This window comes from Nuphar pumila, chromosome 4, assembly GCF_984573655.1.
Source record: "Nuphar pumila chromosome 4, dmNupPumi1.hap1.1, whole genome shotgun sequence".
Lineage (NCBI taxonomy): Eukaryota > Viridiplantae > Streptophyta > Magnoliopsida > Nymphaeales > Nymphaeaceae > Nuphar > Nuphar pumila.
The window spans coordinates 122263783-122335871 of NC_143252.1; the positions used below are offsets into that span (position 1 = coordinate 122263783).

The 72089-nt window shown below is 38.1% G+C and overlaps 2 protein-coding genes across 2 annotated transcripts; one reads left to right on the forward strand and one right to left on the reverse strand.

The window, feature by feature from the left end:
• The first annotated feature begins 25413 nt into the window (after positions 1 to 25413).
• LOC149840866 (protein STRUBBELIG-RECEPTOR FAMILY 8-like) lies at positions 25414 to 30165 on the forward strand. The gene is made up of 6 exons (XM_090003403.1): positions 25414 to 25667; positions 26571 to 26842; positions 26937 to 27072; positions 27673 to 27812; positions 27926 to 28082; positions 29821 to 30165. The coding sequence occupies exons 1-6, from the start codon at positions 25434 to 25436 to the stop codon at positions 29968 to 29970; spliced, it is 1089 nt and encodes a 362-aa protein (XP_089859529.1). The 5' UTR covers positions 25414 to 25433; the 3' UTR covers positions 29971 to 30165.
• A 9981-nt stretch (positions 30166 to 40146) lies between these two features.
• LOC149840867 (squamosa promoter-binding-like protein 9) lies at positions 40147 to 51338 on the reverse strand. The gene is made up of 3 exons (XM_090004572.1): positions 51168 to 51338; positions 41013 to 41161; positions 40147 to 40910 (listed from the first exon to the last, which is right to left on the reverse strand). Exons 1-3 carry the CDS (start codon positions 51233 to 51235, stop codon positions 40381 to 40383), a joined length of 747 nt encoding a protein of 248 aa, XP_089860698.1. The 5' UTR covers positions 51236 to 51338; the 3' UTR covers positions 40147 to 40380.
• Between the last annotated feature and the right edge of the window lie 20751 nt (positions 51339 to 72089).

The following is a 72089-nucleotide window of genomic DNA, read 5'->3' on the forward strand; positions in this document are numbered from 1 at the left end:
AATTTGGTTTTCAAAATCGTGTTTAGCAATTTAGGTTATTCTTTTGTTCAGCCTTAGGTAAGTCTATTAAGTGCTGTCTTTAGTCTTAGGAAGCTGTCATATTTTGAAAGGTAGGCTAGATTTTAATTCGAAATTTTTTTCCTTGCTTTCTATGTTTTAATCTAATTGCCTTGATTTTTTTTTTAGTAACTAGGTATAGTGATTAGGTCTTAGCCAAAATCGTGTGGTGCAGGGATTTAGGTAAGTTAAATTCTTTTCTTGTCAATAGTATTTAGCCATAGTGGGGTCCACTAGGGGCGTGCACTATCTTGAATTAAATCAAAACCCACCCCTTAGTGCCCTAATTAAGTAATTAACTTTAGTTAGTTTAAATTAGTTTTAAATTATAAGTTAAATTAGTTTTAAAATTAATCTTCTCTTTCGAGTTAAGTAGTTAGTTTATGTTGAATTAAGTACATTAGGTTAGTACTTTCATTAATGTTGATATTCAAATTCGTATGTGGGTTTTAGTTAAGATAGTATAGTTAATGGTGTGCATTCTAGTTGTGATTTAGCATTGATTTATCATTAACGTTTTTCTAAGTACTTAGATTGATTATTAGGTTTTATTAGTTAACGTAATTTAATTTGTATTTACTGTCTTTAGAAGTACTTAGGTCTGTTAGGTCTGTTTGTGCATGAGTTTCAAGTTAATAGTGCGTGAATTACATTGATTTCATGTGAATAGTGCATTGAACTTTTGAAACGGATTTTCCAATTTGTGGTAGTCATCATTTTATGTGAAAATTTTCAGAGTTTTTTTTTTCTGAAAAAACACTTTTCTTTTCATTGGTGTGTTGACTGTCTGCAGACCAAAAATCAGCCCAATCGGAGCTGATTTGGTCGCAGTTTTAAACGTTTTTCAAAAACTGGTTTTTCGGGATTTCAAATTTCGTGACATGCAAGTTCCAGAATTTTCTCGATTTTGAAACGCTTATATCCGGAGCTTTCGGATGAATTTTTTAGTTATGTAAAATCAGGAAAATTCTTGAATGTGTCAGAAATAGAACCGAGCAAATTTCATCAATTTTGGACTTCGTTTGCCCCTCCAAACTATCTGTTTTTGAAAACTTGTCAGAAAGTAGTTCATGCATCATAACGAGGGCAAAATAAGCATTTCCTTAATTAGTTAGTTTTCTGTCAGTTTTCGTATTTTTATGCATAATAATTAGTGTAATTACAGTAGTTCGTTTAATTAGTTTTAACATATATTAATTAGTTTAATTAGAATTTATATTTTGGCTTAATTTTAGTTTAATTACAAATTAATTTTCAGTAGTTGTTTTTAGAATTAGAATTAGAATTAGTTGTAATTTAGAATTAATTGTATTTGTTTTAATACTGATTTTTTATTTTATTTTGTTTAGTTTGATAAGTTCACTACTGGCCAAAAGGTATATTCATATTGAGAGTGCGAATGCAGATGTGGTGAAAAGATGAAAATACCCCTGCGATCTGGAGAGGGCTTTAGCAACCTAATTTAGGATTTGTTTTAGTTAATTTTTATTTTTAGTCCGTAACTTAATTATAGTTGTAGTGTTTGATTTCATTGTAAACTTTTGTTATTTTAATAAATTGATTTTTTTTAGAGATAATTAGAATATTATCCCGTTCCCTGAGGATTCGACCCGTACTCGCCACGAAAGTGAAAAGTCGTTTTTATATTTTTGGTTGATAATTTTCCAAAGTTTTTATTGAAAAATATTTTTTAAAAATACCATTGCAAAATGTACAATTAAGGAATTTAAAGTTTCAACACTTTTAATTTGCAAAGATGTTCCATCGGCAGTTGACACATAGAAGGTTTTTGAATTAGTGCATAAGTCAGATAAACCATTCTCAAGATGTGTCAAATCAAAGGAGACCCTCGAATCAAGGATCCAAGAAAACATACCTTGAGGGGAAAATGAGGCTTTTGTGGCACCTGATGTGGATGGAGATTTGAGTAGCATTTGAAGTACCTCCGATAATTGAGCAAGAGAAAATGAATCGTTTCCTTTAATTGGTTCTTCCTTCCTTGGTGTGGTTTCTTCAACAGAAGCAACTTTGTTCTTTGGATTTTCATATAACTTGGGACAATTAGGTCGTATATGACCCAGTTCATGGCAATGATGGCAAATAGCCTTCTTGTAGCCTCCATTATAGCTATTTTGCCTCCCAAAGTGTGGAGGTTTGTAAGTTTTCACATGATTACTGGGCTTGGACATGACTAACACTTCATCTCCTCCTTTTATCATACCAAGGCGAGTCTCCTCTTGGCATATTTCGGTAACGACATCCTCTAAACGTAGAGGCTTAGATCTATGAAGGAGGGAAGATCTAACTTGTTCATATTCGGGCCTAAGCCTATGTAAAAATTGGAAAAAGTGCTCTTTTTTCATTTGCTTTCTTAGTTCAATATCTTCGCTAGCAACCTACTTGGGTTCAAGAAGAGATAGTTCATCCCACAAGGGACTAAGAGTGCTAAAGTAATCACGAACACTCAGGTCCCCTTGTTTAATGATACCTATTTTTTCTTGGAGAAAGAATTGTCTTGCAAGATCTTTTTGTCTATACATACCTTTCATGAAAAACCATGGCTCGTTTGCCTTGCGAAATTTAGCTATGTTGTTACATATCTTGAGCTCAATATTGTTCATAAACCATGCAAGGATCTTGGCATGTTTACTTTCCCAATCTTCTATCATGGATTGGTGATCATCAATAGCTTTTGTGTGAGCATTTTCTTATCATCCTTCCATTTTGGTGAGTTTGAGTTGTGGTTCCGGAATAGAGCCCATCACGTATCCTCAAAGCTTTTTGTCTTTGAGGTTATTCTCCATGGCGGATGCCTACTTCATGTAGTTGGTACCATTCAACTTGAAGGAGAGATCAATCTTTTGCTCATTCTCCATTGGGACTTATAGAGAATAAGGACAAAGAGTATGTAAGATATCCTCCACTTAAATTGCAGCAAGAGCTTTGATTCCTGAATCACGATCTTTCACTGGTCTCCTTTCAAGAGACAAAGAGCATAACCTTGTGTGATACCATGTAATGAAATATGCAGAATTACAAGCCAAATATGCAAAAGCATCAACCAAGTCCAATAGTGGACAATTACAAAGCACGATGAGCATACAAGAAGTCCACAATGGGACAATACAAAAAGCCTTAAAAGGCAATGCCAACACGTAAATAATAAAAATCTTATTAAAGAGGGCTTAGAAAACATCCACTATTTATACACAAATAAGAGAGAGGAGGTTGTTAGAAAGTGAGTTGCAATACATTGGGTTCAATAATGAACCCATACTTGTGCACGTGAAGTGCAAATATACCCATTAAAGGGAAACAACACAAGCACATAATGTGCTAACCCATAAAAAGGGAAAAAATATGACATAAAGTCATAAGTTGCATATCATTGAAGAAACAATGGACAAGGGGTAAAAACCCCATTACAATGGAGCATAAGCTCCCTCAAGAAGTAAGAAATACAAAGGGGAGAGCCCCTATTTATAACAACAAAAAGGAGCCTTGGAGGGGCTCCACTCATAGACGTTGGAGCCCCTCCAACGGTCACAAATGTGACCGTTGGAAGGGGCCCAACGTCTATTTGAGTGGGCCCCCCAAGGTACCTTTTGGTACTTGAGAAAAAAGAAATAAAAAATAAAAGAAAAATAAAAATAAAATAAATTACAATCACATTCATAAAGTGAATGTGCGTAAAACAGAGGAAAAGACTAAAATACCCCTACGGCTAAACAAAAGGAAAATATATATTTTATATATATAAATAGGAGGATACATATACATATATACCATATATGTATATGTATCATCTTTTATATATATAAAATATATCTAATTACAACAATTGATGGGTACATTTTAACACCCTCCCTCAAGCTTTGCAGGGAAACGAAAAGATTGAAAAAAAAGGGCAAAACTCCACGAGGCTTTGGCGACTCCAAGAGGCTTCGACAAGGATGCAATGAAACTTGAAATAGCCTTCCTCCAATTGTCTTCAAATGATGAACCCATTTCCCGAACCATCCAGGGTACTTCCCTTTGTCCTATCTCCAAGATCCTGAGAAAAGAAAACAACAAAGAACAAGTAAACAATATCTTTGCACTTTACTCAAAAAGGAACATTCCTAACAAGGTGCAAAATTTATGCATAATATGATAGTTACTTTAGTCTGAAACGAAAAATTTAGAAAACCAAAGTTTCTAAATCATACATTATGTTAAAACAAAATGAGTGGAAGCAAATTATGCAAAAATTGCAAGAATGCATAATGCATTCATAAGGTCCACCATTGGACAAATATAACCCCATAATGGGGAATAACAAAATGATCCACTAAGGGATCCCACAAGAAGCCTACGAAGATGCATAACATACATATGCTTTATTGAATGAGAGCCCAAAAAAGGCCGTAAAGAGCATATGCATATACGAATCATTATATGAATTAATACTCAAAGAACTAAAACATGCTTCAAACATGTAGTCCAAGCATACTTTAGGCAAAATAAACCCAAGAGTTCACAAGTTTTTTTTTTAAAAACATTTATGAAAGTCACACTTAATGGAAAAAGAAAAAAAACATTTTACATATAAGGGTGGCAAAAACCATAAGCACTTAATATATAGATTAAATGCTAAGAAATCAACTTGATATGCATAGCAAAAAGATGATTTACTTGAAAAATACAAGTCATGAATGGAATTTTGCAAATTTCAATAATAGTTTATTCATTACAAACAACTTCCTCATTAGTCCTCCAAAACCCATAAAACAAGTGTATAAGCTACTAGATCAAGAATATAAAGCCATTAAAGGCCAAAGACACACACAAAGGTGTGTAAACGAACCTCTTGTCTACATATAATAATACTTGAAATAAGTGCATCTACGACAAGAGCAAGAGAATACATGCCAACATGGATTAAAAAGTATCTCTTGTCTACGTAAAAAATACACTTAAAACCAAGTATGTTCAGCTACTAGAACAAGAGTAATAAGCCAACCATGGGCTAAAACATAATACACCTCTTGTTTACATAAGATGACACTTGACATGAGTGAAATAAGCCAACCATGGGCATACATCTAAGCGACTAGAACAAGAACACAAACGCCAACATGGACTAAGATCACACACGATGGTGTGAATCAACGTGTCTTGTCTACATATAAGATCACTCAAGACAAGTGTGTTCAGCTACTAGACCAAGAGAGCAAAAGCCAACAAAGGGCTAAAAACACACGAAGGTGTAATAAAATTCTTGTCTACATATGATGACACTTAGATAATGGGCATAAAAGGAAAAGACTTTTGAGGCAATAAACTTGTAATGAAAATAAACCTCGAATGAAACAATATTCCTTTTTAAAAAAGAATACTCATAATAACATTTTGGAATAAATGCAAGTAAAACGTATCTTCAACAAGATACTACAACCGATAAAATAATATTCTTTAGAACAAATGTGTGAACATACACACCAAGAACACTTGTGAAAAAACACAAGAACACATGTGCACAACGAGCACAACATACAGAATCACAAATGTGCAAATGCACTCATAAGATTCATAAACAAATAAAAGGTTGGGCTATAATCCCAAAACATCTTGATTTTAAATGTACCTTAAAACATTTAAGGTTTCAAATACCATATGTCCATCACATTTACATAGAAGCATCCATAATATCAATGGCACAAGAGAAAAAATGAGTGCCACACTCATAATTAGAGATCAAATAACAAATCATTTTAGAGTCCCAAGGTGCCCATAACTCACCTCAACCACCATCTATAATATGGAAGGTGGACAATCTAAAAATGATACAACACGAGGTGCCCATAACTCACATCGACAAACATCTCTAATATAACAATACTAAGGCCAAAAAAATGATGCATTAAATAACATGTGATGGACAAACATAAATGCCACAAAAGGGCAATAAACACATAAGGAATCATTTTCCAAATAAAAGTTTTTACAAAGAGGACCGATTAACAAATTGAATCAAAGGTCCAATATAATCCATCAAAACAATTTTGCATAATCACGAATTATGCTTAATCTTCAAAAGAAGTCTTGTACACCAAAAAAGGCTTACTATGCAACATAATATGAAATATTAAGCAACATCATGTGTATGAACCGATTTGGAACAAACAAGCCTTAACTATGAAAGACATAAGGTGCAATTAAACGGTGAAGTTGGTGAAGTTCAAAAATAACAAACTTAGGCCAATATAGGCATTCATAAAGATGGTGAAGTTCGAAAAACTTATGAAATCTACTATTGCAACTTAAAAATGATAAACAATCATGAAATCTTCATAAAAGAGTATATACTCACAAGAAGATTATAAGGACCGAAAGGCTCCTTAAGGAGAGTTTGAACAAAAAAACATATACAACTCCCAAGAAGGAGAAAACTCCATTAAAGTGGAAGAAATCCCAACAAAATAGATTCATTAACAAAACCTTATGATAAATAAGATTGTACAATGGCTTAAATAAAAAGTAAACATTTATTGAGGAAAAATTTAACACTCTTAAGTTTTATCAAAAAACATGACTTAATAGATTATTACCTACTTCCTAATGAAATAAGTACACAATAAACATTAGTGAAGACCATAACTTTTGTAATGAAATATGCGGAAAAGCAAAAGAGTGCATTAAGCACTTACAACATTCACTAATGAACAAACAAAAGGGCAAACACCAAAACCCACAAGAGACAATCACAACATAAAAATATAAATGTCTCTTATTGAAAAGAGTGAGAACTCTCTAAATGTTGAAAACATCCTTAAGAGTGTAAAGATGGAAAGAAAATCACCATATTCTATAAGACCATTTTAAAACTTAATTCAACCGGTATTATATAAAAAAAACTTTCTTAATTAAATGTTGCTCATATAAAACGGACACATAATATGGAATTTTTCATATATGCCAAACATTTTTCAAAAAACTACATTTCACAAGCATTTTAATCTTAACATACCTTTCTTTAAAGACTAAACATTCATATAAAGGTATTTTCATAAACAAGGTTTGGTTTAAAATGTAAATTCAAAGTTCCAATGGTCATAAATTTTTACCGACCCATTAAAGCAAGTTTTGAGCAATCATATATCTAATTTTTCGCCAAACAAGTTATCATTTAAAGTTTTTCAAAGAAAAACATACGAAAACGATTCAATGGAGTAGCAAGTAACTCAAAAAAGACATAATGACAAAAAAAACACACATAAAGAAAAGAACATATTACATTCTTCATACAATACTCAAAGAAATAGAATGCATACCGAATAACTATAAGAAAGACAATAGAGAGAAACAAATACTTCACCATTTTTCTTTAACAAATTCTTGAATACCACGCTTCCCGATGCACCAAAGAGCAACTCGATCTCAACCTTGCTCTGATACCATGTTAGAAAGTGAGTTGGAATACATTGGGTTCAATAATGAACCCATACTTGTGCACGTGAAGTGCAAATATACCCATTAAAGGGAAACAACACAAGCACATAATGTGCTAACCCATAAAAAGGGAAAAAATATGACATAAAGTCATAAGTTGCATATCATTGAAGAAACAATGGACAAGGGGTAAAAACCCCATTACAATGGAGCATAAGCTCCCTCAAGAAGTAAGAAATACAAAGGGGAGAGCCCCTATTTATAACAACAAAAAGGAGCCTTGGAGGGGCTCCACTCATAGACGTTGGAGCCCCTCCAACGGTCACAAATGTGACCGTTGGAAGGGGCCCAACGTCTATTTGAGTGGGCCCCCCAAGGTACCTTTTGGTACTTGAGAAAAAAGAAATAAAAAATAAAAGAAAAATAAAAATAAAATAAATTACAATCACATTCATAAAGTGAATGTGCGTAAAACAGAGGAAAAGACTAAAATACCCCTACGGCTAAACAAAAGGAAAATATATATTTTATATATATATAAATAGGAGGATACATATACATATATACCATATATGTATATGTATCATCTTTTATATATATAAAATATATCTAATTACAACAATTGATGGGTACATTTTAACAGAGGCCATTGGGAGCTCCCTCATAAAGTCGTTGGGGAGCTCCCAATGATCATATTTAGAAGTTTATACAATCACTTTTATCCCATATTTTTGTAATGAAACCAAATGTGCACAAATACAATGCACTAAAGGGCTACAAAGGGTGCACAAACATAAGGGCATCTAATGGACTAAGTACAATAAGCCACAAAGGCTAACACAATCAATTCACATAGAGTAAGAGAGCAAAAGAACACCAAAATATAAAGAATAAATAATATTGCTAATGCTTGAGACAATCACACAATTACAAAGAGTGGGAACCTCTTTATATAGAGGTTAGAGGGCTCATAGAGCCATTGGGAGCATGCCAACGACTAGAAATAGAGCGTTGGGGAGCTCCCAAGTCCCAACAACTCTATGACAAAGGTCAAGAATTCCCTTGACCAAAAACCAAAAATACAAAAAAGAAAGAAATAAAATAAAAATAAATTAAAAAGACAGATGTGCCCTAGTGGGCACAACCTATTACACTGGAAAAAAACTAAAATACCCCTAATGTGTATTACCTATCACAAACATAAAATGTATGTATATATATCTACATATGCATATAAATAAGTATATATAAATAACTAAATAAATATATATATATATATATATATATATATATATATATATATATATATATATATATATATATACTTTTATTCTTAACAATTTTGGCATTCACAAGTGAGTGTAATTGTATCGGTCGAAAAACCTCAGTAATTCATTTTATTGGTGTTTCTTCTATCAATTTGTTCTATCCATAGAATCTAGTATATCAGCCATTCTAAGTTCTTCATATATCGGCTTCTATGAAGTTTGTGTTTTTGCTACAGTATCAAAATCATTCTCCTTTTGATAATGGATATGTAGAAAGCCTATTTTGTTTTTTCTCCTTAGATTTCCTAGTACTAGTAATAGGAGATTTAATACCAGCTGATTTTAGCTTTCTTTCTTTCTTTTTATTTCTATATTAGAGAGCTGAACGTAATGGCAGATCAGTCGAGAAACATAGACTTCCTAGTACTAGTAATAGTAGATTTAATACTAGCAGATTTTATCTTTCTTTCCTTCGTTCTATTTCTATAGTAGAGATAACTGCACATAATGGCATATCAGTGGAGAAACAACATCATCATTTTTGTTCAGCATGATTCCAAAATGGATGAGTGACTCTCCTTTCTAGGAAGAATCACGGGAAATTCTTTGATAACACCAATTTCTATTTCTCAATGATATCCCGTGATCAGACAATTGGCTAAATCCTGTGAAACCGTTTCATAGTGGTTCATTGATATCTTCTTTTTATAAATCCAATCTACTTTGATTGTTGAATAAGCTACATCACTTCTCCATCTAACAAAAGATTTTCCTTTTGATGCGGAAAAGAACTGTATCGAAAGTTATGATCTTACATGTGGACAGTTCCTCCAGCATACATCACACTGACAGACATGTTTGCACATACATTGTTATATTCTTATGTGCTAGTTTTACAAAAACCCCATCATGTGTCTTTTTTTTTCCTGAAAGAACCAAAACCTGTTAAAATGTAAAACTGTACATATATGTATATATAATAATATTATATTATATATATATATATATACATTTTTCATTTCTTTCTTTTCTGTAATTTTTTTCCTTTATTTTTTATTTTTTGTCTTTATGTCATCTAGTTCAGTTTGAACTAGAATGACTGTTGCTAGTCAAGTCCTGTCCAGACTTGACTAGCAATAGAGCTGTTGGACTGACACAGTCCAACAGCTCTTAATAGAGCTGTTGGACTGTGCCCAACAGCTCTATTGAGTCCTCTTTCAGCTGTGTATATAAAGGGGTGCAGCCCCTCTTGTATTTTACTCCAATGCTTCTTAAGCAATTGGTTTTTCATATCAATAAAGAATACATTTTTATTTTTATTTTGTTTCCAGTTATACCCTTTTTAAGGGTTATGCTTTAGTGTCATTCTTGACACTTGCTCTTGTTAATCTAAGCTCGTGTTTCGAAGATCCCCATTTCATTTCATGGTATCAGAGCCGCGGAAGTACTAAATCTTGAGGAAAAGCTGCCTCGGTTTCCGTGCCCGTTTGCAAAAGTGTTCGCCACTTGAAGAGAAGTGTTTTATCACTTCATTGGAGAAGATTTCACATCTTGTTGTATTGTTTTTTTTTCTTTCTTTTTCATTTTCCTTGTTTCTCTTCTATCCCTATTCTTTCTCTCCTTGTAATCGATGGATGACAATGATAAAGTCACCATCATGCCTATGAAACTAATGTTAGAAAGTGAGTTGGAATACATTGGGTTCAATAATGAACCCATACTTATGCACGTGAAGTGCAAATATACCCATTAAAGGGAAACAACACAAGCACATAATGTGCTAACCCATAAAACCCATAAAAAGGGAAAAATATGACATAAAGTCATAAGTTGCATATCATTGAAGAAACAATGGACAAGGGGTAAAAACCCCATTACAATGGAGCATAAGCTTCCTCAAGAATGCAAAATACAAAGGGGAAATCCCCTATTTATAAGCATGAAAAGGGACCACCTTGGGGGCTCCCAAAGGGGACGTTGGAGAGCCCCCAACGGTCACATTTGTGACCGTTGGGGGCTCCCAACGTCACTTTTGGGAGGCCCCCAATGTGGTACGAAACCCAAAAATATAAAAAACAAAAAATAAAAACAAAACAAAAATTACAATGCATATTCCAATTGGAATATGCGTAAAATGCTTATTTACAAGAATACCCTTGAGGGTATTTTAGGAAGATAATATATATATATTTATATATATATAAATAGAGATATGTATATATATATATATATGTATACGTATCTTTATATATATATATATAAATATATATATGTACATTTAAGGATCAACATATTTTAACACCCCCCCTCAATCTTTGCGGGGAAACAAAAAGATTGAACAAAGGGCAAGACTCCAAGAGGCTCCGGCAAGGATGCAATGGAACTTAAAAAGGCCTTCCTCCTATTGTCTTCAAATTTCCCGAACTATCCAGGGTACTTCTCTGTCCTATCTCCAAGATCCTGTGAAATAACAACAAAGAAACAAGTAAAACAAATCTTTGTACTTTTATTCAAATGGAACATTTTTAACTACCACATGTTAAAAGAGATGCAAATTATGCAAAAATGACCCTAAAGTTTCAAAATCATATATCATGTTTAAAACAAAATGAGCGGAAGCAAATTATGCAGAAATAAATTACAAGAATGCATAATGCATTCATAAGGTCCAACGTTGGACAAATATAACCCCATAATGGGGAATAACAAAATGGTCCACTAAGGGACACCACAATAAGCCTACGAAGAGGCATGATATACATAAACATTATTGAATGAGGGCCCAAAAAGGCCATAAAGAGCATATGCATATACTTATCATGAAATGAATTAATACTCAAAGAACTCATTAATGAACATGCTTCAAACATGTAAAGAGAAACAAAGTCTCCAAGCATACTTTAAGCAAAATAAACCCAAGAGTTCACAAGGTTTTAAAATCATTTATGAAAGACATACTTAATACACATTTTGCATATAAGGGTGGCAAAAACCATAAGCACTTAATATATAGATTAAATGCTAAGAAATCAACTTGATATGCATATCAAAATTATGATTTGCTTGAAAAACACAAGTCATGAATGAAATTTTGCAAATTTCAACAATAGTTTATCCATTACAAACATCTTCCTCATTAGTCCTCCAAAACCCATAAATCAAGTGTATAAGCTACTAGATCAAGAATATAAAGCCATTAAAGGCCAAAGACACACACAAAGGTGTGTAAAAGAACCTCTTGTCTACATATAATAATACTTGAAATAAGTGCATCTACGACAAGAACAAGAGAATACATGCCAACATGGCTAAAAAGTATCTCTTGTCTACGTAAAAAAATACACTTAAAACGAAGTATGTTCAGCTACTAGAACAAGAGTAATAAGCCAACCATGGGCTAAAACATAATACATCTCTTGTCTACATATGATAGCACTTGAAATGAGTGAAATAAGCCAACCATGGGCATACATCTTAAGCGACTAGAACAAGGCCACAAACGCCAACATAGGCTAAAAATCACACACCATAGTGTGAATCAACGTGCCTTGTCTACATATAAGATCACTCAAGACAAGTGTGTTCAGCTACTAGACCAAGAGAGCAAAAGCCAACAAAGGGCTAAAAACACACGAAGGTGTAATAAAATTCTTGTCTACATATGATGACACTCAGATAATGGGCATAAAAGGAAAAGACTTTTGAGGCAATAAACTTGTAATGAAAATAAACCTCGAATGAAACAATATTCCTTTTAAAAAAGAATACTCATAATAACATTTTGGAATAAATGCAAGTAAAACGTATCTTCAACAAGATACTACAACCGATAAAATAATATTCTTTAGAACAAATGTGTGAACATACACACCAAGAACACTTGTGAAAAAACACAAGAACACATGTGCACAACAAGCACAACATACGGAATCACAAATGTGCAAATGCACTCATAAAATTTATAAACAAATAAAAGGTTGGGCTATAATCCCAAAACATCTTGATTTTAAAAGTACCTTAAAACATTTAAGGTTTCAAATACCATATGTCCATCACATTTACATAGAAGCATCCATAATATCAATGGCACAAGAGAAAAAATGAGTGTCACACTCATAATTAGAGATCAAATAACAAATCATTTTAGAGTCCCAAGGTGCCCATAACTCACCTCAACAACCATCTATAATATGGAAGGTGGACAATCTAAAAATGATACAACACGAGGTGCCCATAACTCACCTCGACAAACATCTCTAATATAACAATACTAAGGCCAAATAAATGATGCATTAAATAACATGTGATGGACAAACATAAATGCCACAAAAGGGCAATAAGCACATAAGGAATCATTTTCCAAATAAAAGTTTTTACAAAGAGGACCGATTAACAAATTGAATCAAAGGTCCAATATAATCCATCAAAACAATTTTGCATAAACACGAATTATGCTTAATCTTCAAAAGAAGTCTTGTACACCAAAAAAAGGCTTACTATGCAACATAACATGAAATATTAAGCAACATCATGTGTATGAACCGATTTGGAACAAACAAGCCTTAACTATGAAAGACATAAGGTGCAATTAAACGGTGAAGTTGGTGAAAAAATAACAAACTTAGGCCAATATAGGCATTCTTAAAGATGGTGAAGTTCGAAAAACTTATGAAATCTACTATTGCAACTTAAAAATGATAAACAATCATGAAATCTTCATAAAAGAGTATATACTCACAAGAAGATTATAAGGACTGAAAGGCTCCTTAAGGAGAGTTGGAACAAAAAAACATATACAACTCCCAAAGAAGGAGAAAACTCCATTAAAGTGGAAGAAATCCCAACAAAATAGATTCATTAACAAAACCTTATGATAAATAAGATTGTACTATGGCTTAAATAAAAAGTAAACATTTATTGAGGAAAAATTTAACACTCTTAAGTTTTATCAAAAAACATGACTTAATAGATTATTACCTACTCCTAATGAAATAAGTACACAATAAACATTAGTGAAGACCATAACTTTTGTAATGAAATATGCGGAAAAACAAAAGACTGCATTAAGCACTTACAACATTCACTAATGAACAAACAAAAGGGAAAACACCAAAACCCACAAGAGACAATCACAACATAAAAATAAAAATGTCTCTTATTGAAAAGAGAGAGAACTCTCTAAATGTTGAAAACATCCTTAAGAGTGTAAAGATGGAAAGAAAATCACCATATTCCATAAGACCATTTTAAAACTTAATTCAACTGGTATTATAAAAAAAAACTTTCTTAATTAAATGTTGCTCATATAAAACGGACACATAATATGGAATTTTTCATATATGCCAAACATTTTTCAAAAAACTACATTTCACAAGCATTTTAATCTTAACATACCTTTCTTTAAAGACTAAACATTCATATAAAGGTATTTTCATAAACAAGGTTAGGTTTAAAATGTAAATTCAAAGTTTTTACCGACCCATTAAAGCAAGTTTTGAGCAATCATATATCTAATTTTTCGCCAAACAAGTTATCATTTAAAGTTTTTCAAAGAAAAACATACGAAAACGATTCAATAAGTAACTCAAGAAAGACATAATGACAAAAAGCACACATAAAGAAAAGAACATATTACATTCTTCATACAATACTCAAAGAAATAAAATGCATACCAAATAACTATAAGAAAGACAATAGAGAGAAACTAATACTTCACCATTTTTCTTTAACAAATTCTTGAATACCACGCTTCCCGATGCACCAAAGAGCAACTCGATCTCAACCTTGCTCTGATACCATGTTAGAAAGTGAGTTGGAATACATTGGGTTCAATAATGAACCCATACTTATGCACGTGAAGTGCAAATATACCCATTAAAGGGAAACAACACAAGCACATAATGTGCTAACCCATAAAACCCATAAAAAGGGAAAAATATGACATAAAGTCATAAGTTGCATATCATTGAAGAAACAATGGACAAGGGGTAAAAACCCCATTACAATGAAGCATAAGCTCCCTCAAGAATGCAAAATACAAAGGGGAAATCCCCTATTTATAAGCATGAAAAGGGACCACCTTGGGGGCTCCCAAAGGGGACGTTGGAGAGCCCCCAACGGTCACATTTGTGACCGTTGGGGGCTCCCAACGTCACTTTTGGGAGGCCCCCAATGTGGTACGAAACCCAAAAATATAAAAAACAAAAAATAAAAATAAAACAAAAATTACAATGCATATTCCAATTGGAATATGCGTAAAATGCTTATTTACAAGAATACCCTTGAGGGTATTTTAGGAAGATAATATATATATATTTATATATGTATAAATATATATATGTATATATATATATATGTATACGTATCTTTATATATATATATATATAAATATATATATGTACATTTAAGGATCAACATATTTTAACAACTAAGCGATATGAACTATGTAACATGGGCTTCAATCATGAAGCACCATATATGGGGAAAAGGCTTATGGGGGATTGTGGATGGTTCCGATTCGGAACCTAAGCTATCTCTTACTAAAAAGGAGGGAGATAAAGAGGTCCCTCTATCGGAAGAAGAGAAAACCAAGGTTATTGCCTCATACGAGAAGAAATGGAAAGAATGGAGAATATCTCATGCGAAGATAATGTCATGGCTTATCAATAGCGTTGACATTAAAAAATGCTCAAGTCTTGCCAAATTTGATCATGCCGATAAGGCATGGGAATACCTTAAGAATATGTATTCCCTTAAAGATATTGCACACGTGTGCAACCTCCAAGAAAAAGTTTGAATGATGACACAAGGAGACAAAACTATTCGTGAATATTACAATGGGTTGTCCGAACTTTGGGAAGAACTTTCCCTTTTAGAACCAAAGTGGCATTGTGTCGAAGACATCGAGCTTCGTCAGAAACAACTCGATGCCGAACATTTTTACCAGTTTATCACTGGATTAAGGCCGGAATTTGAAACCACTAAATCGGCCCTACTTCACCGGGGAAAAATTTCTTCTATTGTTGAAACTATTAAAGAGTTAACAATGGAAGAAAATCGTCTCCGGAAAGGTTCTTTAAAAATTGAAGATTATTCCGTTTTAGCCGTGTCTAGACCAGAGAATCATGTTCGATCATATAGGCCTCCTCACTTTAACCGACAAAATGGTGACTATGATAAGAAGAAAGTTATTTGTCATCACTGACATGAACCGGGACACTACAGGCCACAATGTCCCAAACTTAAGGAGCTGAGAGAAAAAAGAGCTGCAATTGCTGGATCGGAGCCTAAAGATCAGGATGCACCAGTTTCCCTGGCCCAACTAATGGAGATTCTTCAGCCTCTCATCAAAGGTGCTTCTTCCTCATCTGAAGCTTCAACCGGCGCAGCAGCCTCATCTTTTTCTGATCTAGGTAAAATTTCTTGGCTTCTTGACTCTGGTGCATCTTTTCATATGACCCCAAATAATCAAAGTCTATCCAAATGTGTTAAAAATAAAACAAGTGTGTCAAAGGTCTTTACTGCTGATGGGACTTCTCTTGAAATAGAAGGAATAGGAAATTTTGAAAAAATTTATAAAACAAAAAAATTTTTTATTCCAGAAATTAGACATGTTCCCAAATTAAATTTAAATCTTTTATCTGTATCTCAAATTTCTGATTATGGGTGTAATATTTCTTTTTCTTCTCATGGTTGTTGGGTACAAGATCGCCAGTCAGGCAAGCTGATTGGGGAAGGCCATAGAGAAGGAGGACTCTATTACATGGATTTTTTGGAAATGCCAAAGAAAGCTTTTTGTTATAATATTCAAAAAATAGAGTTGGAACTGTGGCATAAGAGACTTGGTCACCCACATATAGCCAAAATCCAACATTTTCCAAATCTAGGGAAATTTTGTAATTCTGAATCATTTGATTGTAAAGATTGTATTCTCGGCAAAATGAAAAGATTACCATTTTAGAACAGAACCTTTTTCTCTTCAAGACCACTTGAATTAATACACTCGGATGTTTGGGGTCCTGCACCAGTAATTTCTAAAGGAGGATTTGTTTACTATGTTATTTTTGTCGATGATTTCTCCCGACATACATGGATGTACTTTCTCAAACATAAGTCTGAAGTATTTTCATACTTTCAAACTTTTCATAATATGGTTAAAAACAAGTTTCAAAATGATATTACTATTTTTCGCACAGATTCAGGGGGAGAGTTCTTATCCACAGATTTTCAAAATTATCTTAAATTGCATGGCATCACACATCAAAGATCTTGTCCTTATACACCTCAACAAAATGGACTGGCAGAACGAAAACATCGCCATATTATAGAAACCACTAGGACTTTATTAATAGCAAATCAAGTCCCTAAAGACTTTTGGGCAGAAGCTGCCTTAACTGCCACATATCTCATTAATAGGATGCCATCTTCTTCGTTACAAAATATCACTCCCATTGAAAAACTTATGAACATTTCTCCAGACTACTCTAGACTAAGAATATTTGGGTGCAAATGTTTCATATTTACTGACAAAAATGATAAACTTTCCCCTCGTGCGATTCCCTGTGCCTTTTTAGGATATGTTGAAAACCAGAAAGGTTATAGATGTTTTGACTTCAAAAATAATAAACTATATGTGTCTAGAAATGTTTCCTTTCTTGAAAAGGAGAGCTTCTTTGATTTTAGAAAATTAAAAGACGTCACTGAGTACTCCTTTTTGCTAGATCTAACATCAACATCTAATGAATATGACCTTGACTGTAACTTTGATGATGATCAAAGAATTATTGATCTTAATGTTGAAAATGAAGAAGTTCATAGAGATACTAGTATTCAATATTCCAGGCGACAAGAGTCTAATCCTCCATGTGCACTTGAGAAATATTCTAACATTCCAACTAGACAATAAACCCGAATCTCGAGGCCTCCAGGAAAGTTTGTATCATACGAGTCTTTCTCACCCACATATAGGGCAATTATTGCATTAATTCACTCATATGAAGAACCATCCACATATTTTCAAGCAAAAAATGATATCAAATGGATAGAAGCCATGAAAGCTGAATTAGATGCACTTGAAAAGGCTTCTACATGGAATATTCAAGATCTTCCTCCAGGGAAGAAAACTATAGGATGTCGATGGGTTTATAAAATTAAAACCAAGAGTGATGGTACTCTTGAAAGATATAAAGCCCGTTTAGTAGCCAAAGGTTATGCCCAAGAATATGAGATTGATTATGAAGAAACCTTTGCTCCGGTGGCTCGTATGACTACTGTCCGAACCTTAATTGCCTTAGCTTCTATCAAAAAATGGTCTATTTTTCAAATGGATGTCAAAAATGCTTTTTTAAATGGAAAGCTAGTTGAAGAAGTATATATGGAACCCCCTCCTGGTCTAAGTATTCCTAAGGGTAAAGTCCTCCGCTTAGAAAAAGCTCTTTATGGACTTAAACAAGCACCAAAAGCTTGGTATGATAGGTTTAGTCGTGTTATGATTGATATTGGTTTTCAATTCTGTTTAACTGACACTGCTTTGTTTATTAAGAATTCTGATGCAGGGATCATTGTACTTCTTCTCTATGTGGATGATATGATCATCACCGGAAGCGATAAACAGGGAGTTGAAACAATCAAAACACTTCTTAAATCTCATTTTGAAATGACTGATTTGGGCTTGTTGAGATATTTTTTAGGCATTGAAGTTGCTTATTCTCCTAGAGGATATTTATTATCTCAGACTAAATTTGCTTTTGATATTGTTTTCAGGTCTGGTATTACTGATGATAAGAAAGTCGACACTCCAGAAGTTGTTAATGTTAAAATGAAGATTGATGATGGAGAACTTCTTGCAGACCCTACTCCTTACAGACAGCTTGTCGGGGCACTTTCCTATCTATCCATTACCAGACCAGATATAGCACATGCTGTTCATACAGCAAGTCAATTTCAACATGCTCCTACTTCTGTTCATATGGGAGCAGTTATGCGTATTATCAGATACATCAAGTTCTCTCTTTCACGAGGACTTTTCTTATCTTCCTCCTCTTCTCTTGATTTAATTGCATATACTGATGCTGATTGGGGAGGTGATCCCAATAACAGACACTCAACCACTGGCTTTTGTGTCTTTTTAGGGGAATCATTAATCTCGTGGAGGTGTAAAAAGCAGCAGAAGGTATCTCTCTCATCCACCGAAGCTGAATACAAAGCCATGGCAACCACGACCATGGAAGTAGTTTGGCTCCGACGACTGCTTGCTGACATGGGAGTTGAAGCAACAAAGGCTTCACAAATGTGTTGTGACAACAAAAGTGCGATCTACATTGCCAGTAACAGAACATTCCACGAACGCACCAAACACATCGAAATGGATTGTCACTACGTCAGAGAGGAATACCTACACGGGATAATTGATCTGCCATATGTCACTTCAGAATATCAGTTAGCAGACTTCTTTACAAAGCCTCTCGCTGCTCCCCGATTTCACTTTCTCTTAGACAAACTTTCGCTCATTGTACCGTAAGTTTGAGGGGGAGTGTTAAAATGTAAAACTGTACATATATGTATATATAATAATATTATATTATATATATATATACATTTTTCATTTCTTTCTTTTCTGTAATTTTTTTCCTTTATTTTTTATTTTTTGTCTTTATGTCATCTAGTTCAATTTGAACTAGAATGACTGTTGCTAGTCAAGTCCTGTCCAGACTTGACTAGTAATAGAGCTGTTGGACTGACACAGTCCAACAGCTCTTAATAGAGCTGTTGGACTGACACATTCCAACAGCTCTAAATAGAGCTGTTGGACTGTGCCCAACAGCTCTATTGAGTCCTCTTTCAGCTGTGTATATAAAGGGGTGCAGCCCCTCTTGTATTTTACTCCAATGCTTCTTAAGCAATTGGTTTTTCATATCAATAAAGAATACAGTTTTATTTTTATTTTGTTTCCAGTTATACCCTTTTTAAGGGTTATGCTTTAGTGTCATTCTTGACACTTGCTCTTGTTAATCCAAGCTCGTGTTTCGAAGATCCCCATTTCATTTCAAAACCCCCATCGTGTTGTAGCACATATCCATATAGGTACCTAACATGACATATGCCTATACATTATGGTGACAGATTTATGACATGGACACCAAATTTGAGCTTGTGTACGATGATGAGCTGTCTCAAGGATACTCAAATTTACTACTGTGTCATGTCCTCTTATTTAGTACTCTTAGGCCCCATTTGTTTCATGCAATTTACATGGGAAAGTGCTGAGCTGGCAACCCTGATGTAATCCTTCCCCACCATGAATGAAACAAACATCAAATCATCATAGTGGGAAAATGCCATTCTGGCACAAGTAGGTGTCAACGGGCCTGGTTTACCCGGACCCGACCCGACCCGAACCAAACCCTATAGTGTCTGTGTATGGTGATAAATAAGAAGACCCGGGTCTGGACCCAAAAGTCCGATTAATACATGAACCCGGGTATAGTTTGTGAAATTTTATACCAGACCCGGACACAACCCATGTTCCGATTAAGACCCACAATTTTCAATGTAAAAATGATAAAAAAATATGGTTTTACCATATATGGTTCGGGTTTGGTTCATGTAGTTCTTATCGGGTCCGGGTATGGTTTTTCTTATAGTGGATCCAATTAGACCCAGGTTCGGACCTGATACCATACCCGAAAATCTGGTCCAAGTCTGGTTCCACCTGGGTCCGAACACCCCACCCCCCATGAAAGCTTTCACATGGGCTGAGCTGGCAGGGTTTTTTAGAAATCTGTGTCCATTTCCTTGTAAGGCATTTCCTTTATATGGGAATAAAGCAAACAAGGCCTTAATGGAAAATTATGAACAATGAATTTTCAATTAGGAACTTGATCATACACCTATTTGATTGTTTTCAGTTTTCCTCTCTTTTTTTTAATTTCAACTTTGCTGGCACCCAATAAATTGGTGTTCATATGTCATGTCTATATCCATTTCATTGTTCAAGTGCTGAGCGGTGTGATAGACAAGTATGCTTAGGAACTAAGAATGCAGCCAGTTCACATCAGAGGTCTTGCATACTCTGTAAGGTATTGATTGAGATTGGTAGCTGGAAGAAACAGAAGCACATGAATATGGTCAGAAGGGTTCTCCATATGCTGTTTCTGTAGTTTCATTCCTATAGGATATTCAAACATATCCATGTAAGAACTGACCTCATGCCTTATCTAGTCCTAGGCATAATTTGTGTTCAACCTTATCTAGTCCTAGGTATAATTTGTGTTCAACCTTTTCATTCTTATGTGATTTCCTTGGCATGATTTCATACCTTTCGGAAGCAGATGATCTGATTCAGGCCTTCCATTTCTTCTTGCTTGAGCATTGATAAGAGGCTTAGATCTTTGGTATTTGGCCAATGGAAAAGATCACTCACCAGAACTAATGAGTTATTTTGCTTTCTTTTTTGGACCTTTTCTCCCACTTCTATAGGCTGGCCAGATTGCTAGCAGGGACTACACAAGTAATTTTGCTGGACTGAAGTCTAATATCTGTGTTACCTGCTGGAAGGGCACCAACGTTCTAGAAGTCTGTACTTAGTATCTCATGAATACTGTCCTCATTGCCTCTGAAAAGAATTGCTGTGGATGCCTTGTCGCTGAAAATGATTTTCTGTCTCAAAAAATAAGGAGAGTTATTCTGTTCTGTCAAAGTACCATTATTAATCATGATGAGTCTGCTGCAAGTTTCCGACCTTGCTGTAAATGATTCAAACAAAAAGATTTGGTCTCAGTCTGCTTAGTTTAGAAGGAACTTGGGAATTGATGAAAATTTTGCTGATATTCCACGGGACCATGCAAATGAACTTGTGACTTTTTTCTTTTCATTCCAAAAGCTGCATACTATGTGATACATAATGTCCTTATAACAAGCAGACTTGATTTATACATACTGAAATAGATCTGTTAATTATCCTTGCTGTGTTACATATTCCATTATGTATGACTGTACTGCCATGGCAGGGATTTATCTTTCAACAAATTTACAGGAGATCTGCCAAGTTCCTTTGGTTCATTGTCAAACCTTTCAACTCTGTAAGTGTGCTGGGTGTCTAAGTTATTTAAGCATTTTGTGTATATGATGAAACTTTTGTATTTATGCATCTAGTTGTTTTCTGCAGTGACATGCAAAATAATCAATTAACTGGTTCAGTTAATGTTCTCCGGAACCTGAGCTTGACGGAATTGTAAGCCATTTATTTACTTTTCCCTGCCTTGAGCTGAATCTTTTAGTTCATGTTAGGTTTACACATTCTGATTTCAACAGAAATATTGCAAACAACCATTTCACTGGCTGGGTTCCATCAGAGTTCAGTTCTATTTCTAACCTAGTGTAAGCTACCAACTTCATCTTTCTGTTATCTCCTTTTTTTCTGGTTTATCATATCCATGATGCATTCTTTAACTTGATATTTTATACAGGATTGGAGGAAATTCATTTAATACCGGCCCTGCTCCTCCACCACCACCATATACTCTACCACCTCCAGGTAGAGCACGCAATAATCATAGTAGTGGAATGACTCCACGTAATTCACCAGTTACCAATAGAATTGGGTCTGATTCAAAAAGACTAGCAGCTGGTGCAATAGTCGGCATTGTTATGGGCTCACTGTTGGTGGTTGTAGTTGCTTTAATTGTCCTTGTTTTCTGCCTACGTAAATTTCCAAGTGGTAGAGATTCAAGGGAAACTGCCATCAACAACTCCTCAGAAGTTCATTCTGTTGGGTCAGGTAGCAGTGCACTTCTTCCCTATTCTTGTTTTTTCCAGTCTTCACTTAGTAACATGGTTTTAGCTTTACATGTCCACAGGTTCCATATTTATTTTTATGTTGTAGACAAAATTTTACTTTTCTGAATGCTATATATGCATGTAAATAATCAACAAGCATTTGTGCAAAAATAATACCTGTGCTATATTTTTTTATAAAAAAAGATGCTTCAGAAAGTAGACTTTTTAGTTTTAGCAAATTACACACTGCTGTTTGATATTTTCACAAATTTTAAAATAACAAAATTTTAAGAGGAGACAGAGAAAGTGAAATCCTGTAAAAACTTTGGAAGCACAAAAGGCATATCAATTTTAGGAAGATAACAAGGATCTAGAAAAGAAGGGGATATTCTTAGTTGGTTCTTTCTATCCATCGTTGGTGCAACTCTCAGTGTTTTGCTACTACCCAAAAAGTCTTTTGAGGCTGTGTACATTATTCAAAAGTTGTGACTATTGCTTGATTGCTCTCCTACAATATGCCTCTTCTAACGGACTATTTGCAAGGTAGAGATTAATGCTCATGGGTCATATTCTGTACTGTGGCCCTAGTAAGGAAATGATGGTTTCTATAATTTGATTGGAACGGCATCTTGCCCGACATCAAATATTTAGCTACACTTAAATTTTCTACTGCATGAATTAGGACACCTAACAAGTGGAATCTACTACTGTGTGTGTGCGCGCGTGCGCACGCGTGCAGGCCACGCGCACACGCATGCATGCTCATCTGCATGTGTGTGCGTGTGCATGCTATATCAATGAGCGGAGTTTCATCTATTCATGTATTTTGAGGTAGATTGTTTTAAAAATATAAATATACATATATGTATTTATATAGATGAGAGAGAATCGTTTACGGTGGTTTGGACATATTCGACGAAGGCCTAATGATGCTCCAATTAGAAGGATGGAGAAATGGAAAAATATATTAGTTAAAAGAGGTCGGGGTAGGCCTAGGAAGACATGGATGAAGATGATAGGAAATGATATGAATGCTTTGAACCTCACCGAGGACATGGCATTGGATAGAAATGATTGGAGGAGAAGGATTCATGTGGAAGACCCAGAATGATTTTCTTTTTTGGTTCATATCGCCGACCCCAATTGTTTTGGGATGAAGGCGTAGCTGTTGTTGTTTTTGTTGTATATATAACTAGGTTATTTTAGTTAGGTTTCTTTTTGTTTTTTATTTGGGATGGGACTAGTCAACCCACAGGGTCATTGGGAGTCCAACGACTCTATTTAGAGCCGTTGGACCCCCAACAACTCTCCCTTTTTGAGCTCCAATTTTGTGTATAAATAGGGGGCCAAACCCCACAATATGTATGCTTCTTGCATGAGCATTGATCAATAAAATATTATTTTTTATCTCTTTTGTTTGCCCCTTTAGTGGGTGTTTGTGTGTGAGCCTATGTCACATGGACTCGGCTAGGGAGGCACCACACCCGAGTCGACACGCCCCGACACGGGTGCAGCTTCGGACTCGGCCCAGACTCGGTCAACGCCGAGTCGGACTCGGTCAACGAGTCGAGGCCGAGTCCATCCACATTTTGGACTCGGTCAACTTTGACCGAGTCCAAAAATATCCATTTTTATGACAAAAAACAAAAAAGTTCATTTTTTATATATATTTTTTAAAAAATATATATAACCAGACTGTGCAACTGCAACTGCACAATCACTGCATTGCACTGTGACTGTGCACTGTCACAGACTGCATTGCACAGTTTGTGCAACTGTTAACGTATAAAGTTTAAACATTTGAATGTCAAAACTGAACCGATCACAAAGATGTGAATGCTATAGTAAAGGGGTCATTTCAAAAATTGGACCAGTACAGATTATGGACCATTTCATAAGGTCATAGTTTCAAGTTTTTTTTCCTTTAACCATGGTCCATAGATGTGTTTACCTTAATTTTAATTGTTTACTAGAATTATTGTTATATATATATATATATATAGCCGAGTCCCCGTGTCCAAAATTTTTTAAATTGCGCCGCACCCGTGTCGCACCCGCACCCATGTGACATAGGTGTGAGCCCATCTTGTGGCTTGTGTGTGTTCTCTTGGTGCTTTGGTAGAACTCTTTTGAGTGTTCACATTGTTGTTCTTAGTAAACATCTTCGGAGGATCTTGTTTCCTTTCAGATTGAACCATTTGTTTGGCTTGTGTGTGTTCTTTTGAGTGTTCACATTGTTGTTCTTAGTAAATGAACCATGATAAATTCGTCTATGCAGTCAGATTTATTCAAAATGCATAGCAATGAGATTTTATTCATTTATGCACATGTATTTCTATTTATATATATGTATTTACATATTTATGAAATGTGCATGTATAGCTCTTTGCCATTGATATAAATATTTATCAGATAATATCTCTATGTGATATTTTCAGTTTCCTTAGCTTTCCCTTTTCATAATTTAAGCACAAATTCTTTTTGATTCGTTATCCTTTGACATTTTTTTATATTTTCAAAAAAATTATGCCAACACCTTTTATTTTGCTTATTTTTGTTCTATTTTGTACTTCTCGATTTTTCAAGTGCCAAGATTTTCTTGAGCTTTTTGCAAGCTTTCTAAGAAACCTATAACATCTTGCCTTGTTGAGAATTGAGATATAGCAAAGACAGCGTATGTGACTATAATACAACAAATGCTACAACTACAAAATGGATGAATGAATGAATGCATATGCGTGCATCATAGTCACATGTACTGAATCCTGCATAAATTGATAATTTGATGCTGTATTGGTCATTTATTGGGAGTGCCATTTTATGTGTTGGATTAGACAAGAAAGTAATGAATTTATTTTCATTTATTTTATTTTAGTTGCAAAGAAAGAGATCCACGAGCAGATGGCTAAAGTTGACCAACCTATAACAAGTCTAAATCCTCCACCAGCAGATAACATGGTGGGTGAGAGATCATTAAGTAAAGGTGGTGCTGGGAAAAGAGGAAACTCTCATATAACTGCAGCCTCCTATACTATTGCTTCCCTTCAAACTTCAACAAACAGTTTCAGTCAGGAATGCCTGGTTGGGGAGGGTTCACTTGGGCGTGTATATAGGGCAGAGTTTCCTAATGGAAAGGTGATGAATACTTCAACAGCTATGACTTGGCCTTGGAACCTTTGAATAAAAATGATTTTTTTTATGGAATTGCAAATTGTTATCTGCATGCATTTTTCTTTTCTTTTTTTTTTCATTTTTATTAGTTGGTTTTGTTAGTCAAGTTTGGTATCTGGTTTAGGCACCGGTAGATCCTACCATGGGCAGAGCAGATCCAGTGATCGGGACCGAGTACTTAACAAAGTACTCGGGCCACACAAAACACAGAAAATTGCTACATCATGTTAGCGTTTTTCTGTGTTTTATGTGGCTTGAGTACTTCGTAAAATACTCTATCCACAAAACACAGAAAATCGTTACACGTGTTAGCATTTTTCTGTGTTTTATGTGGACAGAGTACTTCGTAAAATACTCTACCCAATCAACTAACTACGTCTTCCACCATGGACCCAAGCATTTCTGTGGGACAAACATGATAAATTGGATTGTGTTGTGCAGATCCTGATCTTTATATTCTCCTGAACCTGAAGGAATACTGCATTTAAATGTGTCTTAGGTCCAAGAATATGATATGTTTGACTTGAAACTGGGTTATGTTTATCTTACAAGGTGTAGATCTTCTTTATTCTTAGTTGGGCCTAGATGCTTGTCCTGAGCCTACCAGTCTGATTTATGTCTGGTTGTTGATGGTTTAACAATAGCCTTTTTGGCCTTAGTCATTTACTGGTTGAAAACCTGTATCTTAACAAGGCATTTGCATATAGTAGAGCCAAAAACAACCACAGCTATAAACTGGCTTCCAGAATTTACTCTTTGGGTTATGTAAACTTGCTTCTTTTGTTCTTCCTGCTTTCTTGTCTGCAACTTTTTGTTTTGGTAAGAATGAATTAGCCACTAATACCATGTTCCTTTGCTATGTTGTAGGTTCTAGCTGTCAAGAAGATCGACAGCTCAGCAGTGTCCCTACAGGAGGAAGACAACTTCCTTGAAGCAGTATCAAATATGTCACGTTTGAGACACCCAAATATCACAGCCTTGCTAGGGTATTGTGTAGAACATGGGCAGCACCTCCTGGTTTATGAGTTTTATGGAAATGGAACTCTTCATGAGATGCTATACTTTACTGAGGATAGCACAAAGATATTGACATGGAATGCACGTGTGAGAATTGCCCTTGGCACAGCTAGGGCACTTGAGTAAGTTTGCAACAATAACATGATTCTGGTCTTGTTTTTGTTGAGGTTGCTATGGCTGGTTTCTTTCTAACATATTTCTTGATTTTTTGTTCAGATACTTGCATGAAGTTTGCTTGCCTCCTGTTGTACATCGAAACTTCAAGTCAGCAAATATATTACTTGACGAAGAGTTCGACCCTTACTTGTCAGACTGTGGGCTGGCTGCACTAACTCCCAACACTGAGAGACAGGTGAGCTCTCTCTCTCTCTCTCTCTCTCTCTCTCTATATATATATATATATATATATATATATATATATATATATAGAGAGAGAGAGAGAGAGAGAGAGAGAGAGAGAGAGAGAGAGAGAGAGAGAGTAATGCATTCCTTAGGCCCCCTTTTTCATTAGGTCTCGTTAGGCACCTTCAAAAATCGTAGTTTTAAGTATTTTTTCTCACATTTAACACCGTAGATGTGATCTATAGGTTTTGTTTAGTGGGAACCGGCTTTTGGATTGCCGGAATCTGACCTGTATACAGGTTTTTCCGGTGATCCAAAATCAATGGCTATGAAGGTACCAGTTTTCCCGGCTCAGAAAAACATGTTTTATTGTCGAAAAAATATGATCCAAGAGTCGATTCCTACTAAATCAAGCATGCTAAACACATCTAACAGTTCAGATCTATCATAAAACACTTAAAACCTATGGGGCAGAACAAGAAATGGGGCCTAATATGTTCAGTTCTCATATATATATATATATATATATATATATATATATATATATATATATATATATATATAATGTGTGTGTGTGTAGCATATTTTAAAAATGTGTGTACCATGGCAGGTTTCTACACAGATGCTTGACTCATTTGGTTACAGTGCTCCTGAATTTGCCATGTCCGGAAGTTACACTGTAAAGAGTGACGTCTACAGCTTTGGAGTTGTCATGTTAGAACTGTTAACTGGTCGGAAGCCACTGGACAGGTTTCCTCTCTAGTTCTTGCATCACTCAAAAATTTTCCTTTCATTAGTTATTTGCACCTTGCCAACTGGAACCCTTTCTGTTTGTTTCTGATTCCTATATGTTGGTTTTGAAGTTCAAGGCAAAGATCAGAACATTCTCTCGTGAGATGGGCTATACCGCAGCTTCACGATATTGATGCATTGGCAAAGATGGTTGATCCAGCTCTCAAAGGCATGTATCCAGCAAAATCTCTTTCACAGTTTGCTGACATAATTGCCATTTGTGTTCAGGTACCATGCCACATGGATTTTGTTGTTCCTTTTTCCCCGAAATTTACTTGCAATGCCTACTTGAAATCATGGAAAAAGTCAATGGGAAGTTGTGGGAATGCTTTCGGCATACTCCGTGAGCAGCAAGCGAAATATCACCTACAATCCAATAAAGTTTGAAGTTGCAGTTATATTAATATTGAAAGTAACAATGAGTTATAGTTTTTGTAATGATAAAATTTTAAGCCTCTAAGGGCCTGTTTGGGATCGGTAGCTGGGATGGGCGTTTATGGAGTTTATGCATTTGAGGAAGTGACAGCTGCTTTGCCAGCTACCACCTAGAGGTGGTAGCTGCCAAATCCATCCTTTAGTGTAAATACAAAGGAGAAAGGGCCTCACTTCCCATCCCAAATGCATAAATGCCCATCCTTGTGCCGAAATTCTAAACGGGACCACCATGGGCGTTTGACCAAGAATTTCCCTCGGGAAGACCAAATCCATAAACGCCCATCCCAGTGCCAAGGTTCCAAACAGGACATAAACATTCTTTGTTGGTGGGTTGAGGTTGGGGGTGGGGGGAATGGTTGATGGGAGTGAAGCTTAGTGTTCCCAAGCTGACCAACTTTTGAAGGAACAATCCAAAAGGATCAATTCCTCTCTCAAATCAGTCAGTACATCAGGGCATCACTACTGCTAAAATCACAGGGTGTAATTTGGAAATTGTAGACCGATTCAAATGGAGTTTGAGTGCTGGGATAGCTGTTATATCCAGTTAGGAGGCTCTCCCCAGGGCACCAAGTTCAACAGTTCCAGAATGCGCTAGACTTGGTGCATTAAGAGCTTGGAGCCTGGAGCTGTTCATTTGTTAAACAAGCTGAATTTGAGGTTCAAATTAGGATTCATATGCTCAATTGAAGCTCTTCTAATGATGGTATATGCATGTATTTCAGTGCAATGTACTTTGGACAGTTGATTGATATTTAATGTGAGGGTCCATGATTAACTGGAAAGTTGAAAGATGAAACCACTCAATGAAAACCCTATCTAGGCCACGCTTGCTGAAAACTCAACTTTCCAAATGGCTAAATTTCAAGTCATAACCCTAACCAGTGGAGAAAGAGGGTTTCCAGCTGGTGCATCACGAATATGTTGCCCTTGAAGATGTCGAGCTCCTTCTCATTGCTTGGGTCGATGACCACTTCAGATCCTGACTTTTTCCTAACATCTAAGGTTCATCCTCACCCTCTGCATATAAGCTCCCTGTTGTCTTCACTGTCGAAGGACTGGAACAAAAAGCTTGGCTCGAGCTTGAACCTGATTTCAAGATCAGACCGACCAGATCTTGAGCTCTTTTCATACTTCTAGTGGAGATTGAGCACCAGTGTTGGAAATCTAGCCAAACTTGTGCATGCTCTGGGGCTTGCTGCCCCTGATTGAATAAAGCTGACTTTGGGCTCAATGCAGCTCATATACTGACACATAGCATTTATATTGCAGGTTTGCAATTCCTAATAATAAACTCAATGAATTCAATATTGTTTAATCCATCTTTTTCACCTTGTTGGTAATGGAGATCCATTGGTGTAGCTTCTACACTCTAGAATTGATTTCCATGAAAAAGAGAGCAATCATTTCTTTCAATAGTTTGTGATTTTGAAGTCTGATTCAAGTTTATTGTTACTACTGTGCTTGCAGAATTAGATCTTTATTTTGATTCCATTATTATTGGGCAACTAATGCTTTTATTGAACCTTGGTAGCCCGAACCGGAGTTTCGGCCTCCTATGTCTGAAGTGGTTCAATCTTTAGTCCGCTTGATGCAAAGAGCCAGTGCCAACAAAAGACCGAGTGATGAAACGGGCCTCTCTTACAAGATCCTGGAACATGATCCATCAGACTTGTCCACTTGAGTTTTCATAATAGAATGTAAAGAACATGCAGAGGCTTTTTCTTTGGCTTAGCCATTTTGCTTTGAGCACCATAAATCTATTGCAATACTGCTTCTGGATTAGTAGGCGAACCAATTTAAGGGTGGAGAAATTGGTTTCCTCGCCCTGTCGTTGCAGATAAGTTATTTATGTATGTATTTCTGTTGACTGTTGCAATGACCAAAGCTCCACCTTTCCTCAATCAACACAAGCACAATGTAGCACATGGTATTCTTCCCAGTCTACTCTGAGCAATTGTAATTATATCAAGGAGACATTATATGTATTTTTTTTTCTTGTTTAGCTAGAGCAGATTTGGTCGAAATGCAAGTTGAGATACTTGGCAGTTAAAAATTCATCAATTTCATCAAAACCTGGGATGAAGATTAGAGAGCAGCTGTAAAACAAGGAACTGCAGATTCCTGTATGTTTGTAAAGAACAAAAAAAATAGATGTATGTTTGCTCTGTTTGGGGGCTTGCAGTCGGGAAGCCCAGGATGGGAGTTGAGCTTGGACTTAAATTTGATTAAACTATTACAGTAGTGTTTTTTTGGGAGAAGGTGGTTTATGGAAGTGAGAAAGGGTGAGACGGTGTCTTCTCTGTATTTGAACTAAAACTCAGAATTGTTAACTTCCATTTCCTCGCGGCCAATTATTGGAATTGATGGCTTCCACTTTTCCAAATCCATAAACTCCCTGTGACTCCCAGTTACCAAACGAGCTTTAGGCACCAACTGATGCTTCTTGAATTGATATGGAAATGGGGTTCATTGCAGCTATGCTCAATTTGGACTAAACTTGGTGCATTTTAAATAGAGATATTCTTCTACCTTCATGTTCTTCATGAATTTGGATTCGTATTATTATCTTGATGTGCATTTCTGACATTCAGGTTAGGAAAGCGATATCTTGGCCCAGTGGATGGATTTGTGTTTTTACCTGCATCACAAAGATAATGGGTACGAACCAACAAAAGTTTGAAGTTTGTTAAAAAAAATAGGACGTGAGGGCACAAAATTTTTTAAAATAAAAATTTAATCAATAAATTATTGAAATACTATAAAAATATAAAAAATATATTAGATAATATCTATACGTGTCTGTGTCCATATGAGCGGGTCATGACATGTCTGGTTGTCTCACCAGGGACATGCTCAAAATGGTCTGTCCTGCTGCGTAGACAAGTAAATATTCTATATTAGTGTTAGTAAGTCCATGAATGTTCTACAAAACGGGGGGGGGGGGGGGCTCTGCTTGTTTGGTAGGAGCTGTTAGTGCACGTCATCATGTGTTGGGACGTTGTAAATTCAAAACCCAATGGTATGTTGTGTAACAGGTGGGGGGTCCTGGGGGTCTGCCTAACCCCAGCTTGCCTTTAAAAAAAAAAAAGGTCCATAAATGTTCTCATATAGTAAGTCCATGAATAGAAACAGGAAACTATTAAAAGACAATCGAAATTGGTACACTTGAAAAGCAAATTGAGTGAGATGCAGTACTAAAGCTGTGTTATAGGGACATGTTATTTTGGGTGGGAGCCCCTGGTTACTTTGGGAATGAGGTAATGATGACATAGAAACAGTAAAATGAATAAATTATATAAATAAGTGTGTTTAGTTAAAGAACTAAACTTAGACTAGGAGTTTAGAACTCATTACAATTGTAACAGTCATGACTTGCATTTATAAATAAATTTTTATTGAGTTTTAGACTCACTTCCACTTGGTTATAATTGTAGGATCAGAAGACGCGGGAGGATATGACTGATGAACTTAGACTTAACTATTGGTGACAAGTACTTAAAGTACTAGACTTTGTTATATAATTTTTTTTTTTTGGAATGTTTTGAGGTTGTTTTTGATAATTTTTCTTTAGAATTTAACATCCACGAACCCGAGCTCTAGAGGCCCCGGTTCAGGTCGTTACAGTAGGTACAAGGTATCAAAAGCTAAGCCAATGACCAGGTATCCAAACGCTGTTTCTTCTATCGACAAATCAAAAATGGAAAAAGGTAAGGAATACTTCAGTTTCCACTTTTTAAATAAAAGAGCTAAATACGACTACGAGGAAGGAGCAAATTCAAAGCCACATAGGGCGGCTGTTGTTCTGGTAGGAGTCAGCATGGGGAAGTTTGAATGAGAAAAGTAAAGCATGAATCTTGGTTAGATCATAGTGTTGGCACATTAATGGTGTCGGCTGTGTATGCTCACAATTATGTACGGTGTCGATTGTTATTTGAACACCTTCAAAGCTTTTGTGACTGATGGAAGAGAGGAAAGGGATCCATCATGATTCTTTAGGCATGCAGCAGCAAGACTTCAATGATTTTATATCTTAGGGGGGCTTCAGAAAGAGGCAGTAAAGTACAGTTGGACAAATGACAAAAAATGATGTGATTTTAAGGCCGTCAAAATCGACCTTTCATTTCTGACTCTTGTTGAGAGTATATTCCTAGCTTGATATCTGATAACTAGGGTCTACTTTTTAAAACATCAAGATGTGGACCTTGCGCCCATAATGTTTTCAAATTGTTGAGCATGTTGGGAATATTGAAGCTCATAAAAGACGTCTAGAAAGTGAGCTCATACAAGCACAAAAGCTGCTCGATGAAGGTGATCTCTTGGCTACAGACTCTTGTGCTTAGTTGTAAGAGGAGCTTCAGCATTACCTCCAAATGGATTAGCCGCAGGCGGTGGAGACCGAACGGATGCCTGAAGGGGGTGGTATCCTGAGAAACCGTTCGGTTTCGTTTCAGGGTTTAACCCCCTTCCACCACCGGCGTGTTGTCATCGCTGATGCTGACTATGGTCGGCCGTCGGTGGCAGTGGCTGTATAAAGAAAAAAATAGGGGGTGGAATCCCTTTTTTATGCATTGTTTTCGCCCCTGCAGCCGTCGGCAAACGGCTGAGGCCGATGGTGGCTGGCTACCGTTGGCAGTTGAGGCCGGCCGCCGGTGGCGGCTGCTGACGGCGGAAAATAGGAGAAGGGGGGGGGGGGGGCATCCCTACCCGGGCCCTTTTTCCACCGCTGCAACCATCGATGGACGGCCCAGGCCAACGGTGGCTGGCCGCCAGAGGCTGATCGTCACCGATGGCAACTAGGGCTGCCCACTGGAGGCTGCTGCCAGTGACGGAGGCCGGTTGGACGGTAGGGGGCGTAACCCCTCTACAAACAAAAAAAAAATCAGGTTTCAGGGGATGGCGGTCGGGTTCCACTGTAGCATCTACAGTGGATCCTGACCGGGTTGGGAACCCAATCTGAACCTGGAACCGTTTCTTGGTTCCAGGTGGATCAGGTCTGTGACTATCCCAGGGGGGACCCAATTCGACTCGGACCCATGGATCATGTCTGCACCCGACCCGGTGGGGACACGATTCGACCTGGACCCATTGGAGGGTCTGAGTGGATCAGATCTGCAACCCGCTCCAACGGGACCCAATCCGACCCAAACCCATTGTTGGGACCAGGTGGATCGAGTTTGCAACTGGCCTGGTGGGACTCGATCCAGACCCGAACCCATTAGCAGGTTACGGGTGGATCAAGTCCATGTTCAACCCAGTTTGAGACCCGAACCCGTTGGGGTTTCGGGTGAACTCGGTCTGAATCTGACCCGGTCCAGACTCAGACCCAGTCTAGGTTTTGGGTGGACCGGGTGGACCCGAACCGTCTACACTCAATCCTCAAACCCGAACCTAGTATTTGGGTTCTAGGTGGATCGAGTTTGGAACCGATCCGTTGAGACCCGGTCTGACCCAATACTGTTCCAGGGTGGACCGGGTCAGTAATCATGGGTCAGATCAGGTCTAGAATCAGACCTTTTAACCCATTAAGGACAAAACTGATTCACGGGTTCCTGAGATCGGTTCAATGATTTTTTGGACCGATTCAATGATTTTTTAGACCGGTTCATGCTTTCAGGGACCAGTTTGAGGATTTTTCTGACCAGTTCAATGATTTTTTAGACCAGTTCATGCTTTCAGGGACCAGTTCGAGGATTTTTTTGACCAGTTCAATGATTTATAAGACTGGTTCGGGCATCTTGAGACCGGTTCAGGGATTTTCTTGACCGATTCAATGGTTTTCTAGACCGATTCAAGGTTTTCTGACTGTTCAGGGCTTTCAGCGACTGATTTAGCATCTTTAAAGATTCATTTACACCATTTTAAGTCCTCAATCTCGAATATTACTCGTGAATGCATGTCTTTATCATTAATTTCATACTTTTTTGGTGACTTTAGCACGATATAAAGTATGTTTTATGTTATTTTTGAGTTGTCCATGATTATTTAATCATGAGATTAAGAATGAATGCACTTTATTTGTGTTATGACATCCTTTACATATGCTTGTGGTAATAGATCTCAATCAACTCACTTTTGTAATCACCAAAGTGATCTGAGTTGTGTTGATTGAAAATCCTTTGGATCATGTTGATATTCAATATTATGGTTGTATGTGACTTTGTGAAACAATGATTAGATCCAAAGGTAGGTCATTGTATTTCAAATTCACACATGGTGTAATAGTAGGCGTGTACACCAGCCCATAAAGCATGTTCGTACATAAATGTACAATGTTAAATTGCCTATGGTTAAATGATCTACTAGTTTTACCAATTAAAGTCAATTTCTTGATAATTGAGGAAGCGAAGCAGCTCTGAGTATTATTGCTTTCATCAAAGTAGAAGGATAATGATTCTATTATACTTGCTTTAAAAAAGGTAAATAATAAAGAGTCTCATGCTTACTTTTTTTATATAAATCTCATATAGAGCAATTATCTCACATATACAAAGAATAACACAGTTGATCAAAAGGTTGTTTATGAGAAGCAGGAGTGCTCAAATAGTTTTAGCTTGTTTCTTTTGCAATCATGAGTGACTAAGAATATTTGAGACACCATCTTTCACTGCAGGACAGTGACTGAATTTCTGAAAGCCATTGAGGCAGAAATGATTGATTTAAACGAGATTTTATCTCAGACCATTTGGATAAGAAACTTTATTATGGGTCTTGGTATAGTGGACTATATTGAGAGATCACTAAAGATCTTATGTAATAATGAAGTTGTATCCTTCTTGAATACAACAACGACAACAACAACTACGCCTTCATCCCAAAACAATTGGGGTTGGCGATATGAACCAAAAAAGAAAATCATTCTGGGTCTTCCACATGAATCTTTCTCCTCCAATCATTTCTATCCAATGCCATGTCCTCGGTGAGGTTCAAAGCATTCATATCCTTTCCTATCATCTCCATCCATGTCTTCCTAGGCCTTCCCCGACCTCTTTTAACTAATATATTTTTCCATTTCTTCATCCTTCTAACTGGAGCATCATTAGGCCTTCGCTAAATATGTCCAAACCACCATAAACGATTCTCTCTCATCTTATTTTCAATGGGTGCAATGCCTACCTTCTTACGTATCTCCTCATTCCGAATCTTATCTTTTATTGTATTTTCACACATCCATCTCAGCATACGCATCTCAGCTACACTCATTTTTTGAATATGATGTCTCTTGGCAGCCCAACATTTTGTACCATATAGTAAAGCGGGCCTAATAGTCGTCCTATAAAACTTTCTCTTCAACCGCAATGACATTCTACGATCGCACAACACTCCAGTTGCACTTTTCATTTCATCCACCCAACCTTTATCCTATGATTTACATCTCCATTAATTTTTCCATACTTTTGAATGATAGATCCCAAATATTTGAAACAATCATCCACCGATATTTTTTGCTCACCAAGCTTCACTACACTCCCATGACTACTTCGTTGCTTACTAAACCGACATTTCATATATTCTGTCTTACTCTTACTCAACTTAAAACCTCTTGCTTCCAATGTTTGTCTCCATAATTCTAACTTAGCATTAACCCCAGCTCTAGACTCATCAATCAAAACAATATCATCAGCAAACAATATACACCACAACACATTTTTTTGTATCCTTCTTGAATAACAATAAAAATTTTACCTCATGTCGACACATGAAGTTAAAATACTTTGTTAAAAAAAAAATTAAGAATCATTTAGTATGTATTGATACAATCGGTATGAAGAAGATGACTCAGATCCTCTTATTAAAGGGCTAATAGCCGGATTATATTCCCAACGTGTAATAAGGATGTATCTATTTGATTTTTTTTATGTATGACAATACATTATGATATTATGTGATCACATTTATGAAACTAAATTGATTATCTATGATTTTGTACATTTTTTATTATGTGTAAAGTAACTCTCATTTTGAAAAGAGAGAATAATGAAATAACAATATTAAAAAGACCAACATAATGGGTTAGAGACCAACTTGTTCATATAGGTATTCTTAACATGTTAAACATTAAAAATGAATAATATTGTAGTGCATGAAAATATAATATCTCATATAAAGATATTCATCTCCATGACTCGTATGATTCATTCTGGTGATACAGGATAGCATGTGAACCCATATGTAAATTAAATCTAGATAACGATATAAAACCTAAATAAATTATTTTTTCATGTCAACGAGTCAAGTGAGAGAATATTGGATTTTTGGATCTGGATGAGACCCATATTGACATGATCACATCAAGAAACATGGTTGTGACTCTTGGGTTTTGAGGGTTATAGGACAGACAATTATGAGGTCTCGTAACTGTTCATTCATGCCCATTATGGACCTCCACCAAATCTCTTTATAAATAGAAAACCCGTAGTGGTGTGATAAGTGTTACATACGTGTGTGATTTTTCTGTCTAGGTTTAAGGGTCTTACTCACCTCTTGACATTTTGGCTTGGCGGTGATTGACTGAGGATAATGCCGACCACCTGCCTCCACTGAATCGCCGTTCGAATCGTCCGAAACCACATCCATTTTGTGCCAACGTGACTCCCTCTTACATATCTTGGGGTTCCACTATTTACTGGGCGACTTTGATCTCTGTGAAACTTTGATTTCAAATCAGATTTTAACAGGTTCGGATTGACGCAAGACATGTTAACGCTTTTCAGATTTTACGCAATCACAAACGATTGAGAACACAAGATCGAAAATCAGAATCAACACGCGTCAAGTTAAATGTAATATCAATCTTAACCGAACTCAGTTAGATACAAAAATAGATTCACCCATGAACAAATTTACGCTATTTCAAATAAATACGAAAACAAGTTCATTTGCCGCTAAGGCGTTTCACCAAACGGTTGGTGTGCGCCTCTCAAACAAACCACATACAACGTGTTTGGCTTATACATTCAACACAAAATTAGTGAATAAATCAATCCCTATCCTAAGCAATACCTTCTAACCATTCAAGCACCGAAAACAACAAATCAGATTTAGATGGACAATAGCCGAATCAACCAACAGTCTTGGTGTGGCCACCTACTCGTTATTGGTAGGTTGTTTGGTGCTTATTATTTCTGTTCTGTCGTCCTTCCTGATCTATTGGATGATGAGTTTTAAGCTCCTTAAAAAAAAAATTTGAGGCAAAAAATTGAACATCTACTTTGTAGTTTCTTACGGAGTGGCCTTGAGATAAAAAAACGTCTTCATTTTTTTTAGCTTGGCAAGATGCCCAGGTGAAGAGGGTGGTTTGGGTATTAGGCGGGTGAGGGAGATGAACTTAACTCTCTTGTCAAACTAGCTTGGATGGTAGCTGGTAAATTGACAAATCCTTGGGTTCAACGAGTGGTAGTAAAATACACAGTTCGGGTGGCTCTATATGGTGTGGGTATAGAGAGGACCCTTTATGTAGCTGAAAGGAGAACACTGCAACAGGTGAAAGTTGTGAATATGTTGGAAGGTGATGTTAGTAACAGATGTGTGATATCTACTCAAGCTATGCAATCAGACTTGATTTTGGAAAATCCTCACATCATTGACATGGTTCAGGCGGTGCAACGTGATGCCATGAGTTTAGATAGGTTGAAGATGGAATTCTCTTGGAATGTAGCGAGAGCTCGACGTACTCGATTCCCTTTGCATGAATTCATTTGGCACTCTCAACCTGTCACTAGAGCATCCATTATCACTAAGATTTGCTATTAGTGATAGGTTGCTCACACAAAATCGATTACAACATCTTGGTTACAGTATGGCAAGCAGATGTCCTTTATGCAAGCAGACAACAGAATCTAGAGATCACATATTTATCCATTGTAAAGTGGTCAAAACCATATGGAGGAAGGTGGTTAATTATTTTGACAGAAAAAAATTTCCTGACAAGCCTCTTGAAGAATCTCTTTGGTGGTGGGGCTCTAGTGCTCTTTGCCACAAGACAATTAGGCGTGCTTGGTTAGTTGCTTTTCAAGTGGTGATTGGAAAATTTTGAGAAATTTGATGTGCATTGTTGTTTGAGAATTCACATATCTCTGTCACCCAAATTCACATTATGGCCCTAAATGAAGTGTGAGTTCATGTCCTCGGGATTGGACAAGTGACAGAGCATCCTCTTTTTCGAAAATGGTTCTACCATGACTGTTGTTGTGCTTCTTTCTAATCAAAGTTAATATATTTAGCATTGTGCGCGATAGACGGAGAGGGGTTCACAATTAGAAATCGCGAGGGTCAGAACTTACAAATTGGGTGTTTGACTAGATCAAAAGTGATTATTCATAGGGAATGGGATTTGTGGAAAGAGACTTATTAATCCCCATACAGTTGAATAGTAGTGTTGGAAGGGGACTTGGTGGCAGACATGAATCCTTCTTTAGAAGGAAGACATCCGTTTCAACGAATGCCTCATTGTCTTTAGAAGGAAGACAGACATGAATCGTTCTTTAGAAGAGTCTCTCTCTCTCTCTCTCTCTCTCTCTCTCTCTCTCTCTCTCTCTCTCTCTCTCTGGGACTTTAATGGTAAAGTAGTCCCCATCAGCATTCATATTAAGGAAGGAATTGATGCCATAATTAAAGGGGAAACTTTGAATTTCCCAACTGCAAACATGACTAGATAAACAATAAGATTATGGAACATAACGAACAGAAGAATCACTTCCTAAAGTAATTCAAATTGCGGGTCAAGAATTTTTTTTTTTTGGATAATCCAAGGGACTCCCCCCCCCCCCCCATCACCGACCACACTTTGGCGGGCCTCCGGTTGGTAAAACCCTTAAGGTCAAGAATATTTTGGATAAATAATATGCTTGAACTTGAACCAAACATCCATTCAAAAGTACCATGACCCTGAACACGATTCCCCCCAAGATCTCGCCAGATTGTTTAGGTAAGATTTCCAAAATAACGTTGACAGTGATACACAAAAGTGTGAATGATTTTAACACCAATATGCCCCATGGAAGTCATCATTCTGACACATTTATATGCACTCAAAAGAATACTTGATATTTCCAACTTCAGCAACAATCCAAATCACTATATCTGAAGAAAGCTTATATTTATATAATCATCCTATCAGCATCATAGTTGAGACACAATACTAAAATGGCATAAATTTGTATAATGCATTGCCCCCATTAGCAACAAAGTCATGATTCCTCATGTTAATAGAAATGCTTGTGAACTATCTGAGCTTTAAAATGTACCACAAACAGGCAACTCGTCATATCTACAGTGAAACATGGGATTAACAACTATAGCTTCTGCACACTTAATGGCTAAGATCCCTTAGTATACCTATTCGGTAGCAATTTAAATGCAGATGGTATTTTCTTGGGTTTTTTGCAAAATGATCCCTGCCTTTTCAGCCATTTGCAAATTACTTCCTGCCTTAAGAAAATTGGTAAACCGGTCCCTGCCTTTCATTAACCCTTGCAAATTAGTCCGAGGTTATAATTCATTGTGTTCCCAGACAGCAACCGTTAATGATAGGCAAATTGACGGTTCTGCCCCTTACGGAAGGACCGTTTCACAAAATGCAAGGCAGAGACTAATTTGCAAAATGTAAGAAAAATGGTTCTTAAACCCTCATCCAAGGAACAGCAAAATGATGTTTTTTCCCACCATTTTTCTTACAAATTTGAATTTAAGCAATGCTATTTTATTCAGGGACTAATTTGCAAATAGCTGAAATGGCAGGGACCATTTTGCAAAAAACCCTATTTTCTTTTCAAGATTGTGGAAGATAATATTCGTAATAGATCCTAAAACATGCTGCAGAAATGCAACAAACTAAGAACAATCAATTACAAAGAATAGAGGAAAGATGAGTTATTAATTCAGCTTTGCACTAACATTGAAACTTGAAAGCACGTGACATGAATCCTGAATCATCAGAATATGGCAAATGCAATTTAAATCCATACATCCATGAATGTATTCAACAATCTAAACTTGTCTGAGACTGAAAAGCAGTAGTGGTAAAACTCAGTGTCCCCTGCACTAAAGCTTATCCACCTCGAAGGGAAATCAAAGAACATTCAGCAGCCAAGGTTTAACCTGCATTGCATCTGGGAATTGGGAATACTGAAAATGCAGGCCTGCTTACCAAGGTCGCTGGAGGAAAGAAACTTGATGGCTGCAAATGCACTTGCAGCTCATCATCCAAAAGCGAACCAAATTGCAAATCCTGTGGCACCATTTTCGCCAGTGGCTTTTGGTTCATGGATGGAGCAGTGTTGATCCCAACATTGTTCCATCCCTTTGACAGAAGACAGAGAGCACGCCCATTGTCAGAAGTACCCGATAAATACTCTGCACCACCATCATCACTGCATCCATTCTTAAGTGACAATCTCTGCCCACCTGGCTCCATGTAACAATCGTGCAGCCTCCTTTCATAATGAACATTTGAGGTTGGGTGGAGTAATAGCGTGTCTTGATTGGGGTTGAAGGACATCAGTCCAGGTGAAGCAGCAGCCCCCCGACCAATGAAGGCGTCACAACCATCAGTGCTCATGGGCTTTCCAGGGTTAAAATGCATTGATGGCCTATCTATGGTAAGACCAGTGGCGAACTGTCTACCTGATGATCAAACATATTCAGATCTTTCATATAAATAAATGCCATAAAAAATTATCATCCATTCCTACTCTACAAAAGAAATGTTTTGAAAAATCGATTCACCATAAAAGGCCGAAGGAGCAGTAATTTGTGCAGGGTAATGGATAAAAGTCGTCAGGTTAGGCGTGGGTTTCCTGCGGCGCTGATTATGACCAGCCAAGCGCCTTCTACAGCTGCGTTTATCATCATCGAACTCTGCTAGATCATGAAACCTGTACAAACATCCATGAAAACAAACAAAAAACAAAAATATTCAAACTGTCAATAGAAAAGGGTTGGCTCAAAATATAATCTATCAAAATGGAAAACCGAAAAAAATGCAATGTAAAAGAGATGTACACATGGGAGTTATTAACATCTATGCCTACACACACATATACAAGGTTATAGGTAGCGTATTGTTACCCGTATCGGTCGGGCCCAAAGTTAGACATGTATTGTAGCGTATCGTTAAAAATCATAATTTTTTAATAATTCTTTTTCAAAAATTTCAAAAAAATAAAGAAAAATCAGAAAACCCAAAATTAAAAAAAGTCAAGTTTTGATCCTTTTAAAGAGTGCCAGCCACATATCGTACGATACACCATGTATCCTACGACGCGGTATAATACAGGACTGCATCCTGAATGAGGAGTAGGAGCGATTCAAGGGTGGACAGTCGAAGAAGGGTGGCAATGGCAACGGGGGAGCGCAGAAGAACCCACTTGCGGTGGCAAGACGCAGGGGGTGAATAACAAGAGGCAGAAGACCTAGCAGGGGAACCAACAGAGACAGCAACAAGAGAAGACTCAATCGACTTGCAAGCGGTGCAACAAGAGCCATCCCTTTGGTTCTTGTCCTCTCTTCAAAGGGGTCTACTATCAGTGTCAGCAACCCGACCATATTGTCCAGTACTGCCCGAACAAGCCAACAACCCAGGGCAGTCAGCAGCAGTAGAGGACTCAACAGTAATAGGCGCAAAGGAAGACAAATGCTGCCACGGCTACAGAGCATAGCGATCAGGCCGACCAGATCGAAGGTATTATCGTTGTCGCTAACCATCTTGCTCGTGTTATGTTTAATTCGAGGGAAACCCATTTCTTTATAACCTCCTCTTTTGCTAGACTACTTGACCTTGTATCATCTAGCTTAAAGAAAACACTAGATATTATGTCTCCGATGGGCGTGTCCACTCAATGTGGGAAGTACCTTCCTACAGTTCGAGTAGTCATTGAGGAACATGAGTTGTTTGCCGACCTTATCATACTCGACATGACATTTTACAATGTCATTCTGGGTATGGACTGGTTGTCTCGGCATAATGCGACTCTTCAGTGTCAAGGTAAGAAGGTTTGCTTGGAGCGCCCTAATTTATCAGTGTTGGTGTTTCAAGTGACTAGGACAGTAGGTGAGGTGAAGATCGTCTCTGCGATGAATATCTCGAAATATTGCAAGCAGGGTTATGTGATGTTCTTGGCCAGTGTGTTTGCTATTAACAGTCAGGAGACACCCCTTAAACAATTGGACGTGGTTCGCGAGTTTCCGGATGTCTTTTTAGAGGACTTACTAGGTTTGCCACCTCACAGAGAGATCAAGTTTTCGATCGAGCTAGTGCCTGGCACGACACCAGTGTCTCCTGCATCATACCGTATGGCACCTGCAGAGCTTGTTGAATTGAAGAAGCAGCTGCAGGAACTTCTTGACAAGGGTTTCATCAGTCCGAGTGCATCACCTTGGGGTGCACCAGTGTTGTTTGTCAAAAGAAATGATGGATTCATGAGACTCTGCATCGACTACCGCATGCTGAATAAAGTCACCATGAAGAATAAGTACCCTTTGTCCAGGATTGACGATTTGCCTGACCAGTTTTGCACGGCAAAGGTGTTCTCCAAGATTGATTTTCGAGGGTACCATCAGTTGTGGATCAAGGCAGAGGATATTCCAAACACGATATTCAGGTCCAGATACGGGCATTACGAGTTCTTGGTGATATCTTTTGGACTCACAAATGTCCCTGCAACGTTTATGGACTTGATCAATCGAGACTTTCGGTTGTGTCTAGATCAATTTGTCATCGTGTTCATTGATGGCATCTTGATATATTTTGAGAGCGTGGATAAGCACATAGAGTATTTAAGGATCGTGTTGCAGACACTCAGGGAACATAAGCTTTATGCTAAGTTCTCTAAGTGTGAGTTTCGGCTCGACAGAGTGATTTCCTCTGGTATGTCATATCAAAAAGGGAGTTGAGGTAGATCCAACCAAGATACAGACAGTGTTGTCTTGGAAGCAACGGAAAACAATATCAGAGATCAGAAGTTTCTTGAGATTGGCAGGGTACTACCGCTGATTCATCCAAGACTTCTCACGTATAGCTATCCCAATGACGAAACTACTGCAAAAGGGGGTGAAATTTGTGTGGTCACCTCGGTGCGAGGAGAGCTTTCAGAAGCTGAAGAAGAGGTTGACCTCAGCCCCAGTTTTGACCTTGTCTTCTAGGTCAGGAGGGTTTAGAGTGTATAACGATGCCTCAGAAACCGGCCTGGGTTGTGTCGTAATGCAACACATAAAGGTCATCGGTTACGTTTCTCGGTAGCTGAAGATGCATTAGAAGAACTATCCCACGCACGACTTGGAGTTAGCGGCCGTTGTCTTCGCATTGAAGATTTGGTGTCACTACCTATATGGAAAGCAGTTCGAGGTTCTGTCTGACCACACGAGCCTCGAGTATATTTTCACGTAGAGGGATCTGAACTTGAGCCAGCGCAAGTGGTTAGAGTTCCTCAAGGACTACGAGTTCACCATCGCTTACCACCCTGGTAAAGCGAATGTAGTGACAGATGTGCTGAGCAAGAAGACATTGGTTACGACAACCAGCTTGATTGGTCGAAGTTGAGACTTGCTTGAAGAGTTTGTCAAGTGGCAGCCATTTGCAGACGAAGTCGGACACATCCTTTGTGCAAAGATGAGGGCGCAACCTGAGATCATTGATCATATGGAGGAGCTTCAGTCAGCCGATCTGGACTTCGAGAGGTTGTGCGAGAGTGCCCAAAAGCCGAATGCGCAGTTCCATCGTGAGAAGGATGAGACTATTATATTTGGAAACAGATGGTGGGTTTCGAAGGCACTTCGGAAAGAGCTGATGAGTCGAAGTATTCCGTTCATCCTGGTTTTATCAAGATGTTCAAGGACCTTCAGATGACGTATTAGTGGAACAGGATGAAACAGGACATCGCAGAGTTTGTGTCTCGATGTCTTGCCAGCAAGTTAAGATCAAGCACCAGAGACCTGATGGACTGCTGCAGCCTTTGGACATCCCTGAGTGGAAGTGTGACAACATATCGATAGACTTCATCGTGGGTTTGCCGAGAACCCGTCGTCAGCATGATGTCATCTGGGTGATAGTAGACAGGTTGACGAAGAGTGCCCATTTTCTGCCAATCAAGGTGAGTCTGAGCTTGAAGAGCCTCGTAGACTTGTACATTAATGAGATTGTCCGACTTCACGAAGTACCACGTTCTATCATGTCCGACTGAGATCCTCGCTTCACATCTCATTTCTGGGGCCAATTGCAGAAGGCCTTGGGTACCACGTTGAAGTTCAATACGGCTTTTCACCCACAGACTGACGAACAAACAAAACGTACGATCTAAAATCTTGAGGACATGCTTAGAACATGCGCGATAGATTGGGCAGGGGATTGAGACAGGCATGTGAAACTTGTAGAGTTTTCATATAACAACAGTTACCATGCCCGTATTGATATAGCTATGTATGAAGCTCTGTATGGTAGACCATGCAAATCTCTGGTGTGCAAGAACGAGGTTGGAGTGAGAGCAGTGGAATGTCCAGAGGCTATCCAGCACTACTCAGACCAGGTACAAATGATTCGTCAGCGTTTAGTTGCAGCGCAGAACAGACAGAAGAGCTACGCCGACCAGCGGCATAGAGAGCTTAGCTTTGTTGTGGGCAATCACGTGTTTGTTTGGATATCGCCTACGAAGAGTGTTTTCAAGTTCGGGAATAAGGGGAAGCTTAGTCCTCGACACGTTGAATCTTTTGAGATCCTTGAGCGTGTTGGCGAGCTAGCTTACCTAGTGGCACTTCCTCCTCAGTTTTCCTAGATCCATAATGATTCTCACGTCTCGAAGTTGAGAAAATATGTACCTGATCCCTCACATGTTATTCACTATGCGGCAGTCGAAATACAACCAGATATGACGACATAAGAGAGACCGGTGGAGATTGTGGATCGCCATGAGAAGATACTTCGGAGTAGGATGATTCCGTTAGTGAAAGTGCGTTGGCAATATCACAGACTCGGCAAGTGCACTTGAGAGCCTAAGGCCGATATGCATGAATACTACCCACATTTATTCGGTACGTTATAATTTCGTGGACGAAATTCTTTTAAGAGGGTAGGGACGTAACATCTCGTAATTTTCCATGATTTTTAAGCCTAAAAATATTATTTTTTAAATTAAAATATTTATATATTTAATTTAATAAAATCGTGGAAAACATTTAATTATGAGGTGACGTCTGGGTCTAGACTTGGTCTAGAGGCCATTGATAAGATCTAATTATGTTAATCAAAATCTGTGAAATTTATTGTTTTTAACCTTTAAATTCGAGCAAAATTCAGGTTAAATTTAGGCAAAATTCGAAAGCGAAATTGAGCTAGGACCATCGTTGGATCCGTCTCGAAACGTAGATCTCGTAGGAGATCTGTTTTCTCAAAATTGGATAATGGTTGGTTCAAAAAAATGCATTTTTCTAAAATGGCCGCCCTATATTTTTTAGTCTTTTTTGGTTTGGATTAGAATTGACCCGCTCTGTTGGACCCATGTTAATATGGATCTGAACCCAGTCTGGGATCCACATTGACTAGGATCCGGTCTGGGTTGAGATCCAATTGGATTTTGGATATGAATTTGGATCATGAATCAAATCTAGATCCATAATCCATCCATGTCATTTTAAAACTAAAACAAACTCTTAAAGCTTGGTATGGTCTAAAACAAGCTCTTAAAGCTTGAAATGATAAATTTAGTAAGGTAATGACTCATCTGGGTTTTCATTCTTGTTGTACTGACACTGCTCTTTTTGTTAAAAGTACAAAATTTATGGTTGTTATTATTTTACTTTATGTAGATGATATGATTATCACCGAAAGTGACAAAGAGGGAATTAGTGATATTAAAAATATTTTAAAATAAAATTTTGATATGTCTGATTTAGGTTTTTTAAAATATTTCTTAGGTATTGAAGTTGCGTACTCTCCCAGAGGGTATATTTTTTCTCAAATGAAACTTGTTGATATTTGTACTAATTCTGGATTTACAGATGATAAGAAGATAGAAACCCCATAAGTGATTAATGCTAAATTGAAGCTGGAAGATGAGACTCTGCTTGAAGAGCCTACACCTTACCGCCAACTAGTTGGGTCGCTCACTTACTTATCTATCACTCGGCCACACATAGCTCATGCAATTCACTCGGTCAGCCAGTTTCAGCATGCTGCGACCACTATGCACATGAGTATTGTCTTGAGAATTGTTAGATAAATCAAGAATACTATAACAAAAGGGGTTTTTCTATCATCTTCTTCATTAGATTTACATGCTTATACTGATGTTGATTGGGGTGAAAATCCCAATGATAGAGTCTCAAATACCGGTTTTGTGTATTTTTAGGTGACTATGATTTCATGGAGATGCAAGAAGTAGCAAAAAGTATCATTATCCTCAACTGAAGCTGAATATCGTGCAATGACTACGACAATGATGGAGCTTGTATGACTTAAAAGTCTTCTCAATGATATGAGAATAATCATCTCAACACATTCGAAGATGTGTTGCGATAATAAGAGTGCAATCTACATAGTGAGCAACCACACCTTTCATGAGTAAACCAAACATATTAAGATAGATTGTCATTATGTGCGTGATGAGTATTTAAGAAGAACTATTACATTGTCACATGTCACATCAGAGTACCAACTGACAGATTTTATTACCAAAGCTCTTCCTGCTCCTCGATTTATTTTTCTCCCTAGCAAACTTTCGATCATTTCCCTGTAAGTTTTAGGGGGAGTGTTAAAATATATATGTATGTATATATATTCATGTATATATATAATCTATATTGTAATAGTTTGCTCGACAGAGGCATTTTAGTCTTTTCACATGTAATTAGACTTGTTTATTAAAAACAATTATATTTTTCTTTCTTTTATTTTTTTTTATTTTTTTCCTTTTTCTTTTTTGTTTTTTCCATGTCATTGGAGGCCCCACAACATAGAGTCGTTGGGGTCCCAACGGTCATAAATATGATCGTTGAGAGCTCCCCAACGTCTCTATGAAGGGAGCTCCCAATGGCCTCCCTCTTGGTTGTTGTATATAAATAGGGGAGGTGTTCCCCTTATATTTCCCAATGCTTTTTAAGCATATTATTAATAACATCCTATTATTTTACTTGTTGGTGTTGCCCTTTGTTGGCACTTTGTATTGTCTCAATAGTGGACTTTTGCTTATGCACTTTTGTGCTTGTATTGTGCTTTTGTAATTGTCCACTCTTGGACTTGTACGTGCGTTTTGCACTTTGTTTTTGTAATCCTGCATACTTCATTACAATGTTTTTGTGCAAGGATATTAAAAGATGGAGCCTTAGACATCCTCTATCATAGAGATGTTTTTGTGCAAGGATATATCAAAACCGACCCTTAGGTGCCTCAACTAACCTAAAGAAAGGCTAGATCTGTGTGATTATAAGTGAACCTTTCTTTTTGAAAGTATAAGAGGGCCCTAAAGCTCAAAACAGTGAGGTAAGAGGCCCGATCTATAATATATTTTAAGAGGTTATTTTTAATAAACTTTAATTTTTCACACGCTCATATAAATTATTCATTATTTTGGGGCTTTTGAGTTAGATGTACCGATGGACCAACACAGAAATACTCAATGTGGCAGTACTATGAACTAGTTGAGCTTGAGTCTGGAATTAGAACACTGAAGTGACTTTCTTTTGGACTTGATATTAGCGATGGATTTTATAAATTCATATATCATCTTGAGAGCCAAAGAAACTATACACAACTAATGTCCCTATCCTCATATTCCAGTCAATCTTCATGTTGAGATTGTTGTGTTTAGGAGAACAAGGTAGAGCTCCTAGAATGAAGGGTTATCACTGATTTTAAAGATAAAATGCTCATGAAGACGACCCATCGTCACTGTCACCAACTTCAGGGATCGGAAAAAGATCTGAAACTTATGAAATAATGGAGAGAACCGCAAATGGCATGATGGATTTACATTCCAAAATTTTGGAAATAGCCTGGCAGTTCTTTTCTTAATGTATTTTAACATAAAACTTTTATGTAATCATAAATATTGATGAGAGAGAATCGTTTACGGTGGTTTTGACATATTCGGCGAAGGCCTAATGATGCTCCAGTTAGAAGGATGGAGAAATGAAAAAATATATTAGTTAAAAGTGGTCGGGATAGGCCTAGGAAGACTTGGATGGAGATGATAGGAAAGGATATGAATGCTTTGAACCTCACCGAGGACATGGCATTGGATAGAAATGATTGGAGGAGAAGGATTCATGTGGAAGACCCAGAATGATTTTCTTTTTTGGTTCATATCGCCGACCCCAATTGTTTTGGGATGAAGGCGTAGTTGTTGTTTGGATATATATTTATGTTCTTTTACTTGTTTATTAATTTTGAGTTCTTTGGTGGTTCATTGTTTTTTTTTTGTTTATTAGGTGTTTCTTGTTAGTTACTACTATTCAACATGTTTTAGTAGTCTACCTCCAAGCGTATTGCATGTTCTAAACTTTCAGTAGATTAGAGCTTAAATATATTTACTATATTTTCATTTTTATTGTCATCTGATTTTTCCAAATTTTTTAATATTTCAAAGTTTTTAATTCTTTTAGTAGCGTATCTTACAATATGATGTGATCCAGTTTGGTACACTTGTGATTTAGACCCTTTTGATACACTATTTACAACATTGGTGTCTTGAACTTGTGTATGATATGTCCACGAGTGGAAATCTTTTCTACTACATCAGATCTTTTATCATGATATTTACATCATTGGTGTCTTAAACCATTTTTAAATAACATGAGTGGAAATCTTTTCTACTACATCAGATCTTTTATCTTGTTATACTACATTGTCTTATGTAGTTATGTTATGGATTAAATGAAAGGAAAAACTTCAATAATTTAAAGCTAAACGACAATAATCCTGAACCCTTTTGTAAACAGTAATAGGTAGAAATGATTTCTTTCATAGTTCCCACTGCAACACTTGTAATCAACTAACGTTGGCATGGAAAAATACTCACACAAATTTAACCAAGCATCTAAATTTCAGAAAAGCATATGAAATATTCACACTTTTGAAAGGTGCATTCTTTTCCTCTTTAGTTGTATTGGATGCCTCCAAAACTATGGTTTCTGCATCCAAGGCATGGATTCCATTAAACTTAAGTTAAAAGGAAGACGAACAAAAACATAATAGAAAAAAATGTCGTTCAGAAATTGAGGCTTATGCTTCAGCCACCTTTAGCTTTTGTCCACTGTGTCGCCTTGACAGATTTGCTCAGAGTAATGCAAATATACACGAGATTGCATGTATCACTAACAGGTCCTGACATCAATACCCCATTCAACAGATCTCATACATTCTACAGGATGCAGATCCGAATAGCCTAATCACCTTATCATCCACGTGTACATAGTTTAAATTGGTATATACTGTTCTCAAGAACAAGCAAGATAGCAAAACCTGAAAGGAAAAAACACGCAGGGTTGCCACTGGCAAAACTTCAGATATGTTAGGCAAGAAAACCTTATGAACAATTCCTCAAGTAATCTGCAGAGTGTTACCCTACTCCAACCCAAAATCGCAATTGATTCCTTATGCAGAAAAAGGAAAGAAAAAGAAAACAAAATATAAACTATATCCAGTGAAATTTTTTTAACACAAATAGGAAATTCAATAAAAGTAGCAATTTATTACAAACACAACATAAATGAGCTTGGACAAACATGTATGTGATTCTGTCAGGACTAACAACGGAAGATGACAAACTAACCATATTGAACAACTGTCCCAAAATAACCTCCACCAAGTTGCATATAGCTCATTCTCTATAGTAGTACATTTTAGTGGCCAACTGGTAACCAAATCTAGCATATGAGTCTAATATCAACTGTGTATTAGACAAGTAGCCCAAGGAACAACAATTACCCTCTCACAATTGCCATGCACAAACCACAATATGCATGCCAATGAAAAAACACCACTCATTTGACTAAAGGGTTTAACTCAAATGTGTCTGTAAGCTTGGAAATCAGGCAACCGACGATCTACAGTTCACTAAAACTTCAAAAAAGAAAAAGATAACGAGAAAAACAAAAATGAAAGTGTGTTCCGCCTCCGCCAACAGGCCAAGCACAATTGCCAGCCAAAAATACGCAAAAAATGTAGAAAGAGAACATAAAGTGAACATAATAATTTCCTCACAAAACTGTATGGAATAGGAAAACACCATACAAAGAAAGACGGAACCAACCGCCAACAAGCAAACACATATGAAGTCTAATATCAACAAAATTTGAAAAAGAAAAAAACATAAAAGGAAAAGAGCACTCTAAATCTGAAGAAAGAGAAAAGGCAAAGAGAAAATGAAAAAGCAGCCACATCAAAATTAACATCAGATGATTGTAGGAAAGCACCAACCCGTATCCGAAAAAGGAACAAAGCCACAAAAAGAATACATAAGCAATTATATGACTTCAGATTTATTGCCTAACCAGCAACCCAGAAAAACACAGATGCAAGGGCATAAGGAAATCTCAACTATCGAAACAACCAAACAAGAATAGGACCAGCATTCACAAAAATACAGAAAGGAAGAAATCGAAGCACCAAAAAGCGATGATACCAAACAGAAAAAAACACAGAAAATATTCACCAAAAGCTTATAATGACACCAAAGTAAATAGAATTAACTCACAATTATTTCACATAAAAAAATCCGAAAACCAATTAAACTCCATCCACAATATTAAGAACCAAAGACGGAACAATCCATAAGTTCGATTCACAAGAAAATTTATAATAACAAAAGCAAAGAAATCCACATGCAGGAAATCAATGATCGACCGAGAAAGAGAGAGAGAGAGCTTGCCCCTCCCTACCCACGAGGACCTGACCTGCTGCACTGCTGGCAGAACCTCTGATCGCGGCCGGCGACGGCGACAGCCGGAAACTTCGAGTGCATCTCGCAGACTCGGTGCCGGAAGTGGTACGACTTTCCCGTAGAGAGGTCGGCGCCGCACCCCTCCACCTGGCACCCGCTATCCGCGGCTGACCTCGCCCTTTTCTTCTTCCCCCCCGCCGCCGCCCCAGTGGCCGCAGGAGGAGGAGCCCCACCGCCCTCCCGCCCCCTTCCGCCCACCGCCCCGCCGGAAACCTTAATCTGCGACACCGAAGACGACGAATACATTTCCCCCCCCCCCCCTCTCTCTCTCTCTCTCAAAGGATAAAGATACCAGGAGACACAGGGGAGCGAATCGGATCGGTTCCTTCCCGGTCGTGTTCCTTTCTCTCAGAGCCGGACGATACGTCCGGGATGGAGGCCCGAGTCGGAGACCATAGCAGTCGGCGAGCCATAGCGGCAGCTTTTTATTGGTGGTACCGTGAAACTGAAATTACTATTTTGACTCTATTGGTTCTTTACTCTTTAGTGTAGCTTACTGAACCAATCACTCTCTGAATGTGAAATTACTTTTTCGTCCCTGTTATAGCTCCCCTGGATAATTGACAGGTCGTGTGGGCCCTCGCGGTAGCTTAGGGCGGGCCCACTGTCCTCGTCTGCGCCACGTAATTAGGGATCCAAAGCTGTTGGATACGGGTCGGATCTGTTTGATTCGAATCTGAATTGGAAATCTGGGTCTAGATCTGAATGAGATCGGATGAAGTAGGATTGAATCCAGATCCGAGATGTATTTGCAGTGCTGGATTGGTTAAAAGAAGAACCAAATGGATTGGATATGATTTGAATCTGAATGTAAATCCTGAATAAAGTCAGAATCCAACCCAAATCCAACATTAATCTGATTGATCAATTCCATATCCAATCTGAATGCATGCTTGGATCTTGTTCTAAAAATCCACATCCATCAATAAATTGTCAGATAAAAATACAGAGCAGAGGTCTGACCCGACCAAACTCGACTCAAATGTGGACCATTGGATCAGATCAACCACTATTTGCGACAGATCATGGCAATGGTAATATTAAGGTGCACGTTTGAAAGTGGGAAAGAGGTAGGAAAAGTGATACAAAATAAAAAAATTCATGCGGATTTTCTGACCCTTTCAAACTAAAGAAACTTTTTTATTTAGAAATATTTTATAGGAAACATTCCTCCCTAGAGAAGGCTAAAATTTATTTTTATACTCTTCGTCATCATCTCTCCACCACCACCACCCTCCTCCTTCTCTCTCTCTTTTTTCACATTTTCCTTGAGAAACTTTGTTTTGAAAAACTTCTCATATTAAAAACTCTCATAAGCAAAACTTTTTTTTTCCTATGAGAGTTTTTCTCTCTTCCAAACGTGCCCCAGGTCTGGAAACATCAGTCTCAAAATATTTTTTGCATGTAGAGAATAGAATCTGGTTGGATCTGATTTTGATCCTTTATGGATCCAACTCATTATTTGCATGTGTATCTGATCCAAAACTGATACGACCTGACTAATAGGTCTAATTTGCATGCTCAAGAATCTGGTCATTTGTTCCATATCCATAAATTGGTTGGAACCAGGATGGACCCAAATGTACATGCTATTGGATAAGGATCCAACTGCAAGCCAAATGAGTGTAGCTTTAATCCTTGTTGGATATGATTTTACATGCATCGGAACCAGATTTTTTTTTGTTCATGATTTTGATGTAAATACCCTGGACCAGACCCGACTGCTTCACTAACCCGATCGAGTAATAGTCGTGGGGTTGTCCTCCAGCTTCTGTTCTGTTTGGAATCTAGGCGTTGGGATGAGCGTTGCATTTGGTGTTTCCGAGGCAAAATCTTGGTCAAACACTAGTGGTTCCGTTTGGAATCTCTTCCCTAAGACGGGCGTTTATGCATTTGGGATGAGAAGTGAGGATTTTTCTCTTTTGTATTTACACTAAAGGAAGGATTTGGCAACTACCACCTCCTCTAAGCGGTACGGCAAAGGCAAAGCAGTAAAACAAAAAAAGAAAAAAAGAGGAGCGGGAATCTTGGATTCTACTATGAGATCCGGAACGTATCTGGATTCAGATCTGGGCCTGCTTTTCAAACGTCAGATAAAGTGTTGGTTTAAACCTAAAAGATCCATACCGACCCGTTTTGTTCCCTTCAAATTAATGTTAGGCGGGTCCCAACCATGATTGTCAGAGTATAAACTTACCATTTTTCTTATTTTTATAAGGTAGATTTCGTGGACCCCTTTATCAGAAAAGGTAAGGTCTGCTGACCTGTAGTTGACCCGATCCATTAATGCAGGTCAGAAAGCGGAATTACCATTTCCTCTATTGCCCATGGTCAATGGCATCGGAAACCTTGTTGAGTTGGCCTATCTTGTGCTAACCTACTGTCATGAGCCCACCTATTGGAGACTTCCCTGAACCTTCTGCGCAAACCAGTTCATGACTCGTTGGTACAGCCTTACCCCATAGTTACCAGGGATCGAAATTAGGGGTGGCAAAACCTGACACGACCCGCCAACCTGCCTCTTAGGCAGGTTCGGGTTGGGCTTAAGCCAACCCGTTTAATAAATGGGTCGACTCGCCTAACCCGTTTATTAAACGGGCTAGGTTGGGGGTATGCCAACCCGGCTGACCCGTTTAATAAACGGGTTAGGCGGGCAGGTCAACCCGACGACCAGCCAACCCGACCCACCAACCCGTTTTCTGACCCAACCCATTTATTAAACGGGTTGGCGGGTCATGTCAGGTTACCCGTTTATTAAATGGGTCGGGTTAGTGTTTGCCACAGCCGACCAATAAACGGGTCGGGTTCGGGTTGAGGTGTGCTGACACGCTGACCCGCACCCGATTGCCACCCCCTAATCGAAATGGATACAAGAAGCGAGTGTTAAAAAGTAGTATGAAACGCTACGCATGATTCTTTTGGGAGCTATTATGGAAGTGTGTGAAAAGTATGAAAAAGGAAAGCACTAAGGAAACAAGGAGCATAGTGACAAAAGTATTTATCGACAATTTTTAGTTTTTCAAAAACTCATGAGAAATTGAAAAAATTTCATACATCTTTGCATTTTTTTTGGCAAAATCTTGGCAATAAAAAATTAATTAAAAATATAAAAAATAATTTTTATAAGAAAATATTAATAAAAAGTATTAAAAATAAAAATATAGGATTTTTTGCGATAAATAGCCATTTAAAACATAAATATCGTGTTTAAATCACGATATTTATGTTTTTTCATAAATCTCACAATATTTTGAAAATCTTGCGAGAAATTGCCATTTTAAACTTCTAGGCAATTTTGTGATATTATCGTGAGATTTTCATAAATCTCGCGATATTCGTCACACTGACAAGGAGGAAGCTAAACAATAAATAATAACATCAAAAACACACAAAAAAATGAGAAAGTGAGGGAAAACAAGAAGCGGGATTCGGAAGGGAAACGAGTGAGAAACCAAAAAAAAAAGCAAGAGGGAATGGTGCTTCTCCCAAACTAAAAAGCGAGATTTCCCCAATGCTTCTTGATTCCAAAGGATGAAAGCAAGTTTCTTCCCTTAGAGGGGCACTTTCACTATGGTCCTTACTTTATAATAGCATTCAGTGATCCGACCAACGGTGGGATTTGCTTGTCTGGTAGGAGCAGATAGTGCATGTCATCTTGTGTTGGGACGTTGCAGGTTCAAAACCCAATGGTATAGTTGTATAACTGGTAAGGGTCTGCCTAACCCCAGCTTGCCTTTCAAAAAAAAACATTCAGTGATCCGAGCCACCGGACCACAGTGAGTGCAGCGTCACCATTTTAAGGGTTCAGTGGGTATTGGAAACTTGACTGACCAGGTCTACTTTGGGCTTGACTTATTAATACGGACCCATGGGGTTCGTTTGAGTGAAAGTGAGGGCCTTTTGCTCATACTGTGAATGGTCAAAGTCACTGGGTGCTTGGGTGTAGACCAGGTCAACCTACTGTTGCAGACCAATTTGTCGTTGCCAGTGGCTCAGTTTTCAGAGAGCCTTTGAATTGACCTGACTTGACTTGAAAAGGTTTGTCTGATCCACTAGGGATCTGAGCCCAGTCTGACGTGGTCTGGACGGGACTGATGCTTTGGCACCATGGTTTGCAACCTTAGAATTGTACCAGACCAGACGCACCATGTGGGTTCGATGAATTTGGATCTCAACCCACCTAGACCTAGACCTTGACCCAATTTTAGGGTTTCATTTCTGAAGTGGGCCCAAAGCACTCTGATTTCACCCAACGACGTCTTCTTAAAACAGAAATCCAAATACTTCAGGATAAGAAGTAGGGATGTAAACGGGTCAGTAATACCGAGTCTGACTTAATCGGATCTAACTTAATTGGTCTGGATTCAGATTCAGAGTCCATTGGGGATCAGCCAAGATAGAATACGGATCCAGCTCACTTCAAATCTGACATTTACATGTATCCAAATTCAGATTTTAGCTGGATTCGGACTCAGATTCAGATGCAAAGCTTCATTCTGGATCCAGATTAATTAATCGGATCCCAAGTTCGAATGAGAAGCAGGCATTACTGAATCCACTTAATAAGACATTGTTTAATCAGATTTGGAGTGAGATGCATCGAATCAGGATTCAGCTAGCTAATGTATTTTATATGATTACATATTCGGATTATCCACTGGATTTGAAATCATATTCAGGTGATTTGAATTAGGTGAATGTGATGGGAACGTAGGATTTTCAAGAACTTGAAAAATCTAAGGCTCACATTGTAACAAAATTTCATGACTCAAAACATTATGTTTTTAAAACATGATGTAAATACTTCTATAGGTTCAGATTAACCAGATGAGCTCACACCCATAATTTCCAGCTTGGTAGTGTAGGTAAACTAGGCGTGCATATATACCCATAATTTTCAGCTTGTGGGTAGGTTTGGCATGTTTTTTAGTGGGTAGGTTTTCATTCCTCTCTCTCTCACTCTCTTTTATATATATATATATATATATATATATATATATATATATATATATATATATATATATATATATATATATATATACAAAGGTGGAGCTTGGGGTGGGCGGCGGGCAGGACTGGGTTGTAGCCCAGTCCTGCCTCCCGGCCCAGTTAAAAAAAAAATTAAAAGCCCAGTCCTAGTCCAGCGATGATTCCTGGGTCGCAAAGGCGGAGCTGGGGGGGCAGCCCAATCCTGCCTCCCGACCCAGTTGAAAAAATAATAATTTAAAAGCCCAGTCCTAGCCCAGCCCTGATTCTCGGTCGGATTCAGCACCTCGCGAGGGTGGGCACCCGCCCTTGCTGGATCCGACCCGTTTAACTTATTACCCCTCAATCTCTCTTCTTCTTCGATCTTGATTTTGAGTGACCTAGCCCTTACCCTCGTCTTCCCCAAATCCCCCGACTCCTGACGACCGATTCAACGTCGCCCAGTCGCCCAACTTCTTCTCTGACGCCGGTCAAGCTTCTCCTCTGACGTCAGTCGCCCACGCTTCTCCTCAAAGCCTCCGACGCTGCTCCCGTACTCCTGAGTGAGCAAGATGACGAGACACTGACCGGGCACGACGATGAGACACTGATCTTTTGGGTAATTTGACTAATCAAATATGTGCTAGTTTGATTTAATCAAATTATAGGTACATTAAAGTGGATTGGAGTGGATTTAATCAAATCAACTCTGAAATAGGGTTGATTCTGACCTAAAACAATTCATGACATTTATTTTTTATCAAATTTTATTTAAAATAAAAAAACAATTTACCCATTTTGAGAATAAATCCTATTTTTTGTTCATGAATGAGCTCCTCCTATGCATATATTCCTATGCATAAAGTCCATTTTAGTTGGTACTTTTGTATTTTGATTTATTTTGTCATAAATAAAATTTATGCATTGTTATGAACTTCAAATTATCGCACAAGTGTTATATATTGCCATTAGATAATGTTTAAGAATTTTTCATTAAGGTTGAGAAAGACTGCAACAAATAATTTGATTTGTCCATATGAAATAGATTTTTATTAATAATTGTAGTCATTTTTTATTTTATCTAAAAAAAAATATTTTTTGGGGCGCTGCCCCCCAACCCTAGACTATCACACCAATTTTTTTTTTTTTGCTACACCCTTGTTTGCCCCCCCCCCCCTCACATGAATCCTAGCTACGCCCCTATATATATATATATATATATATATATATATATATATAGAGAGAGAGAGAGAGAGAGAGAGAGAGAGACCTGAGTGTAGGGATGACACTAGACCGGGGCAGGGGACAAGGTATCCACCCCCGCCCCGTTTCAAAATCCGAACCTCCATTCCCGCACGGGAATGGATTTTAACCTCCACCCACGCCTCTATCCCCGCTTCATGTCCTCCATCCTCGATGCAAACATGAGTGAGGCGGGGCGGGGCCTGTTTCCCCTTACTCTATAGTCATCCCTTAAAGGATTGGGGACGGGGCGGGGCGGGGTGGGGATTGGGATGGGGATGGGGCGGGGAAAAGCGTAAGTTCATCCCCGTCTTCATCCCCGCACGAGGATAGATTTTAACCTTCATCACTGCCTCCATCCCTGTTTCATGCCCTTCATCCCCGGTCCAAATGGGGCGAGGCGGGGTGGGCGGCCGTTGTCCCCAGGTCCACTGCCATCTCTACCTGAGTGCGCTACTGAAACAACCATTTTTCAATGATTAGATTACATGGATGTGACCATCATGGTTCATTTTCGATGAAAACACTCGATCTTTTGATGATTGAAAATTAAAAGTTCTAAACCATTAATTTACAAACCATAAACATGTCTGAATTGAGTAATACAAAAGTTAACTCCCATTAAATCAGATTTTAATAAAAAAAATTGCTTGCAAGTAGGAGAACAGTTGCCCCAAGGAGGGTTGGGTTTGTGGAGTGGGGCCTTGATTGCTAGATGGGCAGTCAAGGTTTGATTTCCATGGGCGTCACAACTCTGCGCAAGCCAACACATAGCATAGGCACTGGGGACAGGGGTGCTAGCTTCGAAGTTTTACGCTGCTGGCACGACAACTGTAATGCCCCAAAATTTCAAACTTGCAAACCTTTCAGAAAAATAGACAAGAGACTAAAAAGAAATCTCTTTATCTCAGAGATGGTTTATAAAATCAGCGAAAGACTATTCTTTTGTAAATTTTAGAAAGGCAAGCTGATAACTTTGGGCGCGTTAGCTAAAAGAACCAAAGGGCACAACTCATGCTACTTGCAAACACTTGGAAAAACCAATTTCATTTAAGAAGTTCTCCAAATAGTATAAAATTCGGATATCCCAAGGAAAATCCGCTACAAAACCCCAAACATTCAGGACGCGAGCTAAGAGCAGGAAGGAGAAAGTCTTGGAGTCATCTTGCTATCTCATCATCGTCTGTGGTGTACCTAATCATCACTTGTACCCATAGAATGGGTTAGTTTCGCGAAAAACTAGTAGGTGCACAAGAGAGACTACAAAAAACTGAATTATGTACATTTAATTCAGTAGGTTATGCAGTTTAAAGCAGATATGCAATTAAACAGGTAAGCAGGTAAATAGTGTAAATGCGTAAGTAGTACAAGCGAATAAGTAGTGCAAGCGAATAAGTAGTGCAAGCGAATCAGTAGTGCAAGTGAATCAGTAGTGCAAGCGAGTCTCATGACCCAACAACCAATGTAAACAAACTTTATGTTTCGATATTACTGGCCTGCAGGTACGCGCAGGCAAAACGTAGAAACAACTAAGACTAGTTTGGACGTCTGTTATTCTATATATTTTCAATAACCCGAATAGCTAGTTGAGTCTGCTCCAAAGGGGACGACTTTAGCCGAGAGAGGATTCCTCAGAGGCTGAAAAGTAGTGCCACGGATGCATCCAACTTCTGCAGAAGTGTTGAGCTAACTATTGTAGCCTTTTTCCCCTAACTCCAATGACTGGAGAGGTCAGATCATTGCCCGTAGGGTGGTTGTTAACAACCTATCCATTGGAGTTTTATACCGCTTTGTCCTCTCCCTTAACAGACAATCAGAAGTGAATAAACATGTTAGGGGTTGCTTAATTAACGACCCATTTTATGTTGTGGTCTTTAACCCACTCGAGCATCTTATCTGTGAAGGCGAATGTGAGGCTATTTAATGTAATTATAGTATGATGCATTTAACATTGTTCGAGGTTGCACGACCGTCTCGTTCGATCATCACAGTATTAGACGTGTCGTGCACGACTACAAGTACTCTAGGATGAAGGGGGTATAACTCCTCAATAGAAGCCTCGACAGGAGTGTTTCACAAAGATGTAATGTTTATCTTTTGAAACAACAGTACCTTGTGCCAACATTATGCATGTGATTTTTTAGAATCTCATCCGCTATCGGGGTATCTACATGCCTCACATGACTCGATACCAGCCTCGATAGACAGGATACAGGTTTCTCAATAAAACCCCTATTAAGTAGTTTGCTTGAACCCCAACTCGTCTGCAGGACTGCATACTCGAAAAGTCAGGATCCTTGCAAGGTATCCCTCTCCTTAGATGAGGATATAATACTAGCTCGCAACTCAACTCTCGTCACCAAAGAAAGAGTGGTAAATGCCTCTTGCATCCTCCACGAGGATGCCTTTAAGGCATACACAAAGAGCAAGAACATGCACGTTATCTGCAATAGCAAGGCAATACCAACACATATGCAAAAGCAAGAGTCTGGGCGCAAAACACGACGGCAAGGTAAAGGCGGTAAGCAGAAGTGCAACGCAAAACCTCGTCACAACACACAACGACAAGTAAAAACTGTAAGCAAGAGTGCAACGCAAAACCTCCGCACAACACACAACGACAAGTAAAAACTATAAGCAGGAGTACAACACAAAACTGCGACGCGATGCGCGACGACAAGTAAAGAATGATAGAAGGTAAAGGGCAAGGATCGCGAAACCGCATCCTTGAGTTAAGTGCATACTCATATAAATATATATATATATATATATATATATATATATATTTGTGTATATATATATATATATATTTAATAATCATTTTTAGTTTAATTGAACCTAATTCAATTCTCCAAGTCCTCTGTGCAATCTTCCCCTACCTCGGGGAGTGGCAAGCTTGTTGGCATTTGTGGGTGTACACGATTGACGGCTCGGGTCGCGGAGCACGAGCGAGATCCGTCGTAGCTGCAAATATGTGATATTAACATGCAACCAAGACAAAAGCAAAAAAAAGGAGAAGACTCAACTTCTCAAATACATAGGGCTGGGGTAGGGTTGAACGACTCTTACCGCCAAAGAACAGGTGCAGGGGTCATCGGCCCCCGCTGGTTATTTTTAAAAAGACAGGGGCCTTCGGTCCCTGTTGGAAATCTTAAAAGAAAAAGAAAAGCAGGGGATCATCGGCCTCTGCTGAAAAAGTACAAAGGCAGGGGCCGATGGCCCCTGTTGGAACAACAAAAAGGGTAGGGGCCGATGGCCCCTGTTGGAATAGCAACAAAAAAAAAAGGGCAGGAGCCTTCGGCCTTTGTTGAAATAATGAAAAAAAAAGGGTTGGGGCCGATGGCCCCTACCAGGAAAATGAGCAACGAGAGAGAGACGAAGGGGCCAATAGCCCCCCTGCGACCTTTGGGAGAGGAGGCAGGGGCCAAAAGCCCTTGTCGATTCGCTTAACAGGGAAACGAGACAGGGACCAAAGGCCCCTGTCGGTTTCCTTAGAGGAACAGAAGGCAGGGAGGGGTCTCGACCCCCCCTTCCCCCCTGGTAGAGACAAAAGGGCAGGCAGGGGCCTTAAACCCCCTACCGGAATCCTCCTCACAGGCAGCAGGGGTTTTACCCCTGCCGACCTGTCGGCAACAGGTGGGGCTAAAAACCCCATCGCATGGCCCTTCCCTGTCGTAAACAACCGACGGGAAGGTGCTTTGCCCCCGTCTGTCGATGACAGGGAGAAGAGGAGAAAAGAGGGAAAAGAAAAGGGGGAGAAAAGCGTACCTGGTGGTCGTTGGAGGGAAGCTCGTCGAAAGGAAGGGGATCGTCGATGTCGGTGGCGGCGGGTTGTCGGGGGTCGCTGGCGTCGGTGATGGTGGACGAGCGAGAGGGTAAGGGAGAGAGACAAGAGAGCATAGGGGAAGGCGGTGAGGGGGGTTTCGTAACCCTCCTCCTGCTTGCCTCGCTGTCTTTAATGACAGCGATAGGTGGTGGTTCGGGTCGGGTTCGGATCCAACCCGAATCAACACAAATTTTTTTTTTTTGAGTTGTTACAACAACCGTAGGTATGGCAGGCTGAAACAACACAACCTATCCGGTATAAATCCAAGAAAAAGTAGAACAGTCGACCATGAAAGCTTTCTTGCGTCCACCACAACCCCATACATTGGATAATGGCTTCAAATAGTATTAGCAGGCAAAATAGGTAAATGACAATTAGTTAGAGGGGTTGTTGAGATCTGTTTTGATTGACCGATGTACAGAAAAATGATTCAGACCAATGTTGTCAATCGGCTCTATACCAATTCTCAAGTGAATCGTTCGGCTAAAACATAAAATAAAAAATATTTCATGTCAATCAAAATGTGACAGGTGTTAAAACAATTAAAATAATACTAAAAAATAATTTTAAGCATTTTTACATTGATTAAAAAATAGCCGATTCATATCGATTTTCTGCCGATATGATACATACTTTTCTGAATTGTCTGATATGAGATATAGGTTTTGTGAAAACTGCCAAAAAGATACCAAAGGTTAACTTCAAATATCTTGGAAAAGGTGATTCTTTTGACTTTTTTATATTACCCTTTTGAAGTGAAAAATAAGTATTTACTCATTTGAGCCTGGTATTGTCATTTAACTCAATTTAACTGATATTTAACCATAATAATCAATATGTGAGAGCTGGTCTCTATTGAGTTCCCATAAAAACAGAAGCAAATATTTGGAAATTTAGAAGAGTGAGGCTGTTTTTGTAAAAGGGGGCAAAAGGTTGGCACCTAAGTGAAATTTTCACAATTTGTAGCAATATATAACATCATTGACTGTAACATTTCATGGCCATTGATCTCCCTGATGGACATTGAAGATGTTGGAGCATTTTCTCATTGTGATTTGTCAAAATCATCTCACCATCTTTCAAGAGTAGTGCATTCTTCAACCAAAACCAAAGGATAAATACAAGAAAGTTCATATTTTGCAAATCAATATTCATATTGAACATGTGAGTGAGTTAATAAATACAAAATCAGTAGGACATTTTATTTTCTTGCCACAAAAAATATAATGCACCCATGCCATCATTGTTAAAATATCAATGGGTTGCGATCACAAACTTTAGCAAATGAGCAATGTTGTCACGAGCTTATTTTCTTCAATAAGGCAGCACGGCACGACGGTCATTTTTTTACCTCCACAAGCTTATTTATCTTTCGCTCGTCAATCACGAACTTAATTATCTTTCACTTGTCAATCACGAAAGCTTGTAATTAGAGTACCATAGAGCAAAAAAGAACAGAGATAGAAGAATTGCAATCACAAGAAACAATCATAATGATGGTAAATAAAAAAAAACTCAACGCATTTAATTCATTCACAATTTTGCCTGCGGACTATCACATTTCAAGTATACGGGTTGTCCCTTCGGATATTGATTCAACTTACATCAGACTCAACAAAAGCAAAACAGATTCTACACGCTCAATCATTGATTGCATCAATAAGCCTTTGGACCCACCCAGAAGTATGCCCTGCTTTGACCTTGTGGCAATTGGCAAGGCATGCTCTCTGTGGGTTTCGAACTCGTGACTTTTCGCCAAGGTGACATTTACAAGTTGACTCTACCAGAGCCTTTTTGTTTGTCTTTTAATATTAGCACATACATTTCTTAAGGTTAATTAATGTTGTTTCATTTTTATCCCCTCAACAATCGTTCCTAAAAGTTGACTTTAGAGATTCCAAGCAAAAAACTGGATGTAAACCGATAAGGTTCATTTTGGATCCAGCTAATTCAGATTTAGTTGCATCTGGATCCAAAATGAACTCTTTAGAGACATACTCAAGTCAGTTCCAACAATATGATGCAATTCAAGTTCATCAATTATTATAATCCATCGATTATCCAAAAGATTATTGTAATTCATTATTCAAGTGCGTGCATCATATCTTATCTAAATTCCAATTTTGACCCACAAGACACATCCCATGCGGGGAAGCGCGCTGCACAGGAACTTGTCCTATGTTTGAATGTGGGGACAAAGCAGTCTCTGCAGGGGCCTCATTGTCCTCTCCCATTATTTTTAAAGGGGGCACGATGGGCACTCGCACCTGCGTCCTGGACAAACGTGGCTTAAGAGTAAATAGTTTTTTTTAAAAGGAAAATTGGGATTTGGCGGACCTGTACCCGAACCACAGCCGCCCCATGTGGCAGAGCGATTCAATCCTGAGCCTTCAGCTTGACACAGGACCCCGCTTACCACATGAGATACCACCTCAGTGTTGGCTTAAGAGTAGATAGTTGCTTCATGATTATCCCGATAATTGTTGAGCCATAGCTAAGGGCACAATCGAAATCTGCAGCTTGATAGGCAAGCTGGAAAAAGTTTATAGTGAGATTTGAACCTAAGACTTATGATAGTGTAATTTTACCATTAGACTCCCATTTGACCTCGCTGGACCATTGATTTTCGATATAGATTTATGTTGGGTTCTAAGACTCCAAGTATATGCATGAAATGGAGGTGCTAATCTTTCTATATATTTTGCATCCCATAAGGGCTCCACTCATTTGGTAGGGTCGGCTTGTGAATGTCACCAAGTTGATCGGACATTACAAGTTAGAAACCCATGGTGGCATCCCTTGCCTCAAGGTTGAAGCGGGGTGAAATCCCCGGTTGGCCGAGAGACCCCAAGGGTTGCACCAATCGGAGGCCAACCAATGTGCGGTCGGTGATAGGGGTTTCGCCTTGAATTATCCAAAAAAAAAATCTCTCTAATTTGCAAATCCCAAAAGAAACTGGTTTTCTATTTACGAGAAGGCATAATAGATTGTCCATACTTTGTTCATGATGTCCGTCGCCCTAAAATCCCAAGTTGCCCTTTCTCACTTGAACCTAGACAGTAAATACAACCTATGTCTCGTGGGAACGGTTGTGGTCATGATGTAGATAAGACCACTTTTACCAAGTTTTCAATATGGCTAGTTTATAGGAAACATGTTACTTGATATAGCATGCAACTTTGGCCTTATAGCAAGAGATGCGCATACTGGGTCCCTTCAATTTGGGACACATGAGCTGGCGCCTAGGTCAAATGAAAGAGGAAATAAGTTTTAAGTAACACTTGAAAAACTCTGGTGGGAAAAAAAATGTGCTTATAAGAAGTTTTGATATGATAATTTTTATAAAATAAATTTTTTTCACTTGATTGTGCAGCATGAAAAAAAATAAAATGGAAAATCTTAAAAAAATGAAAGAGCGTAAGAGAGGGTAGTGGTGGAGCTTTTCTGGTGCAGTTTTTTGAAAGGTGGGTGATGGTGGTGGTGAGATAGATTGTGGCAAAAAATCATCTTGGGGGTGGTGGTGGAGCTTCTAAGGTCCTTTTTTTTAGGATATGGGTGATGGTGGATGGTGATTAATGGTGGTGATTGATGGTGGGGAGGGCAATTTTTCGAGAGGTGAGCGCTGGTGAGATGAATTGTGGTAAAAAATCAGCATCCGTGGTGGTGGTGGTGGTGAAGCTTCTTCGATGTCATTTTTGGGAGGTGGGTGGTGGTTGAGATGGATGGTGGTGATGGTGAGATGTTAGGTGGTGGTGGGAGCATACCTCACCTTTCTCTTGGTATCTAACATTTTTTTCACCTCTCCCATAGAGAAATGTTTTCTATAAAAAAAGTGTATTTTTTAGAAAAACTCTTAGAGAGAAATATTCTCTCATTTGAATGGGTCAAAAAAATTGTACCTATTTTTTCATTTTGTATCACTTTTCCTAAATCTTTCTTACTTCCAAATGTACCCTAAAGAATATGGATATAGCTGATGAGTTGCTAACTCTCAAAATTAGATCTTCTGTAGCCTGATCCAGTATTGGATCCGATCACTTAGACCCAAGCTAAACGAGATTTCCATTAATTTGATTTAGGGATGCAAATGGGTATGATATGGGTTCATGCTTGATTTGACATGGTACCTGGGTCTGGTTTTGAACCGGGTTTCAGTTTGTATCTCGTATTGGAGTCCTAATATAATTATTAGGTGAGTTATTTTTTCTTTGAAAGGCAAGTTGGGTGAGTCCTAATATAATACTCGTCATAATTCAATCTCATTAATTTTGTATTAGCCCACATAAACACACACACACACGCGAAAGGGCGTGTCGAATTTGGGCAAAGCAGGTTATATGTTCCCCCCCCCCCCCCCCCCCGAACAGGGCAGTTAGCTACATCTCATGATCGGGGGTCCCAAAGAGCACCACGTATGTAAGCATGTGCGTCTCGTATCCCCATGTTTGTCAGCATTAATTAGCGTTGGAGTTTGATGCGATTGCAAAGACTTAAGTACCCTCTCCTCCATTGGTGCAAAAAAAATGACGGTTCTTGAAAAGGAGTGGTTGTAAAGACTTAAGTGCCCCGAAGATGATTATTTAAGACCCAGTCTCTGCACTGCAGGATTATCCAAGAAAGAAATCTCCCCTGGAGGAGGCCATGAACATCAACCCTCTCACTCTCTCTCTCCCTTCTATTTCTGCTTCTGTGCACATCCATTAGAAGATCATACATTGCTCCATCAAGCACCGACTGACTTGTACATTGACTCTTGTGGAGCCTGATTCAGAGTTTTTACCCTTACAGGAGGAGGGTTTGGGGGCTCCTCCCAGCGTGGGTATCATCATTCAACTAAATGAGTTGTAGATTCTGATTCAGAGTTTTTACCCTTACAAGAGAGGGGTAAAACCTCATCTCACTCTCTCTCCCTTCTCTCTCTACTTCTGTGCACATCCAACAAACGATCCAACATTTCTCCATCAAACACCGACTGACCTGCACACTAACTGTAGCATCGTTCAACTTTATGAGTTGTGGAGCCTGATTTAGAGTTTTTGCCCTTACAGGAGGGGGGTTTGGGGCTCCTCCCAGTGTGGGTAGCATCATTCAACTTGAAGAGTTGTGGAGTCTGATTCAAAGTTTTTACCCATTCATATTTTAAGGCATTAGATCTCATTTTTGAACATCCACGCATGTGCAATTTGCTTTCATCATGTTCAGTTGCTTTCTAGATTATACTTTGAATTCTTGTGCATTTTAGATCTATCGATTTGTATGTAACCAGAGCTCATTTTAATCTGAATTTTTTACTGCAACTTCATGCTCTCGAGCAAAAATCAGATCATTCTGAGTTTGTTTGACCCACTTTAAAAATTGAGATTCAAAACCTGTTATTTTGCACTGTCAGGATTTTAGCAGAATCAGTACCAACTTGCGGAAGTGATTTCTCCCTAACCAGAGATGATCTTTCCAATCCGTAAAAAGGGTTGTTTTCTAAATTGAATCTAGTTTGTTCATACCAAATTTCAGTGATTTCTATGGTGTTTTCATACCAGTTTCGGGTCAAAAACCATAACCCTGTCACCCTATGTCATTTTAACGGCTCAGATTTTGATCCATTTTGTTTGAATTTTATTTTCCTTATGAGAGATCATTTTTCAATTCTGTAAAACGAGTTCTTTTTGTTTATGTGTCTAGTTCATTCCTGTAAATTTTCAGAATTTTTCATGGTCAATTACTATTTTATTTTGATTAAATACCAGAACCTTGTATCCAAATTTTATAAATGTTCTGATTTTGGCCCCCATATCATGACTGTTGTAGCACTTCTTCAACAAATCGTTATTTGATTGGCAATATTCTTCAGCAAATTGTTATGATTTTTTTGAGTCTCTAATGAGTTTCTACTATGATTTGTAGTATTTTTGGGTCTCCAACGAGCCTCACAATGATTTATAGTGTTGTCCGATCTTTTAACTATGATTTATAGTGCTTTGGGGTCTCCAACGAGCCCCATAACGATTTGTAGTATTTTTTTGTCTTTTAACTATGATTTATAGTGTTTTCGGGTCTCTAACGAGACCCACAGCGATTTATAGTGTTGTTGGACCTCGTTATAGCGATTTGTAGTGTTTCTCGCTAAACACTACAGCGATTTGTGATACAAATCGCTATCCGAATCAGGACCAACTTGTCAGGGCCATATCTCTCTAACCAGAGATCGAATTTCAAATCCGTAAAAAGTGGTGTCTTTGTTATAAAGTCTAGTTTATTCCTGTAAATTTTCAGCAATTTCTATGGTCATTTGGTACCCCATTTGGATCTAAAACCAGACCCCTATCAGTCTGCCTTATTTGAGTGACATAGGTTTTTATTTCATTTTGTAAGAGTCATATCTCCCCAACAAAAGATCATTTTCCAAATCCGTAAAAAAGGTTTTATTCCTCTATGTGTCTAGTTTATATCTGGAAAGTTTTATAACTTTTTATGCTCATTTGATATTTCAAACCTGTTAAAAATCGAGACACATAGAGGAAGTTTCAAACTTTTTAAGTTTTATAACATTTTATAACATATCTCGGTTTTTAACAGGTTTGAAATATCAAATGAGCATAAAAAGTTATAAAACTTTCCATATATAAACTAGACACATAGAGAAAGAAAACCCTTTTTACGGATTTGAAAAATGATCTTCCGTTGGGGAGATATGACTCTTACAAAATGAAATAAAAACCTATGTCACTCAAATAAGGCAGACTGATAGGGGTCTGGTTTTAGATCCAAATGGGGTATTAAATTACCATAGAAATTGCTGAAAATTTACAAAAATAAACTAAACTTCATAACAAAGACACTACTTTTTACGGATTTGAAATCCGATCTCTGGTTAGGGAGATATGGCCCTGACAAGTTGGTCCTGATTCGGATAGCGATTTGTATCACAAATCGCTGTAGTGTTTAGCGAGAAATACTACAAATCGCTATAGCGAGGTCCAGCAACACTATAAATCGCTGTAGGTCTCGTTAGAGACTCAAAAATACTATAAATTATAGTTAAAAGACTGAAAAATACTACAAATTGTTGTGGGGCTCGTTGTAGACCCCAAAGCACTATAAATCATAGTTAAAAGACCAGACAACACTATAAATCATTGTGAGGCTCATTGGAGACCCAAAACTACTACAAATCATAGTAGGAACTCATTAGAGACTCAAAAAAATCATAACAACAATTTGTTGAAGAATATTGTCAATCAAATAACGATTTGTTGAAGAAGTGTTACAACAGTCATGATATGGAGGCCAAAATCAGAACATTTATAAAATCTGGATACAAGGTTCTGGTATTTAATCAAAATAAAATAGTAATTGACCATGAAAAATTCTGAAAATTTATAGGGATGAACTAGACACATAAACAAAAAGAACCCGTTTTACATAATTGAAAAATGATCTTCCATTAGGAAAATAAAATTCAAACAAAATGGATCAAAATCTGAGCCGTTAAAATGACACAGGGTAACAGGGTTATGGTTTTTTACCCGAAACTGGTATGAAAACACCATAGAAATCGCTGAAATTTGGTATGAACAAACTAAATTCAATTTAGAAAACAACCCTTTTTACGGATTGGAAAGATCGCCTCTGGTTAGGGAGAAATCACTCTCGCAAGTTGGTCCTGATTCTGCTAAAATCCTGACAGTGCAAAATAACAGGTTTTGAATCTCGATTTTTCAAGTGAGTCAAACAAACTCAGAATGATCTGATTTTTGCTGGAGAGCATGAAGACATATGCATGAAGTTGCAGTAAAAAAATCAGATTAAAATGAGCTCTGGTTACATACAAATCGATAGATCTAAAATGCACCAGAATTCAAAGTATAATTTAGAAAGCAACTGAACATGATGAAAGCAAACTGCACATGCGTGGATGTTCAAACATGAGATCTAATGCCTTAAAATATGAATGGGTAAAAACTTTGAATCAGGATCTACAACTCATTTAGTTGAATGATGCTACCCACGCTGGGATGAACCCCCGGACCCCCCTCCTGTAAGGGTAAAAACTCTAAATCAAGCACATAAGTAGAGAGAGAAGGGAGAGAGAGTGAGAGGGTTGGTGTTCATGACCTTCTCCAGAAGGAACCCTTTACCTCCCTTGATTTCTTCTCTAGAGAGAGAGAGGGTTTTACAGTGTTTTACGAAGAAGGAAAAATAAGAAGATGACGATGGAGCAATGTAGGATCGTCTGTTGGATGTGCACAGAAGTAGAGAGAGAAGGGAGAGAGAGTCAGAGGGTTGATGTTCATGGCCTTCTCCAGGAAGAACTCTTTGTTTCCCTTGATTTCTTCTCTAGAGAGAGAGAGGGGGTTTTACAGTGTTTTACGGAGAAAGAAGAAGAAGACATGTTTGTCCTTTTTTTGAACAGAAAAAGAAGAAGACTTTGAAGAGTCAACATCATCCTCGACTTTCTGGATGGAGGACATGTTTGTCCTTTTTTTGAACTGTTTGTTTTTTCTTGTTTGAATGAAGGGCATTTTTGTCATTTTCTCAAACCATCACTTTATGGGAAGAATAACAAGAAAGGGTACTTAAGTCTTTGCAACAACACCAGAGTCCGATGCAAAGTTATGTCAACATACACGGGAATACGAGCCCCATGTGCTTGTATACGTGGTGCTCATTCAAAGCCCCGAACACAGACGTGGGATTCAGTGAATCATCGGGGGCGAACATACACCACCCTCTCAATTTGGGACGTGCCTAAGGCATGCAAGTGTATTGCAAAATATATATAGGGGCATATTTGTCATATATATAATTAGATATCTTTTTAGTAAGGTTCGAGCTTACAATATAATAAATTTTTTTAGAAAAAAAAAAAGTAACTCAATAGAGAGAGAGAGAGAGTGTGTGTGTGTGTTGCGTGCAGCGCTAGAACACAAGGATGCGTGCTGTCTCTAGGGATGGCAGTGGACCGGGGGACAAGGGGCTGTCTCGCCCCGTTTAAACCGGGGATGAAGGAAATGAAACGGGGATGGAGGCGGGGATGAAGGATAAAATCTATCCCCATGCGGGGATGAACTTACTCTTTCCCCCGCCCCGTCCGGTCCCCATCCCAATCCCTGCCCCATCATGTCCCTGTCCCTTTAAGGGATGACTATAGACTAAGGGAAAACGGGGGCCCGTCCTGCCTCGCTCTTGTTTGGACCGGGGATAGAGGACATGAAACGGGGATGGAGGCGGGGGTGAAGGTTAAAATCCATCCCCATGCAGGGATGGAGGTGAGGATGAAGGTTCGGATTTTGAAACGGGATAGGGTGGAGACCTTGTGCCCCGCCCCGGTCCACTGCCATCCCTAGCTGTGTCTGACGTCTAAAGACCAAAAATAGAAAGGTGGAGCTCCAAACACCATTTGCATATGTCACCATCCATACGCCAAGTGGTATATTATAATGTGGATAAGGACATTCATTCGCCACTACAATTTACAAGACAAATTGTAACTAGCAACGGATCGGGCGGTTCCGTGATTCAATCATATCAGACTACCATGAGTGAGGTTTGGGTCAAGGTTTTAGGCCTTCGCTCATTGGTTATCGGGTGAAACCCAGTCTGTTATATACGTACATGGGCTGGGCCCAGGTCAATCCACGGGCTGTCGAGCTGACTCGAATAACCTAAGCTACTTAATTAATTTTTAATAATATAAAAAATAAGAAATTAGTTGACTGCATAGTAACTTGATAACTATTATCATTACCTAATTAGTTAGGTTAATTTTATAGAAACTATAAACATAATTAGCTTGGTATATGAGAAGTTATTGATTAAAACTATTTATCTAATTGGTTACATTAATTTTGTGAAAAATAAAAAAATAATTAGCTGGGTGCATGGGACCATTGGTTTATTTATTAAGAATTAGAGTTGCTGGCATTTAAAAATTATGTACAAATGAGTTTGGGTTGAGCTGGACTGACCCACTAAACATTAGTACATGGAGCCAATGGGCCGGGTCATGGACCACTCTTCAAACCCGACTTCATTAAAAACTGGGCTTTACCTGGCCCATTAGTAAATGGGCTGGGCCATCTCCAAGCCGGGCACACTTATAACCTGATGGGCCGAGCTCTAAATGGGCTTGTGCTGGGTCGGGTCGGCTGGATCCACCTTAATTGTAACCACTGAAAAGTTTTTTCTTCTGTGTGAGTGCGTGTTGGAAGGGGGGTTGTATTTACGAAGAGAGAAAGAGAGAGAGAGATGACATACTCAGGAAATGAAAGGCAAATGAGCCTGCCTTCCAAAGTCTATCTTGTCCAAATGAAGATCTCGTTGGTCGTAGTTTCTATCCAATGTAACTTACCCAACGTAATCTGGTTATCTTTTGGTTGTTTTGTATTGTTGGAACTCTGTTAAAAACATACTCAAGATTGTATCAAATTGTATCCAACATTTTACATGATATAGATAACCCACTCTCATAGTGGACAAGTGAGCCTGAGCTATTTATTAAATTTTACTATTATAAAAATTTAAAAAAAAATTAATTACATAGTAACTTGATAACTATTATTATTTACCTAATTAGTTGCATTAATTTTATGAAAACTCTGAAAGATAATTAGTTGAGTACATGAGAACTTGTTAAATATTTATCATTTTACTTAATTAGTTGCACTAATTAGTTGAGTTTGAGCCGGGCCGGGCCCGCTTCTCATTGGGTCAAAGGGCCAATGGACTGCTCTTCAAAACTCGAGCTGTTAAGAACCGGGCCAAAGCCCGGCCCGTTAGTAAATGGGCCAGGCCATCTCCGGGCCACGCCGCACTTAAAGCCTGGCTAAACGGGACCAGGCAGGT

What these genes read in the sequence shown, in the direction of transcription:
- LOC149840867 (XM_090004572.1), bottom strand. Translation starts at nt 51,235, where the DNA reads ATGCACTCGAAGTTTCCGGCTGTCGCCGTCGCCGGCCGCGATCAGAGG. An exon ending in TTCTGCCAGCAGTGCAGCAG is followed by an intron (nt 41,162 to 51,167) that starts GTCAGGTCCTCG and finishes ATGTTTGTACAG; the next exon opens with GTTTCATGATCTAGCAGAGT. An exon ending in TGCTCCTTCGGCCTTTTATG is followed by an intron (nt 40,911 to 41,012) that starts GTGAATCGATTT and finishes TTTGATCATCAG; the next exon opens with GTAGACAGTTCGCCACTGGT.
- LOC149840866 (XM_090003403.1), top strand. Translation starts at nt 25,434, where the DNA reads ATGGCTAAAGTTGACCAACCTATAACAAGTCTAAATCCTCCACCAGCA. An exon ending in CAGAGTTTCCTAATGGAAAG is followed by an intron (nt 25,668 to 26,570) that starts GTGATGAATACT and finishes GCTATGTTGTAG; the next exon opens with GTTCTAGCTGTCAAGAAGAT. An exon ending in GGTCGGAAGCCACTGGACAG is followed by an intron (nt 27,813 to 27,925) that starts GTTTCCTCTCTA and finishes TTGGTTTTGAAG; the next exon opens with TTCAAGGCAAAGATCAGAAC.